Here is a 72,089-nt window from a genome sequence, read left to right as displayed (position 1 = left end):
TTGAGAGTTGTTGTCCCACTGCTCTAAGATTTTGCAATTTTGCTTTGGTGCACACATTATATTGCAGCTTCCCGTTGAAAGTTGCCTCCCTATATTCCAGGATAAAAAGTCTGAAAATTGTCCAAATCTTCCCATCGTGGTGTCATCTTAAAGAATATATGTTCTTCTAACTATTGATGTAAGTTTAGTATTCATATTTGCTTCAGTGAGGGAAATTCCCGCCCAAGTAGTTGAGAGTTGTTGTCCCACTGCTGTAAGATTTTGCGATTCGGCGTTCGTGCACACGTTATATTGTAAATTCCCGATGAAAATTGCCTCCCTATATTCCAGCATAAAAATGTCTGCAAAATGTCCAAATCTTCCCGTCGTGGTGTCATCTTAAAGAGAATATGTTCCTCTAACTATTGATGTAAGTTTAGTATTCATATTGCTTCCGTTAGGGAAATTCCCGCCCAAGTAGTTGAGAGTTGTTGTCCCACTGCTGTAAGATTTTGCGATTCGGCTTTCGTGCACACATTATATTTTAGCTTTCTGTTGAAAGTTGCCTCCCTACATTCCAGCATAACAAGTCTGAAAATTGTCCAAATCTTTAAATCGTGGTGTCATTTGAAAGGGAATATGTTACTCTAACTATTGATGTAAGTTTCATATTCATATTTGCTTGAGTGAGCGCATTATTCGTTTAAGAAGTTGAGAGTTGTTGTCTATTTGCCTTGTTATTTTGCGACTTTGCCTTTCTCCACTCATTACATTTTTGCTTTATGCGCGACGTTGCCTCCCTACGTTGAAGCGTAAAAAGTCTGAAAATTGTCCAAGTCTTTTAATTGTGGTGTCATTTTCAAGAGAATATGTTCCTCTAACTATTGATGTAAGTTTAGTATTCAAGTTTGCTTCGGTGAGGGAAATTCCCGCCCAAGTAGGTGAGAGTTGTTGTCCCACTGCTTTAAGATTTTGCGATTCGGCCTTCGTGCAGCTTCCCGTTGAAAGTTGCCTCCCTATATTAGAGCATAAAAAGTCTGAAAATTGTCCAAATGTTGCCACCGTGGTGTCATCTTAAAGATTATATGTTCCTCTAACTTTCGATGTAGGTTTAGTATTCATTTTTTGCTTTAGTGAGGGAAATACCCGCAGAAATAGTTGAGAGTTGTTGTCCCACTGCTAAAAGATTTTGCGATTCGGCTTTCGTGCACACATCATCTTAAAGAGAATATGTGCCTCTAACTATTGATGTAAGTTTAGTATTCATATTTGCTTCGGTGAGGGAAATACCCGCCCAAGTAGTTGAGAGTTGTTGTCCCACTGCTGTAAGATTTTGCGATTCGGCCTTCGTGCACACATTATATTTTAGCTTTCTGTTGAAAGTTGCCTCCCTACATTCCAGCATAACAAGTCTGAAAATTGTCCAAATCTTTGAATCGTGGTGTCATTTGAAAGGGAATATGTTACTCTAACTATTGATGTAAGTTTCATATTCATATTTGCTTGAGTGAGCTCAATATTCGTCGAAGAAGTTAACATTTGTTGTCCAACTGCTTTGTTATTTTGCAACTCTGCCTTTCTCCACTGATTACATTTTTGCTTCATGACCGAAGTTGCCTCCTTACATTGAAGCCTAAAAAGTCTGGAAATTGTCCAAATCTTCCCATCGTGGTGTCATCTTAAAGAAAATATATTCCTCTAACTATTGATGTAAGTTTCATATTCATATCTGCTTGAGTGAGAGCATATTCGTGGTAGTAGTTAACAGTTGTTGTCCCTCTGCTTTATTGTTTTGCGATTCGGCCTTCGTGAAAACATTATACTGTAGCTTCCCGCTGAAAGTTGCCTCCCTATATTCCAGCATAAAAAGTCTGAAAAGTGTCCAAATCTTCCCATCGTGGTGTCATCTTCAAGGGAATATGTTCCTCTAACTATTGATGTAAGTTTAGTATCCATAGTTACTTTAGTAAGTGAAATACCCGCCCATGTAGTTGAGAATTGTTGTCCCACTGCTGTAAGATTTTGCAATTCGGCCTTTGTGCACACATTATATTGTTGCTTCCCGCTGAAAGTTGCCTCCCTATATTCCAGCATAAAAAGTCTGAAAATTGTCCAAATCTTTCCATCGTGGTGTCATCTTCAAGAGAATATGTTCCTCTAACTTTCGATGTAGGTTTAGTATTCATTTTTTGCTTTAGTGAGGGAAATACCCGCGGAAATAGTTGAGAGTTGTTGTCCCACTGCTAAAAGATTTTGCGATTCGGCTTTCGTGCACACATTATATTGTAGCTTCCCGCTGAAAGTTGCCTCCCTATATTCCAGCATAAAAAGTCTGAAAATTGTCCAAATCTTCCCATCGTGGTGTCATCTTAAAGAAAATATGTTCTTCTAACTATTGATGTAAGTTTAGTATTCATATTTGCTTCGGGGAGGGAAATTCCCGCCCAAGTAGTTGAGAGTTGTTGTCCCACTGCTCTAAGATTTTCCGATTCGGCCTTCGTGCACACATTATATTGTAGCTTCCCACTGAAAGTTGCCTCCCTACAATCCAGCATAAAAAGTCTGACAATTGTCCAAATCTTCCCATCGTGGTGTAATCTTAAAAATAACATGTTCCCCTGACTATTGATGTAGGTTTAGTATTCATATTTGCTTTGGGGAGGGAAATTCCCGCCCAAGTAGTTGAGAGTTGTTGTCCCAGTGCTGTAAGATTTTGCGACTCGGCATTTGTGCATACATTATATTTTAGCTTCCCACTGAAAGTTGCCTCCCTACAATCCAGCATAAAAAGTCTGAAAATCGTCAAAATTTTTGAATTGTGGTGTCATCTTCAAGAGAATATGTTCCTCTAACTATTGATGTAGGTTTAGTATTCATTTTTTGCTTTAGTGAGGGAAATACCCGTGGAAAAAGTTGAGAGTTGTTGTCCCACTGCTAAAAGATTTTGCGATTCGGCTTTCGTGCACACATCATCTTAAAGAGAATATGTGCCTCTAACTATTGATGTAAGTTTAGTATTCATATTTGTGTCGGTGAGGGAAATTTCTGCCCAAGTAGTTGAGAGTTGTTGTCCCACTGCTGTAAGATTTTGCAATTCGGGTTTGTGCACACATTATAATGTAGCTTCCCGCTGAAAGTTGCCTCCCTATATTCCAGCATAAAAAGTCTGAAAATTGTCCAGATCTTCCCATCGTGGTGTCATCTTAAAGAATATATGTTCCCTCAACTAGTGATGTAAGTTTAGTATTCATATTTGTTTTGGTGAGGGAAATTCCCGCCCAAGTAGTTGAGAGTTTTTGTCCCACTGCTGTAAGATTTTGCGATTCGGCCTTCCTGCACACATTATATTGCAGCTTCCCGCTGCAAGTTGCCTCCCTATATTCCAGCATAAAAAGTCTGAAAATTGTCCAAATCTTCCCATCGTGGTGTCATCTTAAAGAAAATATGTTCCTCTAACTATTGATGTAAGTTTAGTATTCATATTTGTTTCAGTGACGGAAATTCCCGCCCAAGTAGTTGAGAGTTGTTTTCCCACTGCTGTAAGATTTTGCGATTCGGCAGTCGTGCACACATTATATTGTAGCTTCCCGCTGCAAGTTGCCTCCCTAAATTCCAGCATAAAAAGTCTGAAAATTGTCCGAATCTTCCCATCGTGCTGTCATCTTCAAGGAAATATATGCCTGTAACTTTTGATGTAAGTTTAGTATTCATATTTGTGTCGGTGAGGGAAATTCCTGCTCAAGTAGTTGAGAGTTGTTGTCCCACTGCTGTAAGATTTTGCGATTCGGCTTTCGTGCACACATTATATCGTAGCTTCCCGTGGAATGTTGCCTCCCTGTATTCCAGCATAAAAAGTCTGCCAATTGTCCAAATCTTCCCGTCGTGGTGTCCTCTTAAAGAAAATATGTTCCTCTAACTATTGATGTAAGTTTCATATTCATATTTGCTTCAGTGAGGGAAATACCCACCGAAGTAGTTGAGAGTTGTTTTCCCACTGCTGTAAGATTTTGCGATTCGGCCTTCTTGCACACATTATATTTCAGCTTCCCGCTGAAAATTGCCTCCCTATATTCCAGCATAAAAAGTCTGAAAATTGTCCAAATCTTTTAAATGTGGTGTCATCTTAAAGAATATATGTTCTTCTAATTATTGATATAAGTTTGGTATTCATATTTGCTTCGGTGAGGGAAATTCCCGCCCAAGTAGTTGAGAGTTGTTGTCCCACTGCTGTAAGATTTTGCGATTCGGCCTTCCTGCACACATTATATTGCAGCTTCCCGCTGCAAGTTGCCTCCCTATATTCCAGCATAAAAAGTCTGAAAATTGTCCAAATCTTCCCATCGTGGTGTCATCTTAAAGAACATATGTTCCTCTAACTATTGATGTAAGTTTAGTATTCATATTTGTTTCGGTGAGGGAAATTCCCGCCCAAGTAGTTGAGAGTTGTTTTCCCACTGCTGTAAGATTTTGCGATTCGGCCTTCCTGCACACATTATATTGTAGCTTCCCGCTGAAAGTTGCCTCCCTATATTCCAGCATAAAAAGTCTGAAAATTGTCCAAATCTTTTAAATGTGGTGTCATCTTAAAGAATATATGTTCTTCTAATTATTGATATAAGTTTGGTATTCATATTTGCTTCGGTGAGGGAAATTCCCGCCCAAGTAGTTGAGAGTTGTTGTCCCACTGCTGTAAGATTTTGCGATTCGGCCTTCCTGCAGACATTATATTGTAGCTTCCCGCTGAAAATTGCCTCCCTATATTTCGGCATAAAAAGTCTGAAAATTGTCCAAATCTTCCCATCGTGGTGTCATCTTAAAGAACATATGTTCCCCTAACTATTGATGTAAGTTTAGTATTCATATTTGTTTCGGTGAGGGAAATTCCCGCCCAAGTAGTTGAGAGTTGTTGTCCCACTGCTAAAAGATTTTGCGACTCGGCTTTCGTGCACACATTATATTGCAGCTTCCCGCTGCAAGTTGCCTCCCTATATTCCAGCATAAAAAGTCTGAAAATTGTCCAAATCTTCCCATCTTGGTGTCATCTTAAAGAGAATATGTTCCTTTAACTATTGATGTAAGTTTAGTATTCATATTTGTTTCGGTGAGGGAAATTCCCGCCCAAGTAGTTGAGAGTTGTTTTCCCACTGCTGTAAGATTTTGCGATTCAGCAGTCGTGCACACAATATATTGTAGCTTCCCGCTCCAAGTTGCCTCCCTAAATTCCAGCATAAAAAGTCTGAAAATTGTCCGAATCTTCCCATTGTGCTGTCATCTTCAAGGAAATATATGCCTGTAACTTTTGATGTAAGTTTAGTATTCATATTTGTGTCGGTGAGGGAAATTCCTGCCCAAGTAGTTGAGAGTTGTTGTCCCACTGCTGTAAGATTTTGCGATTCGGCCTTCCTGCACACATTATATTGTAGCTTCCCGCTGAAAGTTGCCTCCCTATATTCCAGCATAAAAAGTCTGAAAATTGTCCAAATCTTTTAAATGTGGTGTCATCTTAAAGAATATATGTTCTTCTAATTATTGATATAAGTTTGGTATTCATATTTGCTTCGGTGAGGGAAATTCCCGCCCAAGTAGTTGAGAGTTGTTGTCCCACTGCTGTAAGATTTTGCGATTCGGCCTTCCTGCAGACATTATATTGTAGCTTCCCGCTGAAAATTGCCTCCCTATATTCCAGCATAAAAAGTCTGAAAATTGTCCAAATCTTCCCATCGTGGTGTCATCCTAAAGAGAATATGTTCCTGTAACTAGTGATGTAACTTTAGTGTTCATATTTACTTTACTGAAGGAAATACCCGCAGAAATTGTTGAGAGTATTTGTCCCACTGCTGTAAGATTTTGCGATTCGGGTTTGTTCACACATTATTTTGTAGCTTCCCGCTGAAAGTTGCTTTCCCACTGCTGTAAGATTTTGCGATTCAGCAGTCGTGCACACATTATATTGTAGCTTCCCACTGCAAGTTGCCTCCCTAAATTCCAGCATAAAAAGTCTGAAAATTGTCCAAATCTTCCCATCGTCATGTCATCTTCAAGGGAATATGTTCCTCTAACTTTTGATGTAAGTTTAGTATTCATATTTGTTTCAGTGACGGAAATTCCCGCCCAAGTAGTTGAGAGTTGTTTTCCCACTGCTGTAAGATTTTGCGATTCGGCAGTCGTGCACACATTATATTGTAGCTTCCCGCTGCAAGTTGCCTCCCTAAATTCCAGCATGAAAAGCCTGAAAATTGTCCGAATCTTCCCATCGTGCTGTCATCTTCAAGGAAATATATGCCTGTAACTTTTGATGTAAGTTTAGTATTCATATTTGTGTCGGTGAGGGAAATTCCTGCCCAAGTAGTTGAGAGTTGTTGTCCCACTGCTGTAAGATTTTGCGATTCGGCCTTCCTGCACACATTATATTGCAGCTTCCCGCTGCAAGTTGCCTCCCTATATTCCAGCATAAAAAGTCTGAAAATTGTCCAAATCTTCCCATCGTGGTGTCATCTTAAAGAGAATATGTTCCTCTAACTATTGATGTAAGTTTAGTATTCATATTTGTTTCGGTGAGGGAAATTCCCGCCCAAGTAGTTGAGAGTTGTTTTCCCACTGCTGTAAGATTTTGCGATTCGGCCTTCCTGCACACATTATATTGTAGCTTCCCGCTGAAAGTTGCCTCCCTATATTCCAGCATAAAAAGTCTGAAAATTGTCCAAATCTTTTAAATGTGGTGTCATCTTAAAGAATATATGTTCTTCTAATTATTGATATAAGTTTGGTATTCATATTTGCTTCGGTGAGGGAAATTCCCGCCCAAGTAGTTGAGAGTTGTTGTCCCACTGCTGTAAGATTTTGCGATTCGGCCTTCCTGCAGACATTATATTGTAGCTTCCCGCTGAAAATTGCCTCCCTATATTTCGGCATAAAAAGTCTGAAAATTGTCCAAATCTTCCCATCGTGGTGTCATCTTAAAGAACATATGTTCCCCTAACTATTGATGTAAGTTTAGTATTCATATTTGTTTCGGTGAGGGAAATTCCCGCCCAAGTAGTTGAGAGTTGTTGTCCCACTGCTGTAAGATTTTGCGATTCGGCCTTCCTGCACACATTATATTGCAGCTTCCCGCTGAAAGTTGCCCTCCCTATATTCCAGCATAAAAAGTCTAACAATTGTCCAAATCTTCCCATCGTGGTGTCATCTTAAGGAAAATATGTTCCTCTAACTATTGATGTAAGTTTAGTATTCATATTTGCTTCGGTGACGGAAATTCCCGCCCAAGTAGTTGAGAGTTGTTTTCCCACTGCTGTAAGATTTTGCGATTCAGCAGTCGTGCACACATTATATTGTAGCTTCCCACTGCAAGTTGCCTCCCTAAATTCCAGCATAAAAAGTCTGAAAATTGTCCAAATCTTCCCATCGTCATGTCATCTTAAAGGGAATATGTTCCTCTAACTTTTGATGTAAGTTTAATACTCATGCCTTGCTTTAGTGAGGGAAATAGCCGCGGAAATAGTTGAGAGTTGTTGTCCCACTGCTAAAAGATTTTGCGACTCGGCTTTCGTGCACACATTATATTGCAGCTTCCCGCTGCAAGTTGCCTCCCTATATTCCAGCATAAAAAGTCTGAAAATTGTCCAAATCTTCCCATCGTGGTGTCATCTTAAAGAGAATATGTTCCTTTAACTATTGATGTAAGTTTAGTATTCATATTTGTTTCGGTGAGGGAAATTCCCGCCCAAGTAGTTGAGAGTTGTTTTCCCACTGCTGTAAGATTTTGCGATTCAGCAGTCGTGCACACATTATATTGTAGCTTCCCACTGCAAGTTGCCTCCCTAAATTCCAGCATAAAAAGTCTGAAAATTGTCCAAATCTTCCCATCGTCATGTCATCTTCAAGGGAATATGTTCCTTTAACTTTTGATGTAAGTTTAGTATTCATATTTGTTTCAGTGACGGAAATTCCCGCCCAAGTAGTTGAGAGTTGTTTTCCCACTGCTGTAAGATTTTGCGATTCGGCAGTCGTGCACACATTATATTGTAGCTTCCCGCTGCAAGTTGCCTCCCTAAATTCCAGCATAAAAAGCCTGAAAATTGTCCGAATCTTCCCATCGTGCTGTCATCTTCAAGGAAATATATGCCTGTAACTTTTGATGTAAGTTTAGTATTCATATTTGTGTCGGTGAGGGAAATTCCTGCCCAAGTAGTTGAGAGTTGTTGTCCCACTGCTGTAAGATTTTGCGATTCGGCCTTCCTGCACACATTATATTGCAGCTTCCCGCTGCAAGTTGCCTCCCTATATTCCAGCATAAAAAGTCTGAAAATTGTCAAAATCTTCCCATCGTGGTGTAATCTTAAAGAGAATATGTTCCTCTAACTATTGATGTAAGTTTAGTAGTCATATTTGTTTCGGTGAGGGAAATTCCCGCCCAAGTAGTTGAGAGTTGTTTTCCCACTGCTGTAAGATTTTGCGATTCGGCCTTCCTGCACACATTATATTGTAGCTTCCCGCTGAAAGTTGCCTCCCTATATTCCAGCATAAAAAGTCTGAAAATTGTCCAAATCTTTTAAATGTGGTGTCATCTTAAAGAATATATGTTCTTCTAATTATTGATATAAGTTTGGTATTCATATTTGCTTCGGTGAGGGAAATTCCCGCCCAAGTAGTTGAGAGTTGTTGTCCCACTGCTGTAAGATTTTGCGATTCGGCCTTCCTGCAGACATTATATTGTAGCTTCCCGCTGAAAATTGCCTCCCTATATTTCGGCATAAAAAGTCTGAAAATTGTCCAAATCTTCCCATCGTGGTGTCATCTTAAAGAACATATGTTCCCCTAACTATTGATGTAAGTTTAGTATTCATATTTGTTTCGGTGAGGGAAATTCCCGCCCAAGTAGTTGAGAGTTGTTGTCCCACTGCTGTAAGATTTTGCGATTCGGCCTTCCTGCACACATTATATTGCAGCTTCCCGCTGAAAGTTGCCTCCCTATATTCCAGCATAAAAAGTCTAACAATTGTCCAAATCTTCCCATCGTGGTGTCATCTTAAGGAAAATATGTTCCTCTAACTATTGATGTAAGTTTAGTATTCATATTTGCTTCGGTGACGGAAATTCCCGCCCAAGTAGTTGAGAGTTGTTTTCCCACTGCTGTAAGATTTTGCGATTCAGCAGTCGTGCACACATTATATTGTAGCTTCCCACTGCAAGTTGCCTCCCTAAATTCCAGCATAAAAAGTCTGAAAATTGTCCAAATCTTCCCATCGTCATATCATCTTAAAGGGAATATGTTCCTCTAACTTTTGATGTAAGTTTAATACTCATGCCTTGCTTTAGTGAGGGAAATAGCCGCGGAAATAGTTGAGAGTTGTTGTCCCACTGCTAAAAGATTTTGCGACTCGGCTTTCGTGCACACATTATATTGCAACTTCCCGCTGCAAGTTGCCTCCCTATATTCCAGCATAAAAAGTCTGAAAATTGTCCAAATCTTCCCATCTTGGTGTCATCTTAAAGAGAATATGTTCCTTTAACTATTGATGTAAGTTTAGTATTCATATTTGTTTCGGTGAGGGAAATTCCCGCCCAAGTAGTTGAGAGTTGTTTTCCCACTGCTGTAAGATTTTGCGATTCAGCAGTCGTGCACACAATATATTGTAGCTTCCCGCTGCAAGTTGCCTCCCTAAATTCCAGCATAAAAAGTCTGAAAATTGTCCGAATCTTCCTATCGTGCTGTCATCTTCAAGGAAATATATGCCTGTAACTTTTGATGTAAGTTTAGTATTCATATTTGTTTCGGTGAGGGAAATTCCCGCCCAAGTAGTTGAGAGTTGTTGTCCCACTGCTGTAAGATTTTGCGATTCGGCCTTCCTGCACACATTATATTGCAGCTTCCCGCTGAAAGTTGCCTCCCTATATTCCAGCATAAAAAGTCTAACAATTGTCCAAATCTTCCCATCGTGGTGTCATCTTAAGGAAAATATGTTCCTCTAACTATTGATGTAAGTTTAGTATTCATATTTGCTTCGGTGACGGAAATTCCCGCCCAAGTAGTTGAGAGTTGTTTTCCCACTGCTGTAAGATTTTGCGATTCAGCAGTCGTGCACACATTATATTGCAGCTTCCCGCTGAAAGTTGCCTCCCTATATTCCAGCATAAAAAGTCTAACAATTGTCCAAATCTTCCCATCGTGGTGTCATCTTAAGAAAAATATGTTCCTCTAACTATTGATGTAAGTTTAGTATTTATATTTGCTTCGGTGACGGAAATTCCCGCCCAAGTAGTTGAGAGTTGTTTTCCCACTGCTGTAAGATTTTGCGATTCAGCAGTCGTGCACACATTATATTGTAGCTTCCCACTGCAAGTTGCCTCCCTAAATTCCAGCATAAAAAGTCTGAAAATTGTCCAAATCTTCCCATCGTCATATCATCTTAAAGGGAATATGTTCCTCTAACTTTTGATGTAAGTTTAATACTCATGCCTTGCTTTAGTGAGGGAAATAGCCGCGGAAATAGTTGAGAGTTGTTGTCCCACTGCTAAAAGATTTTGCGACTCGGCTTTCGTGCACACATTATATTGCAACTTCCCGCTGCAAGTTGCCTCCCTATATTCCAGCATAAAAAGTCTGAAAATTGTCCAAATCTTCCCATCTTGGTGTCATCTTAAAGAGAATATGTTCCTTTAACTATTGATGTAAGTTTAGTATTCATATTTGTTTCGGTGAGGGAAATTCCCGCCCAAGTAGTTGAGAGTTGTTTTCCCACTGCTGTAAGATTTTGCGATTCAGCAGTCGTGCACACAATATATTGTAGCTTCCCGCTGCAAGTTGCCTCCCTAAATTCCAGCATAAAAAGTCTGAAAATTGTCCGAATCTTCCTATCGTGCTGTCATCTTCAAGGAAATATATGCCTGTAACTTTTGATGTAAGTTTAGTATTCATATTTGTTTCGGTGAGGGAAATTCCCGCCCAAGTAGTTGAGAGTTGTTGTCCCACTGCTGTAAGATTTTGCGATTCGGCCTTCCTGCACACATTATATTGCAGCTTCCCGCTGAAAGTTGCCTCCCTATATTCCAGCATAAAAAGTCTAACAATTGTCCAAATCTTCCCATCGTGGTGTCATCTTAAGAAAAATATGTTCCTCTAACTATTGATGTAAGTTTAGTATTCATATTTGCTTCGGTGACGGAAATTCCCGCCCAAGTAGTTGAGAGTTGTTTTCCCACTGCTGTAAGATTTTGCGATTCAGCAGTCGTGCACACATTATATTGTAGCTTCCCACTGCAAGTTGCCTCCCTAAATTCCAGCATAAAAAGTCTGAAAATTGTCCAAATCTTCCCATCGTCATATCATCTTAAAGGGAATATGTTCCTCTAACTTTTGATGTAAGTTTAATACTCATGCCTTGCTTTAGTGAGGGAAATAGCCGCGGAAATAGTTGAGAGTTGTTGTCCCACTGCTTAAAGATTTTGCGACTCGGCTTTCGTGCACACATTATATTGCAGCTTCCCGCTGCAAGTTGCCTCCCTATATTCCAGCATAAAAAGTCTGAAAATTGTCCAAATCTTCCCATCTTGGTGTCATCTTAAAGAGAATATGTTCCTTTAACTATTGATGTAAGTTTAGTATTCATATTTGTTTCGGTGAGGGAAATTCCCGCCCAAGTAGTTGAGAGTTGTTTTCCCACTGCTGTAAGATTTTGCGATTCAGCAGTCGTGCACACATTATATTGTAGCTTCCCGCTGCAAGTTGCCTCCCTAAATTCCAGCATAAAAAGTCTGAAAATTGTCCGAATCTTCCCATCGTGCTGTCATCTTCAAGGAAATATATGCCTGTAACTTTTGATGTAAGTTTAGTATTCATATTTGTGTCGGTGAGGGAAATTCCTGCCCAAGTAGTTGAGAGTTGTTGTCCCACTGCTGTAAGATTTTGCGATTCGGCCTTCCTGCACACATTATATTGTAGCTTCCCGCTGAAAGTTGCCTCCCTATATTCCAGCATAAAAAGTCTGAAAATTGTCCAAATCTTTTAAATGTGGTGTCATCTTAAAGAATATATGTTCTTCTAATTATTGATATAAGTTTGGTATTCATATTTGCTTCGGTGAGGGAAATTCCCGCCCAAGTAGTTGAGAGTTGTTGTCCCACTGCTGTAAGATTTTGCGATTCGGCCTTCCTGCAGACATTATATTGTAGCTTCCCGCTGAAAATTGCCTCCCTATATTCCAGCATAAAAAGTCTGAAAATTGTCCAAATCTTCCCATCGTGGTGTCATCCTAAAGAGAATATGTTCCTGTAACTAGTGATGTAAGTTTAGTGTTCATATTTACTTTACTGAAGGAAATACCCGCAGAAATTGTTGAGAGTATTTGTCCCACTGCTGTAAGATTTTGCGATTCGGGTTTGTTCACACATTATTTTGTAGCTTCCCGCTGAAAGTTGCTTTCCCACTGCTGTAAGATTTTGCGATTCAGCAGTCGTGCACACATTATATTGTAGCTTCCCACTGCAAGTTGCCTCCCTATATTCCAGGATAAAAAGTCTGAAAATCGTCCAATTCTTCCCATCGTGGTGTCATCTTGAAGAAAATATATTCCTCTAACCATTGTTGTAAGTTTAGTAATCATATTTGTTTCGGTGAGGGAAATTCCCGCCCAAGTAGTTGATAGTTGTTGTCCCACTGCTGTAAGATTTTGCCATTCGGCCTTTGTGCACGCATTATATTGCAGCTTCCCGCTGAAAGTTGCCTCCCTATATTCCAGGATAAAAAGTCTGAAAATCGTCCAATTCTTCCCATCGTGGTGTCATCTTGAAGAAAATATATTCCTCTAACCATTGTTGTAAGTTTAGTAATCATATTTGCTTCGATGAGGGAAATTCCCGCCCAAGTAGTTGAGAGTTGTTGTGCCACTGCTGTAAGATTTTGCGATTCGGCCGTCGTGCGCACATTATATTGCAGCTTCCCACTGAAAGTTGCCTCTCTATATTCCAGCATAAAAAGTCTGAAAATTTTCCAAATCTTCCCATCGTGGTGTCATCTTAAAGACAATATGTTCTTCTGACTATTGATGTAAGTTTAGTAATCATATTTGCTTCGGTGAGGGAAATTCCCGCAAAAGTAGTTGAGAGTTGTTGTCCCACTGCTGAAAGATTTTGCGATTCGGCTTTCGTGCACACATTATATTGTAGCTTCCTGCTGAGAGTTGCCTCCCTATATTCCAGCATAAAAAGTCCAAAAATTGTCCAAATCTTCCCATCGTGGTGTCATCTTAAAGAAAATATTTTCCTCTAACTATTGATGTAAGTTTAGTATTCATATTTGCTTCGGTGAGGGAAATTCCTGCCCAAGTAGTTGAGAGTTGTTGTCCCACTGCTGTAAGATTTTGCGATTCGGCCTTCGTGCACACATTATATTGTAGCTTCCTGCTGAAAACTGCCTCCCTACATTCCAGCATAAAAAGTCTGAAAAGTGTCCAAATCTTTCAATTGTGGTGTCATTTGAAAGGGAGTATGTTCCTATAACTATTGATGTAAGTTTCATATTCATATTTGCTTGAGTGATTGCAATATTCGTTTAAGAAGTTGAGAGTTGTTGTCTATTTGCCTTGTTATTTTGCGACTCTGCCTTTCTCCACTCATTACATTTTTGCTTCATGCACGAAGTTGCCTCTATACATTGAAGCCTAAAAAGTCTGAAAACTGTCCAAATCTTTCAATCGTGGTGTCATCTTAAAGGGAATATGTTCCTCTAAATATTGATGTATTTTTAGTATTCATATTTGTTTCGGTGAGGGAAATTCCCGCCCAAGTAGTTGAGAGTTGTTGTCCCACTGCTGTAAGATTTTGCGATTCGGCCTTCGTGCGCACATTATAATGTAGCTTTTCGCTGAAAGTTGGCTCCCTATATTGCAACATAAAAAGTCTGAAAATTGTCCAAATCTTCCCATCGTGGTGTCATCTTAAAGATAATATGTTCCTCTAACTATTGATGTAAGTTTAGTATTCATATTTGTTTCGGTGAGGGAAATTCCCGCCCAAGTAGTTGATAGTTGTTGTCCCACTGCTGTAAGATTTTGCCATTCGGCCTTCGTGCACGCATTATATTGCAGCTTCCCGCTGAAAGTTGCCTCCCTATATTCCAGGATAAAAAGACTGAAAATCGTCCAGTTCTTCCCATCGTGGTGTCATCTTAAAGAAAATATGTTCCTCTAACTATAGATGTAAATTTAGTATTCATATTTGCTTTGGGGAGGGAAATTCCCGCCCAAGTAGTTGAGAGTTGTTGTCTATTTGCCTTGTTATTTTGTGTCTCTGCCTTTTTCCACTCATTATATTTTTGCTTCATGCACAAAGTTGCCTCCCTACGTTAAAGCCTAAAAGGTCTGAAAATTGTCCAAATCTTTGAAGCGTGGTGTCATCTTATAGAAAATATATTCCTCTAACCATTGTTGTAAGTTTAGTAATCATATTTGCTTCGATGAGGGAAATTCCCGCCCAAGTAGTTGAGAGTTGTTGTGCCACTGCTGTAAGATTTTGCGATTCGGCCTTCGTGCGCACATTATATTTCAGCTTCCCACTGAAAGTTGCCTCCCTATATTCCAGCATAAAAAGTCTGCAAATTGTCCAAATCTTCCCATCGTGGTGTCATCTTAAAGACAATATGTTCCTGTGACTATTGATGTAAGTTTAGTAATCATATTTGCTTCGGTGAGGGAAATTCCCGCCCAAGTAGTTGAGAGGTGTTGTCCCACTGCTGTAAGATGTTGCGATTCGGCCTTCGTGCACACATTATATTGCAGCTTCCCGCTGAAAGTTGCCTCCCTATATTGCAACGTAAAAAGTATCAAAATTGTCCAAATCTTCCCATCGTGGTGTCATCTTAAAGGGAATATGTTCCTCTAACTATTGATGTAAGTTTAGTATTCATATTTGCTTTGGGGAGGGAAATTCCCGCCCAAGTAGTTGAGAGTTGTTGTCCCACTGCTGTAAGATTTTGCGATTCGGCTTTCGTGCACACATTATATTGTAGCTTCCCACTGAAAGTTGGCTCCCTACATTCCAGCATAAAAAGTCTGAAAATTGTCCAAATGTTTTAAATGTGGTGTCAACGTAAAGAGAATGTGTTCCTCTAACTATTGATGTAAGTTTAGTATTCATATTTGTTTCGGTGAGGGAAATTCCCGCCCAAGTAGTTGAGAGTTGTTGTCCCACTGCTGTAAGATTTTGCGATTCGGCCTTCCTGCACACATTTCATTGCAGCTTCCCGCTAAAAGTTGCCTCCCTCTATTCAAGCATAAAAAGTCTGAAAATTGTCCAAATCTTCCCATCGTGGTGTCATCTTAAAGAGATTATGTTCCTCTAACTATTGATGTAAATTTAGTATTCATATTTGCTTCGGTGAGGGAAATTCCCGCCCAGGTAGTTGAGAGTTGTTGTCCCACTGCTGCAAGATTTTGCAATTCGGCCTTCGTGCACGCATTATATTGTAGCTTCCTGCTGAAAGTTGCCTCCCTATATTCCAGGATAAAAAGTCTGAAAATTGTCCAAATCTTCCTATCGTGGTGTCATCTTAAAACAATATGTTCTTCTAACTATAGATGTAAGTTTAGTAATCATATTTGCTTTGGTGAGAGAAATTCCTGCCCAAGTAGTTGAGAGTTGTTGTCCCACTGCTGTAAGATTTTGCGATTCGGCCTTCGTGCACACATTATATTGTAGCTTCCCACTGAAAGTTGGCTCCCTACATTCCAGCATAAAAAGTCTGAAAATTGTCCAAATATTTTAAATGTGTTGTCAACGTAAAGAGAATGTGTTTCTCTAACTATTGATGTAAGTTTAGTATTCATATTTGCTTCGGGGAGGGAAATTCCCGCCCAAGTAGTTGAGAGTTGTTGTCCTACTGCTGTAAGATATTGCAATTCGGCTTTCGTGCACACATTATATTGCAGCTTCCCGCTGAAAGTTGCCTCCCTATATTGCAACATAAAAAGTCTGAAAATTGTCCAAATCTTCCCATCGTGGTGTCATCTTAAAGATAATATGTTCCTCTAACTATTGATGTAAGTTTAGTATTCATATTTGTTTCGGTGAGGGAAATTCCCGCCCAAGTAGTTGATAGTTGTTGTCCCACTGCTGTAAGATTTTGCCATTCGGCCTTTGTGCACGCATTATATTGCAGCTTCCCGCTGAAAGTTGCCTCCCTATATTGCAACATAAAAAGTCTGAAAATTGTCCAAATCTTCCCATCGTGGTGTCATCTTAAAGATAATATGTTCCTCTAACTATTGATGTAAGTTTAGTATTCATATTTGTTTCGGTGAGGGAAATTCCCGCCCAAGTAGTTGAGAGTTGTTGTCCCACTGCTGTAAGATTTTGCGATTCGGCCTTCGTGCGCACATTATAATGTAGCTTTTCGCTGAAAGTTGGCTCCCTATATTGCAACATAAAAAGTCTGAAAATTGTCCAAATATTCCCATCGTGGTGTCATCTTAAAGATAATATGTTCCTCTAACTATTGTTGTAAGTTTAGTATTCATATTTGTTTCGGTGAGGGAAATTCCCGCCCAAGTAGTTGATAGTTGTTGTCCCACTGCTGTAAGATTTTGCCATTCGGCCTTTGTGCACGCATTATATTGCAGCTTCCCGCTGAAAGTTGCCTCCCTATATTCCAGGATAAAAAGTCTGAAAATTGTCCAAATCTTACCATCGTGGTGTCATCTTAAAGACAATATGTTTCTCTGACTATTGATGTAAGTTTAGTAATCATATTTGCTTCGGTGAGGGAAATTCCCGCCCAAGTAGTTGAGAGTTGTTGTCCCACTGCTGTAAGATTTTGCCATTCGGCCTTTGTGCACGCATTATATTGCAGCTTCCCGCTGAAAGTTGCCTCCCTATATTGCAACATAAAAAGTCTGAAAATTGTCCAAATATTTTAAATGTGTTGTCAACGTAAAGATAATATGTTCCTCTAACTATTGATGTAAGTTTAGTATTCATATTTGCTTCGGGGAGGGAAATTCCCGCCCAAGTAGTTGAGAGTTGTTGTCCTACTGCTGTAAGATATTGCAATTCGGTCTTCGTGCGCACATTATAATGTAGCTTTTCGCTGAAAGTTGGCTCCCTATATTGCAACATAAAAAGTCTGAAAATTGTCCAAATATTCCCATCGTGGTGTCATCTTAAAGATAATATGTTCCTCTAACTATTGTTGTAAGTTTAGTATTTATATTTGTTTCGGTGAGGGAAATTCCCGCCCAAGTAGTTGATAGTTGTTGTCCCACTGCTGTAAGATTTTGCCATTCGGCCTTTGTGCACGCATTATATTGCAGCTTCCGCTGAAAGTTGCCTCCCTATATTCCAAGATAAAAAGTCTGAAAATCGTCCAATTCTTCCCATCGTGGTGTCATCTTAAAGAAAATATGTTCCTCTAACTATAGATGTAAATTTAGTATTCATATTTGCTTTGGAGAGGGAAATTCCCGCCCAAGTAGTTGAGAGTTGTTGTCTATTTGCCTTGTTATTTTGTGTCTCTGCCTTTTTCCACTCATTATATCTTTGCTTCATGCACAAAGTTGCCTCCATACGTTAAAGCCTAAAAGGTCTGAAAATTGTCCAAATCTTTGAAGCGTGGTGTCATCTTATAGAAAATATATTCCTCTAACCATTGTTGTAAGTTTAGTAATCATATTTGCTTCGGTCAGGGAAATTCCCGCCCAAGTAGTTGAGAGTTGTTGTCCCACTGCTGTAAGATTTTGCGATCGGCCTTCGTGCGCACATTATATTGCAGCTTCCCACTGAAAGTTGCCTCCCTATATTCCAGCATAAAAAGTCTGAAAATTGTCCAAATCTTCAAATCGTGGTGTCATATTAAAGAGAATATCTTCCTCTAACTATTGATGTAAGTTTAGTAATCATATTTGCTTCGGTGAGGGAAATTCCCGCCCAAGTAGTTGAGAGGTGTTGTCCTACTGCTGTAAGATTTTGCGACTCGGCCTTCGTGCACACATAATATTGCAGCTTCCCGCTGAAAGTTGGCTCCCTATATTGCAACATAAAAAGTCTGAAAATTGTCCAAATCTTCCCATCGTGGTGTCATCTTAAAGAATATATGTTCCTCTAACTATTGATGCAACTTTAGTATTCATATTTGTTTCGGTGAGGGAAATTCCCGCCCAAGTAGTTGAGAGTTGTTGTCCCACTGCTGTAAGATTTTGCGATTCGGCCTTCGTGCACACATTATATTGTAGCTTCCCACTGAAAGTTGGCTCCCTACATTCCAGCATAAAAAGTCTGAAAATTGTCCAAATGTTTTAAATGTGGTGTCAACGTTAAGAGAATATGTTCCTCTAACTATTGATGTAAGTTTAGTATTCATATTTGCTTCGGGGAGGGAAATTCCCGCCCAAGTAGTTGAGAGTTGTTGTCCCACTGCTGTAAGATTTTGCGATTCGGCCTTCGTGCACACATTATATTGTAGCTTCCTACTGAAAACTGCCCCCCTACATTCCAGCATAAAAGGTCTGAAAAGTGTCCAAATCTTTGAACTGTGGTGTCATTTGAAAGGGAGTATGTTCCTATAACTATTGATGTAAGTTTAGTGTTCATATTTGATTTAGTGAGCGCAATATTCGTTTAAGAAGTTGAGAGTTGTTGTCTATTTGCCTTGTTATTTTGCGTCTCTGCCTTTTTCCACTCATTATATTTTGCTTCATGAGCGAAGTTGCCTCCCTACGTAGGAGCCTAAAAGGTCTGAAAATTGTCCTCATCTTTCCATCGTGGTGTCATCTTAAAGAGAATATGTTCCTCTAACTATTGATGTAAGTTTAGTATTCATATTTGCTTCGGTGATTGAAATACCCGCCCAAGTAGTTGAGAGTTGTTGTCCCACTGCTGTAAGATTTTTCGATCCGGCCTTCGTTCACACTTTATATTGTAGCTTCCTACTGAAAACTGCCTCCCTACATTCCAGCATAAAAAGTCTGAAAATTGTCCAAATTTTTGAATCGTGGTGTCATCTTAAAGAGAATATGTTCCTCTAACTTTTGATGTAAGTTTAGTATTGATATTTGTTTGAGTGAGCGCAATATTCGTTTAAGAAGTTGAGAGTTGTTGTCTATTTGCCTTGTTATTTTGCGACTGTGCCTTTCTCCACTCATCATATTTTTGCTTCATGCGCGAAGTTGCCTCCCTACGTTGAAGCCGAAAAAGTCTGAAAATTGTCCAAATCTTTCAATGGTGATGTCAACTTATAGAAAATACATTCCTGTAACCATTGTTGTAAGTTTCATATGCATATTTGCATCAGTTAGAAAAAAAACCCGCGGAAGTAGTTGAGAGTGGTCGCCCACTGCTGTAAGATTTTGAGATTCGGCCGTCGTGCACACATTATATTGTAACTTCCCGCTGAAAGTTGCCTCCCTATATTCCAGCATAAAAAGTCTGAAAATTGTTCAAATCTTTTAATTGTGGCGTCATCGTCAAGGGAATATGTTCTTCTAACTATTGATGTAAGTTTAGTATTCACGTTTGCTTTAGTGAGGGAAATACCCGCGGAAATAGTTGAGAGTTGTTGTCCCATTGCTGAAAGATTTTGCAATTCGGCTTTCGTGCACACATTATATTGTAGCTTCCCGCTAAAAGTTGCTTCCCTATATTCCAGCATAAAAAGTCTGAAAATTGTCCAAATCTTTCAATTGTGGTCTCATCTTAAATAAAATATATTCCTCTAACCATTGTTGTAAGTTTCATATCCATATTTGCATCAGTTAGAGAAATACCCGCGGAAGTAGTTGAGAGTTGTTGTCCCACTGCTGTAAGATTTTGCGATTCTGCTGTAGTGCACACATTATATTGTAGCTTCCTGCTGAAAGTTGGCTCCATATATTCCAGCATATAAAGTCTGAAAATTGTCCAAATCTTCCCATCGTGGTGTCATCTTAAAGAGAATATGTTCTTCTAACTATTGATGTAAGCTTCATATTCATATTTGCTCTAGTAAGTGAAATACCCGTCCAAGTAGTTGAGAGTTGTTGTCTATTTGCCTTGTTATTTTGCGACTTTGCCTTTCTCCACTCATTACATTTTTGCTTTATGCGCGACGTTGCCTCCCTACGTTGAAAACTAAAAAGTCTGAAAATTGTCCAAATCTTTTAATTGTGGTGTCATCTTCAAGGAAATATGTTCCTTCAACTATTGATGTAAGTTTAGTTTTCTTTTTTGCTTTAGTGAAGGAATTTCCCGCCCAAGTAGTTGAGAGTTGTTGTCCTACTGCTGTAAGATTTTGAGATTTTGCCTTCGAGCACACATTATATATTAGCTTCCTGTTGAAAGTTGCCTCCCTATATTCCAGCATAAAAAGTCTGAAAATTGTCCAAATCTTTTAATTGTGGTGTCATCGTCAAGGGAATATGTTCTTCTAACTATTGATGTAAGTTTAGTATTCACGTTTGCTTTAGTGAGGGAAATACCCGCGGAAATAGTTGAGAGTTGTTGTCCCACTGCTGAAAGATTTTGCAATTCGGCTTTCGTGCACACATTATATTGTAACTTCCCGCTGAAAGTTGCTTCCCTATATTCCAGCATAAAAAGTCTGAAAATTGTCCAAATCTTTTAATTGTGCTGTCATCTTAAAGAGAATATGTTCCTCTAACTATTGATGTAAGTTTCATATTCATATTTGCTTGAGTCAGCGCAATATTCGTTTAAGAAGTTGAGAGTTTTTGTCTATTTGCCTTGTTATTTGCGACTTTGCCTTTCTCCACTCATTACATTTTTGCTAAATGCGTGACGTTGCCTCCCTACGTTGAAGCCTAAAAAGTCTGAAAATCGTCCAAATCCTTTCATTGTGGTGTCATCGTCAAGAGAATATGTTCCTCTAACTATTGATGTAAGTTTAGTATTCACGTTTGCTTTAGTGAGGGAAATACCCGCGGAAATAGTTTAGAGTTGTTGTTGCACTGCTGAAAGATTTTGCGATTCGGCTTTCGTGCACACATTATATTGTAGCTTCCCGCTGAAAGTTGCCTCCCTACATTCCAGCATAACAAGTCTGAAAATTGTCCAAATCTTCCCATCGTGGTGTCATCTTAAAGAGAATATGTTCTTCTAACTATTGATGTAATTTTAGTGTTCATACTTCTTTAGTAAGTGAAATACCCGCCCAAGTAGTTGAGAGTTGTTGTCCCACTGCTATACGATTTTGCGATTCGGCCTTCGTGCACACATTATATTTTAGATTCCCGTTGAATAATTCCTCCCTATATTCGAGCATAAAAAGTCTGAAAATTGTCCAAGTCTTTTAATCGTGGTGTCATTTGAAAGGGAGTATGTTCCTATAACTATTGATTTAAGTTTTATATTCATATTTGCTTGAGTGAGCGCAATATTCGTTTAAGAAGTTGAGAGTTGTTGTCTATTTGCCTTGTTATTTTGCGACTCTGCCTTTCTCCACTCTTTACATTTTTGCTTCATCTGCGAAGTTGCCTCCATACATTGAAGCCTAAAAAGTCTGAAAATTGTCCAAATCTTTCAATCGTGGTGTCATCTTATAGCGAATAGATTCTTCTAACCATTTTTGTAAGTTTCATATCCATATTTGCATAAGTTAGAGAAATACCCGCGGAAGTAGTTGAGAGTTGTCGTCCCACTGCTGTAAGATTTTTCGATTCGGCCTTCGTTCACACTTTATATTGTAGCTTCCCGCTGAGAACTGCCTCCCTACATTCCAGCATAAAAAGTCTGAAATGTTTCCAAGTCTTTCAATCGTGGTGTCATTTGAAAGGGAGTATGTTCCTCTAACTATTGATGTAAGTTTCATATTCATATTTGTTTGAGTGAGCGCAATATTCGTTTAAGAAGTTGAGAGTTGTTGTCTATTTGCCTTGTTATTTTGCGACTCTGCCTTTCTCCACTCTTTACATTTTTGCTTCATGCGCGAAGTTGCCTCCATACATTGTAAGTTTCATATCCATATTTGCATAAGTTAGAGAAATACCCGCGGAAGTAGGTGAGAGTTGTCGTCCCACTGCTGTAAGATTTTGCGATTCGGCCTTCGTGCCCACATTATATTGTAGCTTCCCGCTAAAACTTGCCTCCCTATATTCTTGCATAAAATGTCTGAAAATTGTCAATTTTTTTTTAATTGTGGTGTCATCTTCAAGGAAATATGTTCCTCTAACTATTTATGTAAGTTTAGTATTCATATTTGCTTCGGTGAGGGACATTCCCCCCCAAGTAGTGGAGAGTTGTTGTCCCACTGCTGTAAGATTTTGCGATTCGGCCTTCGTGCACGTATTATATTGTAGCTTTCCGCTAAAGGCTGCCTCCCTATATTCCAGCATAAAAAGTCTGAAAATTGTCCAAATCTTTTAATTGTGGTGTCATCTTCAAGGAAATATGTTCCTTCAACTATTGATGTAAGTTTAGTTTTCTTTTTTGCTTTAGTGAAGGAATTTCCCGCCCAAGTAGTTGAGAGTTGTTGTCCCACTGCTGTAAGATTTTGCGATTTGGCCTTCGAGCACACATTATATTGTAGCTTCCCGCTGAAAGTTGCCTCAATATATTCCAGCATAAAAACTCTGAAAATTGTCCAAATCTTTCAATCGTTGTGTCATCTTGTAGAAACTATATTCCTCTCACCCTTTTTGTAAGTTTCATATCCATATTTGCATCAGGTAAAGAAATACCCGGGAATTAGTTGAGAGTTGTCGTCCCACTGCTGTAAGATTTTGCGATTCGGCCTTCGTGCCCACATTATATTGTAGCTTCCCGCTAAAAGTTGCCTCCCTATATTCCTGCATAAAAAGTCTGAAAATTGTCCAAATCTTTTAATTGTGGTGTCATCTTAAAGAGAATATGTTCCTCTAACTATTGATGTAAGTTTAGTATTGATATTTGCTTCGGTGAGGGAAATTCCCGCCCAAGTAGTTGAGAGTTGTTGTCCCACTGCTCTAAGATTTTGCAATTCGGCCTTCGTGCACACATTATATTGTAGCTTCCCGTTGAAAGTTGGCTCCCTATATTTCAGCATAAAAAGTCTGAAAATTGTCCAAATCTTTTAATCGTTGTGTCATCTTCAAGAGAATATATTCCTCTCACTATTGGTGTAAGCTTCATATTCATATTTGCCTCAGTGAGGGAAATACTCACCCAAGTAGTTGAGAGTTGACGTCCCACTGCTGTATTATTTTTCGATTCGGCCTTCGTACACATATTATCTTTTAGCTTCCAGCTGAAAGTTGCCTCCCTATATTCCCGGATAAAAAGTCTGAAAATTGTCCAAATCTCTTAATTCTGGTGTCATCTTAAAGAGAATATGTTCCTCTAACTATTGATGTAAGTTTAGTATTCATATTTGCTTCGGGGAGGGAAATTCCCGCCCAAGTAGTATAGAGTTGTTGTCCAACTGCTGTAAGATTTTGCGATTTGGCCTTCGAGCACACATTATATTGTAGCTTCCCGCTGAAAGTTGCCTTAATATATTCCAGCATAAAAACTCTGAAAATTGTCCAAATCTTTCAATCGTTGTGTCATCTTGTAGAAACTATATTCCTCTCACCCTTTTTGTAAGTTTCATATTCATATTTGTTTGAGTGAACGCAATATTCGTTTAAGAAGTTGGGAGTTGTTGTCTATTTGCCTTGTTATTTTGCGACTCTGCCTTTCTCCACTCATTACATTTTTGCTTCATGCGCGAAGTTGCCTCTATACATTGAAGCCTAAAAAGTCTGAAAATTGTCCAAATCTTTCAATCGTGGTGTCATCTTAAAGGGAATATGTTCCTCTAACTATTGATGTATTTTTAGTATTCATATTTGCTTTAGTGAGGGAAATACCTGCGGAAATAGTTGAGAGTTGTTGTCCCAGTGCTCTAAGATTTTGCAATTCGGCCTTCGTGCACAAAAAGTCTGAAAATTATGAAAATCTTTCCAGCGTGAAGTCATCTTAAAGCAAATATCTTCCTCTAACTATTGATGTAAATTTAGTATTCATATTTGCTTTAATGAGGGAAATAGCCCCGGAAATAGTTGAGAATTGTTGTCCCACTGCTGAAAGATTTTGCGATTCGATATTCGTGCACACATTATATTGTAGCCTTCTGCTGAAAATTGCCTCCCTATATTCGAGGATAAAAAGTTTGAAAATTGTCGAAATCGCTTAAATGTGGTGTCATTTTACAGAGAATATGTTGCTCTAACTATTGATGTAAGTTTCATATTCATATTTGCATCAGTTAGCGATTCGGCCTTCGTGCACACATTATATTGTAGCTTCCTGCTGAGAATTGCCTCCCTATATAAAATTCCAAAAATTGTCCAAATCTTCCCATCGTGGTGTCATCTTAAAGAAAATATGTTCCTCTAACTATTGATGTATTTTTAGTATTCATATTTGCTTCGGTGAGGGAAATACCCGCGGAAATAGTTGAGAGTTGTTGTCCCAGTGCTGAAAGATTTTGCAATTCGGCCGTTGTGCACACATTATATTGTAGGTTCCCGCTGAAAGTTGCCTCCCTATATTCCAGGATAAAAACTCTGAAAATTGTCCAAATCTTTTAATTGTGGTGTCATCTTCAAGAGAATATGGTCCTCTAACTATTGATGTAAGTTTAGTAATCATATTTGCTTCGGTGAGGGAAATTCCCGCCCAAGTAGTTGAGAGTTGTTGTCCCACTGCTATACGATTTTGCAATTGGCCTTCGTGAACACATTATAGGTTAGCTTTCCGCTGAATAATGCCTCCCTACATTCCAGCATAAAAAGTCTGAAAAGTGTCCAACTCTTTCAATCGTGGTGTCATTTGAAAGGGAGTATGTTCCTATAACTATTGATGTAAGCTTTATATTCATATTTGTTTGAGTGAGCGCTTTATTTGTCCTTGTAGTTGAAAGTTGTTGTCCCACTGCTTTATTATTTTGCGACTCTACCTTTCTTCACTCATTGTACTTTTGCTTCATGCGGAAAGTTACTTCCCTACATTGAAGCCTAAAAATTCTGGATATTGCCCAAATCGTCTTTAACAATAAGTTATTAATTTTGTCTGGATTCTACTTTTACGTTGATTAAAAGGGCCATGGCACCCGATGATCTGCGTGGGGACGTATTAAGTCCTGAACCCCAAACAGGACGGGTGACGAAGTCAATGACAACATCAGACCCTTAACTTGCAGATTCAGCGTGGCGTCATTTGCCAAAGAATAGCAGAGTAGTTTCGAAGTGTATATCGTACAGTACAACGTCTAGTCACAGTTATCAAAAGTGAAATCCACTTTTGCGCCCAAATGTTCAGGATACTGCAACAGATGTCATCTCTAGTGGTCTTGTAATCTTTGTTCTTATATTTTGTACACAGAAAATGTGAAATGTGCAATCAATTACTCTTATGTTAGATATTATCAAAGATTGTTTGGTTTTTTGTGTGCAATGAATGTTTATTATTATGCAAATGAGGCAGGGTTCGCAGACCGATGTCAACGGAGAATAAACTCTTTAAGGCCCTATATCTCCTGATGTACTAGACCAATCGTGTTCAAATCTTGCATATATCTTAAGAAAGGGGTGCTTTAGAGGAATGTTGACCTCATGTGATGATGACATCATCAGGAGACAAGTCACGTGACATTAAAGGGGGAAACTCTTCAAGCCACTATACCTCGAAGGGTGCATGTCCGATGCGGTTGAAACTTTGTGTGTGGCTGGAAAGGGAAGTGTTGTGGACCCAAATTGATCGGATTTGATTCTGACCTCATCTGGTGACAAGTCACGTGACTTCCACCCGTGATGACGTCAACAGTCAAAGAAGCCGTATATGTGGTCTTTAAGGAAGTATGATAATTTTTAAGCTATTGTGAGAAGCTCCACAAAGTACAAAGCAAACCCTCAACTGTGAGAATAATATCACGTGACAAGTCATATAAGATTATCTTCTGAAGTGTACGTCCAATTGCATTGGTTGAAATTGATTATAAATTAAACTTTTTCAGGATATATGCCACGTCCAAAACACTAAATCGTTCATTTTTACTCTCTCATAGTTTCTTAATGCCAGGTTTTTTCATCACATTTGCCAATACTTATTTTGTTGGTAAAACAGTCCCGAAACAGCCCTGTGTTTGTACTTGTTTACAATCACTTCCATCTAGTTATACTTTTGCTTTATTTGAAAGTTACTTCCCTACATTGGAGCCTAAAAATTCTGAAAGTTGTCTAAATATTCCCATCATGGTTTCCTCTTGAAGCAAATATGTTCCTCTATCTATTGGTGTAATTTTCATATCCATATTTGCTTCATTGAGGGAAATACCTGCCCAAGTAGTTGAAAGTTGTCGTCCCACTGCTGTAGGATTTTGGGATTCGGCCTTCCTGAACACATTATATTGTAGCTTTCCGCTGAATCTTGCCTCCCTATCTTCGAGCGAAAAAAGTCTGAAAATTGTCCAAATCTTTTAATAATAGTGTCATCTAAAAGACAATATGTTCTTCTAACTATTGATGTAAGTTTCATATTCATATTTGCTTGAGTGAGCGCAATATTCGTCGAAGAAGTTAAGATTTGTTGTCCAACTGCTTTGTTATTTTGCAACTCTGCCTTTCTCCACTGATTACATTTTTGCTTCATGACCGAAGTTGCCTCCTTACATTGAAGCCTAAAAAGTCTGAAAATTGTCCAAATCTTCCCATCGTGGTGTCATCGTAAAGAGAACATATTCTTCTAACTATTGATGTAAGTTTCATATTCATATCTGCTTGAGTGAGAGCAATATTCGTGGTAGTAGTTAACAGTTGTTGTCCCTCTGCTTAATTGTTTTGCGATTCGGCCTTCGTGCAAACATTATACTGTAGCTTCCCGCTGAAAGTTAGCTCCCTATATTCGAGCCTAAAGAGTCTGAAAATTGTCCAAGTCTTTTAATCGTGGTGTCATCTTAAAGAGAATATCTTTACCCAACTATTTATGTAACTTTCATATCCATATTTGCTTCAGTGAGGGAAATACCTGCCGAAGTACTTGAGAGTTGTCGTCCCAGTGCTGTAAGATTTTGCGATTTGGCCTTCGCGCACACATATTGTAGCTTCCTGCTGAAAGTTGCTTCCCTATATTCCAGCATAAAAAAGTCTGAAAATTGTCCAAATACTTCAATCGCCGTGGCATTTTAAAGAGAATATCTTTACCTAACTATTGATGTATGAACTTTCATATCCATATTTGCTTCGGTGAGAGAAATATTCGTCGAAGAAGTTGAGAGTTGTTGTCCCACTGCCTTGTTATTTTGCAACTCTGTCTTTCTCAAGTCATTACATTTTTGCTTCATGACCGTACCGAAGTCGCCTCCCTACATTGAAGCCTAAAAAGTCAGAAAATTACCCAAATTTTTTTAATTGTTGTAATTTTCGTATCCATTTTTGCTTCAGTTAGAGAAATAACCGCGGAAGTAGTTTAGAGTTGTCGTCCCTCTGCTGTATTATTTTGCGTTTAGGCTTTCGTGCAAATATTATATTGTAGCTTCCCGCTGAAAGTTGCCGCTCTATATGACAGCATAAAAAGTCTGAAAATTGTCCACATCTTTAAATTGTGGTGTCATCTGAAATATGTTTCTCTAACTGTTGATTTAAGTTTCATATTCATATTTGCTTGAGTGAACGCAATATTCGTCGAAGAAGTTAAGAGTTGTTGTCCCACTGCTTTGTTATTTTGCAACGCTGCCTTTCTCCACTCATTACATTTTTGCTTCATGACCGAAGTTGCCTCCCTACATTGAAGCCTAAAAAGTCTGAAAATTGTCCAAATTTTTTAATCGTGGTGACATCTTAAAGAGAAAATATTCTTCTAACCACTGACGTATATTCATATCCATATTTGCTTCAGTGAGGGAAATACCTGCCCAAGTAGTTGTCGTCCCACTGCTGTAAGATTTTGCGATTCCGCCTTTGTGCACACAATATACTTTAGCTTCCCGCTGAAAGTTGCCTCCCTATATTCCAGCATAAAGAGTCTGAAAATTATCCAAATCTTTTAATCGTGGTGTCATTTTCAAGAGAACATGTTCCTCTCACTATTGATGTAAGCTTCATATTCATATTTCCCTCAGTGAGGGAAATACTCACCCAAGTAGTTGTCGTCCCACTGCTGTAAGATTTTTCGATTCGGCCTTCGTACACATATTATATTTTAGCTTCCAGCTGAAAACTGCCTCCCTACATTCCAGCATAAAAAGTCTGAAAATTGTCTGAATCTTTTAATTGTGGTGTCATCTTAACGAGAATATGTTCCTCTAGCTTTTGATGTAAGTTTCATATTCATATATGCTTAAGTGAGAGCAATATTTGTCGTAGTAGTTGACAGTTGTTGTCCCTCTGCTTTATTATTTTCCGATTCTGCCTTTCTCCACTCATTACATTTTTCCTTCATGTGCGAAGTTCCCTCCCTACATTAAAGCCTAAAGAGTCTGAAAATTGTCCAAATCTTCCAATCGTGGTGTCATCTTAAAGAGAACATATTCCTCTAACCATTGATGTAATTTTCGTATCCATTTTTGCTTCAGTTAGAGAGATACCCGCGGAAGTAGTTTAGAGTTGTCGTCCCTCTGCTGTATTTTTTTGCGTTTAGGCTTTCGTGCAAATATTATATTGTAGCTTCCCGAATTCATCGAATCTGCCACTGTCCACACGACACTTCTTTTTCTGATAAAACCCGTCAATAAATCAGAGCTTAAAAAGACTGGACATTGTTCAAATCTGGCAGTCGTGGTTTAATCTGAAAGGACGCCTGTTCGCATATCCATTCCGAGAGGTTTCAAATCCATTATGATTTAGTTCGGGAAATATCGGGGAAAAGTCCAGAGTTGTCCCTTTGCTGTGTATTTCTCGCGAGAGTCTGTTTGCCCACACGTAACCAGGCCTCTTTCCGCCCACAGAAGTCTCCATACGCTCAAGCCTAAAAAGTCTGATAATCGTGGTGTCATTTGAGATGGCACATTTTCTTCTAGCCCTTGATTAAAGTTTCAGTTCGAAATTTGCTTCAGTGAGGAAAACATATGCGAGAGTTGTTGTCACGCTGCTGCTTAAGTTAGGGAAAAATCCGCTGAAGGAATATGGAGTTGTTGTCCTTCTGCTTTGTATTTTTCTGCGATTTTGAATATGGGCACACATTACTGCGCTCCTTCAAGCCAAAAGATACCTCTCTTTGTTTGAGCCTAAAATGTCTGGACATTGTCCTGATTTAGATATCGTGTTGGTATCTGAAAGGGTTCACATTCTTCTATCGGTTGATTCAAGTTTTATCTTCATAAACGATTTTAGTTATTTGTAGGTCCGAGGAATATTGATTTTAGGTGACGGGTTGTGAGGTATTTTTTTCCTTTATAAGTAATCAGTAAGTGTTCCTTTGGCGTTGTGTTTATCAAGACATTCTATGTATTACGTGCCTTCCTTTAAACAATGCATGTTAACATTACCTGTTTTTAAGAACATTTTTAACTTTGTTTTAATACACAATTGCCCAGGCCACTTTAACTATCTATTGAAAATCGACCCCCCTCCAAAAAATTGTATTTGGGATCAATATCTTTTCAAACATAAATGATATGTGTACCTGTGTTGTGTTGATTAAAAGCTCAGTTGAAAGTCGACGTGGTATTCGTGATTACTGTGTACTAATAACATGCTTTCAGGTTGGATAGCCGATTAGTTGTTAGTATTCCCTGAGTTATTGTAAAATGAGAATTCATTTTCTGAGGTTTAACCTTAAAATTAATTCATTTGAATAAAATGCCGTGTTATTTATGTTTTTTACAGCTCCATAAATTCATTTAAACTCTGTAAAATCAAACCTATCCAGTTTAGACGCACAAAAGCTCAGAAAAATGCTAATAAATTGTTAAGAGTACCCCTTGCTTCATGTGTCTGCAGAGGTGATGCTCGTAAGTGCACATTACACCCATGCGGCAGTTCCTCGATTGCTTCGAAGATGTACACAGACAAACTCACACATACCCGTGTGCTAGTTAGTTCCTCTGCAAATGCGTATTTTCTCTGTGTGTACGTTCGAACAACATGAATGGTGGGCACATGATGGTGCGTACAGTCCCATGAGAGGTTTGCCTCTGGTTGATCATGAATATGCATGAAGGATATAGTTGTATTAAAGTATTAAAGAAAACTCTGACTTAAGTGCGAATAAGATTGGTGATGTCCCATTACCTTTCAACAACAATTTTGAAAGGATCTGTTTTTAAAAACTTGTAAGATGGAACATAACAAGCAGAGACAGTGTGATACAGCTACTTAATAAAATTATTCAAGGAATAATAATGTTTGAGTCAAAAACTATTGCCACCCTACCCCACCCCCCATATGTTTTATTTTACCCGAAAGGTATCAGGAGGGGCGTTCATGCAGAAAAAAATCACATTCTGAATTTTATGGAAATGCCTTGAAATCGACAAATTTTTCAAAGTTTTCTGCATAGAATGCAGAAGACGAGCCAAGGCAAAGATCAGTAGAGGAAGCTGTAGAATCTATAAAAATGGGGCCATTATTTGAGGGCGCCATCCTACAAAAATGAGATTTACTCTAAGTTTCGGAGGGCGGCATAGTAATTTTTTAGTGGCTTCGCTGTTTGATTTGTCCTAAATTAATAGAGGGCGCTATTTCATTTTCTTACTATTCAGTAGAGGGCGCTTTCAAACTAGCATCAAGTAGCATTGCCAGAGAGGGCGCCCTCACTTCTACCAATAGGGGGCGCTATTTATGAGCTGCTTTTTCAATGTCAGAAGAGGGCGCTGTTCATTTCTTCAACAGAGGGCGCTATATATCAGACAGGATACGCAACGGCGGGATGCACAACGTGGACATCCAGAAATGTGAGATTTTTTCCATCCAAAGTAATGATTTCACAATATTTTCCTTTATTATCGATAGCATTGATGGCAAGTAGCCATTATCCGCAAAAATGACGAAAAAACAGCGCAACAGCATGAAATAAAGCTAGCAATATAGCATACACAATCATTATCAGATGTACATGTAGCCCCACTACACGGACTCTCGCTGCATGCGCTACCGCTCTTAGTCTTTGCGTGTCGGCGTAGTGAAAAAGTTCGGTGCATACTCTTGTAAGCGTAGGCGTAGTTTATTTGGCACACCGAGATGATCCTTAGCCTCTCCACATTCTTGGGCCGTTTATTGAAGTCATGTTCTGGTATTTTCCAGTCTTTTTGCTTTCACCCATTCAATCTCACGGGTTCGCTCTCACAGTCGCCATCTTTAAAATAAGGTCGTTGAACATTACGTCACTTAACCCCTCATCATCTCGACAGCTGTCATGTCAAGATAAATCTAAGCTGCTGCCCAAGTTTTGGAAGGTACATGTAGTATCTTATCGCTCAGTCCGTGTGTTAGATATGTCTTGACATGGAACAGCCGTCGAGACGATGAGGGGCCAACTGACGTAGTGTTCAACGACCTTATTTTAAAGATGGCGTCTGTGAGAGAAAGCCCGAGATTGAGTGGGTGAAGGCAAAAAGACTGGAAAATACCAGAATAACGTGAGTGAAATCATTCAATAAATGGCGCTATGAAAGCGGAGAGGCTAAGGATCATCTCAATGTGCAAAAAAAATTATGCCTACGATTTTAAGAGGGTGCGCCAAACTTTTCACTACGCCGACACGCAAATTGCGTATATGGATGTGTTGCTAAGGATGGAGCAGTAGCAAGAGTCTGTGCCACACTAGCAGACTAATGGGGCTAGATCAGATGATGATGTGGTTTTATTAGTAGGCCTATAGGCCTACTAGTACTAAGCTACATGTAAGCCCAGGTTGGACGTTGTCTTCGTAACGTAGTACGGTCAGGGAGTCCAGCTTGGCTAATACTAAGCCTATGTTAGTCTACATACGTCGGTACTACATATACATACATACATGTACATGTACATGTACATGTACATGTATGTAGCTCTACTAAGGGGAGCGTTAGTGTTCCTTATTTTGGATGAGATTGGTCATACTAATGCTCCATGACATAAAGTGACAACGAAATCTGACCGTTTTTGCTCGACACAAGCTAGCCCTACTAGTGTGGCATGGAGAGTGCGACCGTGATATTGAATGGGTAAAGGCAAAAAGACTGGAAAATACCAGAATAACGTGAGTGAAATCATTCAGTAAATGGTAATTAGAAGGCGGAGAGACTAAGGATCATTTGTGTGTGAAAAAAACATTGTGCCTACAATTATAAGAGGGTGCGCTGAAAATTTCACCACGCCGACACAAAATTGCATTACATAGGGATGTGTGGCTAAAGATGGACCGATAGCGAGGGTCCGTGCCACACTAGTGGGGCTAGACACATGCATTGACACTTAAACTTTTCACCGCCTGCTCCATTCAAATATGCGGGCTGGGACTTTGCAACCACAATACTGGTAACTCTATTGGCAAACATGATCCTCTAACAAAACTGCAGGAGCAGCCCATATATAGTTGGGGCACAAGATGTACATGTACATGAACCACATATTGACCTGGAAGCAGTCCCAACTGTCACAATCAACAATGCTCCACTTACATGTACATGTACAGTTGTAGTGGAGCTACGTTGGTACTTCTCCGTATGGTACACCGTACTGGCACTGCTCTCCATATTTTTGATGGTTCCCCACGCTTTTGTATTTTGAAAGCTGCCCAGCTGGAGTACCAGATGAAACATCCGTTTGCGCTTTCTGAAGCAAATCTTCTCTTAAAGACCGTATGATAATACATGTACCTGTAACTAACATATTGTGAACTACTACACATGTAGGTTTTTTCTGCCATCCTTAATTACCTCTTTTCCCCTTGATGATCACATCATCAGCAGCATATTTGGGTCACGAACGTTTATGTTGCTTGGGATGCCAGTCCCCAGAATTCTGACTACCTGTATACTCCCGCTGAGATTACATGTATGAACAGAGATGTCTGGGAAATCTGTGGTCAGGGAACCACACTAGTCACATATCGGCTCGACCATTTTGCATTGCAAATTTCTTTTACACCTAGAAAGAGATCAAATTTTGGCATAAAATCCAGCTACTGGATTTTATGAAAGGGTTTTATGAAAGGGTTTTATGAAAGAAAATGAGGCTCCGCCTATTGCAATGCATGTGACTCGTCCATTTTTCTGGAGGGGTATCAAAACGTTTGCACATTCAGTTGTCAACTGTGCTGTTGATTTTCCAGAATAAGAGGCTTATTTGATGTAATGGCAAACTGACACACATGTGGCCCTAAAGTCACCACCTGAGCATGGCTGACTTAAATGTATCATCAGAAAGCTACATGTATTTTCACATCAAGGAAGAATAAACCACGTCGAAATGGAAGCAGGCTTTTTACTGGTGGTCCTCTCCATAAATACTGAAATACCGGCAAATGGAATTTGGATACCATGGTATTTTTGCTACTACAGCAAACCAGAATAAAGCAAAACCCCCATATCGTTGTTATTCACTCCATCTTTTGTGGTACCAGCCATCCAGTGTCAACCGGTACTGCATTGTCACTTGGAGTTGGTTTACAGCATGAAACTTAAACAACTGCCAACTCAACAGCCAAAAGCCCTTGAAGTTTTATCCTATCACTGTGGTTCAGGTCTACTCTTAGAGCCTGACTGAAAGTCAGTCTGCAGTAGCTGTTTGGTATTTCCAGTCAATGTCACCACTTTATAGCTTGGTTGCTTTTTGATGGCACACACTTACATGTACATGTTCATTGTAATACCCCACTTCAAAGAATGTCATGGTATAAGTGAATATCGCAATATTTTTATCACAAACATTGCAATATTCAAAAATGCGATACCGTCCAAGCTTAGATGGGATCTGTTTGGATTAGCAACTAGACAGCAATAAACACTTTGATACCAACTGCTATTTTATCAATAACTTTGAATGCATAATAAAACAAGAGCTGTTGGGTAGTTTTATGAGGTGTGTGTTATTTTGTGCCATGCAGCAAGGATTACTGTTTATCGTAAAGGGAACTTCAGTACACTGTACAAAGATTGGTACATGCATATATGTCCATGTACATTTTGAATTCAGGTTAATGCATACAAATACACGTACACATGTACATGTACATGCACAGTATATTGATATTTCTACAGTGTGCTCTTTGTGTCTGCTGCCTTGTACCACTTTTCAATTATTTGATTTACAAATTTACATGTTCATGGATGTGTGTTCATGATGTCAAATGTTGGGCATCAAGTTCACTTGTGCGTGGAATTGTCTCAAATTACCGGTACCAAAGAATTAGTGGTCTTTTAATGTGAAAGCACCGGTACCGCTACATGAATGATACAACTGTAGTTCCTGTCACATAAACCATGCCCTGTCTTTTTTGTTCGTTCTCTTCACAGATACTGGAGCTTACTACCAGCTTTGAGTATTGGCTTGTGATCTGACCTCCAAGCTCACCATCATAGTACACCACACACCTCTCCATGTCACCATGCTGTCTGCTTGGATGTCAAGGAATTCCTGCTACATCATCACAAGTTTTTAGGTCAGCTTGACCTTGAATGATGGCATCATACCGCTGGCATTGGGGTGGCATTGCTTGGTGCCTGCATTCACTGTCTTCATTGGCTAGCACCTGCTTGTGGAACAAGGTTAAGGGACAAACCAATTCAATTGGAGGGCACCTTTAGCAGGTAGGATGCGTGGCAAATTGTATTCAGATATGATAATGTAATGCACATGCTAACAGCACTGTCAGCGTCAAGGATTTGATATCCCCTAGTGTGGATCCACATTGAGTTGCACCGTCAGCCTCAAGGACTTGGCATTCCGTAGTGTGGATCCACGTTGAGTTGCACTGTCAGCCTCAAGGATTTGGTATTCCCTAGTGTGGATCCACATTGAGTTGCACTGTCAGCCTCAAGGATTTGGTATTCCCTAGTGTGGATCCACATTGAGTTGCACTGTCAGCCTCAAGGATTTGGTATTCCCTAGTGTGGATCCACACTGAGTAGCACTGTCAGCCTCAAGGATTTGGCATTCCTTAGTGTGGATCCACATTGAGTTGCACTGTCAGCCTCAAGGATTTGGTATTCCCTAGTGTGGATCCACATTGAGTTGCACTGTCAGCCTCAAGGATTTGGCATTCCCTAGTGTGGATCCACATTGAGTTGCACTGTCAGCCTCAAGGATTTGGTATTCCCTAGTGTGGATCCACACTGAGTTGCACTGTCAGTCTCAAGGATTTGGTATTCCCTAGTGTGGATCCACACTGAGTTGCACTGTCAGTCTCAAGGATTTGGTATTCCCTAGTGTGGATCCACACTGAGTTGCACTGTCAGTCTCAAGGATTTGGTATCCCCTAGTGTGGATCCACATTGAGTTGCACTGTCAGCCTCAAGGATTTGGTATTCCCTAGTGTGGATCCACATTGAGTTGCACTGTCAGCCTCAAGGATTTGGTATCCCCTAGTGTGGATCCACATTGAGTTGCACTGTCAGCCTCAAGGATTTGGCATTCCCTAGTGTGGATCCACATTGAGTTGCACTGTCAGCCTCAAGGATTTGGTATTCCCTAGTGTGGATCCACATTGAGTTGCACTGTCAGCCTCAAGGATTTGGTATCCCCTAGTGTGGATCCACATTGAGTTGCACTGTCAGCCTCAAGGATTTGGTATTCCCTAGTGTGGATCCACATTGAGTTGCACTGTCAGCCTCAAGGATTTGGTATTCCCTAGTGTGGATGCACATTGAATTGCTTGTAATTGTCCCTATTTATTGAGGTTAATTCCTCACTGTTGTCTCTGAACTGCCTCAACATTTGCATATAAGTACATGGTTGGTTAAAGTGCAAAGGTTAAAATGAATATTTGTTGTAACAGAAGAACAAGACTTACCTCAGAAAGTCGATGTTTAACTGTGCTTCTATACTGCTCTCTGGATGGATCAAAGGAATTTCATGGAATACGAATGCGCATGCTCAAGACCAGACTTTAAAGATAACTACATATTTTCAGTGTTTATTTTCCAACTGGTGAAAGTGACCTCAAATACCGGTACCTAGGGAAAACAGAGGAATCCCACGTACATGTGTATCATTATAACAAGGTACAGGGGGTCTGAGGTTTAATGTACACCCCTCTGAGAAACTTAACTACCCACAGGTAACATCAAATGATAATCCCCCTTGTCCAGATAATGAACTGTGAAAGTGCACTTGGGGCCGAGTTTATGGCACTGTAACCAAGGCTTTCATCAAACAACTGAGTCAAGAAATCAATCACTTCATTAATAGATGGCAAAATAGAATCAGGTTTCCTCTGCAAACAAAATGAGTTCCATATTTTTGGATGTACACTGAGTATTGCTTGTGGGTTCCAGGTTTCCATGCACTGAGGATGATTGACGTTGCCGGCTTTGATAGTTCTGACTCTAGTGAGGCTTTCCTGATAAATGCTCTGCTATCAGAGATAACTTCTTCCTCAGTGGGTGTTGGGTGCAGCTGAATTTGAGAGTTACATGTACATGTAGTACATGTACATGTAGCTTGTCCATCTAGGGTAACAGTTGCCCTCTCCAGAAAACAGGAAACTACAGTTGTGTTGGCCAACACGGTACAATCATCATTGGCATCCCTTGGTCTGACTGCAATTGTGATGCTATGCCCAGCCAACCGCTCACAGCTCTCGTCCCCTGCGAGATAAAAGAAAAGATTAAATACTGATGTGGCATTCTTTGATGTATTTCAGGATATGGCAACTGTATTGTTTTTGTGTGAGAAGATATGTACATGTACATTTACATGTAAGGTTCATTTGTGTGTCAGTGATGAGGCCTAGTGATTGTTGAAGGGTTTGTCTTTGTGGGATGAATTTGCTACATTTTAGGAGAAAGTGTTCGGCGTCGTCCTTGCATGCACATACCCGGTACATGTACTTTGCAAAGTCCACCTGGGTGTTTATCAGTGTGATCTATAGGAATTTCTTGAAGCCTTTACATACTCCTAGGCATGTAAAAGAAAAAGAAGGCTCAAACCTGATGTTCTTGACAGGATCTACATGTAATTTCAGGATCGTTTTGGCCCATTTTTCCTTGAGGTTTTGTTTGAGGATGTGTTTGATTTTGCTGTTCAGATGGGAGATACAGTGATCTGCATGTACACTGTACAATGTATTTATTTCTTGGTACATGTACATGTAGGTATCGGTAGTTTAGCGATCCGATCTGCTCTCTCGTTACCAGGGATACCACAGTGACCAGGGATCTATTCAAAGTTGACGATATTGCGTTGATTCCGGATACTCTGATGAGATTAGGACATATGTATATTGGAGACAATCTTATGTTGGGGAAAGGGTTTGGATATGGCTGGAATTGCACTGAGACAATCGCTAAAAATACATGTACATGTATGGAGGGGTTTGACATCCTCAATCCATTCAACAGCAAGAAGTATTTGCAAAGAGTTCTGCTGCAAATACAGAAATACTGTCATTCAGCCAACAACCTTTGGAGTAGTTCATTTGGGGAATGTACATGTACCGGTACATGTCAATACCGCACCCAATAGTATTGGTCCATGTACATGTACGTGTAGTTGCGTTGTGAGATCCGTCAGTATGTACATGTATGTAGTGAATCGTCCAATGTGGTATGGATGATTTCCATGGAAATATTCCTTTTTACATCAGGAGGTGTACAGTATCTGGGTTACATTGTACATGTACATGAATATGGGAAATGATTTCCATAGAAACAGAAGGTGTATGATAATGCCAAAAAGGGAAGTTATCAGTAAGTGGACAAATAGTGAGGGTGTTGTGATCTATTCTGGCTTCAAAAGGGATTTTGTGAGGAGACAGAGACCATTTTTCAGCACAGTAGTACATTTGCCAGTTGTCTTGATGGAAAAAATCATTAGGATGATTGTTGTGAGCATGAATTTTAGTTCCATACAAGTTACATGAAAACTGTCATTAATGAGCCAAGAGGGGTGCCCACATTCAGTGTGAAGTCTGTAGAGAGGGGAACCATGGATAGCACCAGTGCATAGTTTAAGGGCTTGGTACTGAATACTATCAAGGGCTTGGTACTGAATACTATCAAGGGCTTGGTACTGAATACTATCAAGGGCTTGGTACTGAATACTATCAAGGGCTTGGTACTGAATACTATCAAGGGCTTGGTACTGAATACTATCAAGGGCTTGGTACTGAATACTATCAAGGGCTTGGTACTGAATACTATCAAGGGTTTGTTTGAGTGACGATGATGCTGAATTAAACACTTCACACCCATATTCCAGAATAGGCTTTATAAGAGCAGTATACAAGTGACCCCTGGTGTTGCCACAAATACATCTACGTGTATTAAATGTTAAGTCTTTTACTGCATTTAGTTATGACATTGTCAATGTGTGTTTTCCATGTTAGTCTATTGTTGAAGGTGACTCCTAGGAATTTAGCCGAAGGTTGTAGTTGAATGTTGTTATTGATATTCAAAGAGATGTTGGCTCGTATTTTAGTGGTGAAAAGAACAGCAATAGTTTAGGCAATCGATAGCTTAAAACCCCATTTATCGCACCAACTGCTGATGCTGTTGAGGATTTGTTTGATTTTTTTTCTAGATATATTCTGTTTGAATTCCAAAGGGCAATGTCATCTGCATATTGTGAGAAAGTAATGTCTTTGACATTGTGAGAATTGAGATCATTTACAGCAATATGAAAGAAGAGAGAACTGATAACACTTCCTTGAGGGACACCATTATCCAAGATTCCTTTTTTTTTTTAAAGAAAGTTGTTGAAATTTACTTGGATTTTCTTGTCTGTGAGGAAATTGTTGATCCATTTGGTGACTCTCTCAGTATTACCTAGGGACTGCAGTTTAATCACAATTCCTTTACGCCACAACATATCGTAAGCCTTTTCTATACTTGTATCCAGAAAAACGGCAAGAATGCTCTCTCTGTTAGATCTTGCTTTCTTAATAGAAGACTCCTGGTTCAGTATGTGATCTTTGGTGCTCCGGCCTTTGCAAAAACCACTCTGATACTGTGAAAGCAGGTTGTAGCTTTCTAAAAACCAGGAAAGATAAGAGTTAACCATGCACTCCATGATTTTACATAGACATGAAGTCAGAGCTATAGGCCTGTAAGAAGATCGATTGCAAGGGTCTTTGTTAGGTTTAAGAATGGGGATGAGAATTGGGTCTTTCCATTGCTTGGGACATACATGTCTGGAAGAATGCCAGATTACATGTACAATGTAAGTTAAAGATAATTAGGAGATGCATGTACATGTAATCACAGATTTTAATGGGGAGGTGTTTGATAACATTGTTACTGATGCCATCTTTGCCAGGGGAAGTGCATTTTGAAGAATCAGTTGCATACATGTAGTTTAGCTCTTCTATGGTGAAAGACTCGTTAATGATGTTATCATTGTTTTTGTTAATTATGAATGAATTCTCAGTTTCTTCCTTAGTGGTGATAAAAGAATTTGGCTGATTGTAGGATTTAGGTATCGGTTTTGGATGGGAAGAGAGATTTTGACCTTCTTTTTGCTGGTGAAAAAGACTGCAATCGTTTTTGGATGTGATAGCTTACAGTAAATCCCCATTTTTCACACCAAATCAAAATATTTTGGAGACCTTTTTGAATTTTCTTTTCAAGGAAAGTGATGTTTCTGTTTGATTTCCAAATAGCTACATGTACATACAACATGTACATGTATGTCGTCTGCATACTGAGAGATTTTGGCATCAGGCAGGATTTTGGAATGATCATTAACTGCAGTGTTAAAAAGAAGCGGACTGATTACGCTGCCTTGGGGAACACCGTTTTTTTATCCTTTGTGTGGAAAGATTATTGTTGGTTTTTCTTGAATTTTCCTATCATTCAGGAAATTATAATGATAATAAAAATAATAACATTTATAAAGCGCATTTTTCCGAATGTTACAATACGCTGGGAAAAAAGCAACTGCAGGAAAGTAAACCAGGTGCTAAGATAAAATTAGTGAGAGCAGATGACCCAAACCTAGAGTGGAAACAGATGAGATTTAAGTTGACATTTGGACTGTTGTAGGGAGTTGCAGTTACGAATGCTAAGAGGTAATGAATTCCAGCATCTGGGTCGAGCAACAGAAAAAGCCCTGTCTCCTACTTTTTTGAATGTACGTGGTATTTTTAGGTTGTGTTTTGAGCGGAGGTTACTTCGTCAGCATAAATGTGATAATGGACGTCATGTTGACGTAAAATATCACAGACTGGGCTGATGTACAATGTACATGGTAAACGTCAAAGGGCCAATGACTGAGCCCTGGGGGACTCCTGACAAGAGTAGCCTTTCCTCAGAATCAACCCCAGCAACATGTACATACTGTAAGCCAGTCTTTCTTGGAAATAAGAAGCAAACAATTTAAGTGCTGTACCATTAATGCCAAACCTATGCTGAAAACGACTCAGCATGATGTCTTGGTCAAGTGTGTCAAATGCAGCTGACAAATCTAATAGAATTAAGAACTCTAATCGAATTAAGATTGGAGTTTAATGATAACCCCTTTGCGCCATAACATGTCGTACGCTTTTTCCATGTCAAGGAATACGTTGGATACAGCAGTTTGAATGATCTTCATTCTTTCATCAAACTTTTTGGTTTCAATAATTGACATGTATGCACAAGTTTGTCAGTTTCAACCTGACTACAAAGCTGAACACAATTCTGGGGGTGCTTGATCTCCGCTGATTTCTGGCAAAACAGTGCGTAATCCATATCCCTTTAGAAACAATTTATTCACACCGTTGGTTAGTGCGGCAGATTCAGCTTCACATGTTTCTTTTGGTGTCATAAACTCCTCAAGATATTCATCAAATTTATTTACAACGGAATCCACATCGGTGGCACTGGCACTAGCTCCTGCAGCGTGATCGTTGTTGCCCATATTGTTTACAATGGTCATGACTACGCTCTCGCACTTTGACCTTTCGTCGTCATCTTGCAGTCACAGTGCTTGCACTGCATATTCATCCATCAGATATGAGTAGAAATCATCACCATAGTCCCATTCAGTATCGTGGGGCAGATAAAAGTAGTGCACTTGAGAGAAGTTACGTGTACCGGTAGGATGAGAGAGGTCATGCCTGTCCTCCAATTCTTGCTGGGTTTGTTTGATTGCGTTTACTTCTTCTTTCACAGCTTTCATGCACTTGGCCAGTTAGCTTAACATTTTTGTAATTTCTGTGTTAATGGGCCCAAGTTCGTTGACGGGTTTGCCGCCAATTTTTTTCCATGTAGACAGTGTATTCTTTCTGGCCACCACATTCTCCATGATGGACCTTGGAGTGACATTGTCTTTCCCAGCATTCGTCGTATCCTGTTTTTTATGCAACAATGGCTGCACTTTGTTACTGTCTCCCCTGACCATTGATGCATAGGGAATAAATCAATTCCAAAATGCCAACAATGTGCATTTGTTACTAGTTTTACGCATGTGCGATTGTATCCCATGGAAATCCTGATCTACCAGAGGGTAGTATAGAATCATAGGTCACTCAGAAGAACTCACAACAATCTGCATCTGTACCCCATTGAGAAACAAATATTACAGTATAATGTATTTATGAAGATTTGAATCACGTCATGTGAAACACATGTACCTTGGAATGTCAGTAAATGTTCTACAAATCTCCAGAGTGGCCAGTTTCCAAACAGATCCACATTTGATTGTAAACTGGAAATTTGACCATTTGGAACTTGAAGCTGTTGCAAAGAAGGAAATGCTAGTACATGTATGTACACTGGACATGTATTCTCTGACAGTTGCTGTACAGTATCAGAGTGTGGCTTGATCAATAAAACAAAGTATTTAATCTCTTTCCTTACAACTTTCCTGCAGATTCCCTGTCAAGGAAGACAGCTGCCCTCAGATCATCAAACCAACCCAGAAAGCTGCATGGAAGTACACCCTGGAAAACCCACTGGATGTTGCTGTACTAAGCCCCAGGCACTGCGGTCAGTAGCATGGATCAGTCATCATGAGAGAGGACTTGGTGAATATGGACTGCATCCAGGTTCCCCAATTCACTCAGTTAGTGGAACATATCCTCCAAAGGAAGACAGCCCCGGTGAAATGACTCCTCGAATGGAACTCACAGGAGACAGTCTAATGGAACTCATAGGAGACAGTCTAATGGAACTCATAGGAGACAGTCTAATGGAACTCACAGGAGACAGTCTAATGGAACTCATAGGAGACAGTCTAATGGAACTCACAGGAGACAGTCTAATGGAACTCACAGGAGACAGCCAGTCACACAGCATGGAACTCATTACTCCAGAAGGACAGATGAACCCCTCTATATGTTTTAAGTTTGCTGTTAATTTCCTGCTGTTGGACTGGTCAGCCACTTCTGAAGCCCTTTGCTCTGTCCAAGACACAAGGGCTGTCATAGTGTTGACTTCAATATTGAAGCCAATTTGAATTTAATACATTGTAACTTTCATCCCTCCTGGTACAAGGCTGTATGAAGGAAGCCTGTGACTTGAGATAATTGAAGACTGCTGACAAATGGCCTTTGATGTTGAGCAATGTACATGTACACGTACACCGCTTTCCTAGCAGGAAAGATCAGTGTGCCACTGTTGACTGCCATGACAAGATAGGAACCAATTGCGTCAGACATCTAGAATTCTACTTGGATTGGAATCTCAGAGCAGGTCACTGGAACTGAGTTTCAGAAAGTGACTTTTCTGGATCCATTTGACTTCCAACTCTGTCCCCTCAGTGCCACATCTTGGGATCCAAACTTGAAGTTGCCATTTGGGGGACTTGTGGACAACCTTAGTACATGAACAATGCTGCTTTATGGACACTTCTAAAATGAAGGACTCTAGAAATGGTTTAATTATCCAACGCACAGAATGTGCCATAACATTGTGCAATTGGACTGCATTTAACCAGCCCCCCTACAGAATATCTGATCTCAGAAAATTGCAACTTCGTATTCACTTGTCAGTTAAAGTTAACGTTCTTTTGATAATCTCAATTTTCTATTGCTATAGAGAGAATTTGATCATTTATAGAATCACTGAAATGCACTTGGAAATAACCACAAGAAAACAAGTCTGATGAACTCAGGAAGAAGTACCAGGGACCAGGGTACAGGCAGCTGACTACTTACTGCTGCAAGGAAATAAGCTGAACAAAATTCCAAATGTTTATGTTGACACTAATCCTTAACATTTGTGCAGTATTCTTAGGGGGCTGGTTGTCTTACATGTAAGTGTATTCATTGTTTGAGAACATTTGCCTGGTACTGGCAGTATGCCTGTTGGGGGACTGGGTACTAGATTGGTAAACAACACTTTGTTATCAATGGTCAACAGTCACCACAGTGTACAAACTGTCTCTGGAGAAAAACCATTTTTCATTCTTGGTGTCAGACTGTGGAGTTGCACATTGCTTCTTCATGGGCATTCTCTTCAAGTATAAAAACCTGATATTTCTACATGGTTGTTACTCTGTTGATGATTTTCAAACGTTTCTCTGGTTTAGAGTTGGACGTACGTGTATTTGATGCACCCATGAGATGTTTCTGAGTTTCCTCAAAAATTTACCACAACCACATCATTTGAAAATTGACAGATTCCTCAAACATTCATTGTTTACCAATCTCGTACCCAGCATCTTGAGTATAATCAGCACTGGCACACATCCAAATCACATCATTTAATAGTTTGTTCTGATTACGTATGCGTAGTATTCATTAATAGTGTGAGCAACATCAGACCTTGAGAAGATGTACAGTAGTTTATTCCTTCCAAACATACTGTACAGTACTGTACATGAACCACTGAGGTGCAAGTAAATTGAGCTTAAAGGAAGCTAATTAAAGTTATTGCTCTTGAGTCAGTTCAGAGCTACACGTTTGTTGTACTGATCTCCATTCACATCCAACTCCATCAAATTTAGGTGTGTGGTAAAAACCAGTCCTCTTCAGTTGAATACTCTTTAAAAAAGCAAAGAAAAAAACATATCTAATTTTGAAAGCATTAACATTTGCATAAAAAGTCCAACTCCATTAACAAGATTATTGCATGTCACTTGATCAGGTTTTTATTTCTTTCAAAATCTACCAATAATATTCAAAGCATACATGTTCATTTACAGTGTATAACTGAATTTTATGGTTGTGTTAATTGCTATTTTTATCTCAATTGGATCCAGTTTATGTTTGTACAGAATTATTTGTGTGTGTGCTGGGTGCTGATTATACATCTTGAAGCCACTGTTAACATTGCACCATACCTTTCCTTCACCAACAGGCAAACTCAAATCTCTCGAAGCACCCTAGCGCATACAAGTCCCCCCTGGTGTGGGCTGCGTGTTCCCCGTCCGCAGGCACCGACAGGTTCCGGTGAGTTGGCCTGCTGCATAACTTGTGATCGGCTTGTTCAAGATGTGTTACAACTCACAGATCATTAAATGCTGGGGTTGGCAGCAACATGGTAAGGATCCTGTCAACTTTGACAATTGGTTTATCTTTTCTGCCAAGCAGATGCATGTATCCATGACTCTAAACATTGCAAATCAAAGGAACTGTTTTTCACACCTACTCAAAATTGCTCCATCGATAATTCAGAAATTCCAGTTGATCATGGTTTGGATCCAGCAAAGTGAAATGTTTACAAATGGTCACTTTTGTTCTCTTTTTCTTCGAAATTTTGAATGTTGGATGATTCTAAGGCAGTTTTCTCAGTCTCCTGTTGTGGGTATCTTCCATGGTATAACTCAACAATCTTCTGTCTTTTGTTGTGCCTACTCAGTCCACAGTCAGTTCTTTCGAAAAAAGAATTATAAGATAAATGAACGCTTAGCAGCAAATGAAATAAAATTCAGTAAGTGATCAACTGCACCGGAGCTACCGGTATAATGAAAAAAAGGAAAGAAAAACAAGAAAAGGAAATCATCTCTTTTGGGGGAAAGCTTTTTAGCATTTCTGTGACAAAAAGTTCTTGACCAAAACTATACTAAATAAAAAAGTACAAATAACATTTTTTGATGAGCAACATAATTAGCATTTTGGGGGAGATGAGAGAGCACACTTTTCATAAACCCAAACCGCCATTTTACTGTTGATGTAATAAGCCAAATTCAGAAATTTTGATGTCACTCTGATAAAAGAAGTATTTCAGTCTGGTTTTTGTGTTTGACTCAGATTTGATTTTGAAGCAACTACAAGAAGTACATGTAACCTTCATTTTAACCCTTTTTGTCAAAGATTTTGGAAACAAAATAGCTTTAAAATCTCTCAAAGTTGAAATTGGAGAAAGATAAATTCAATTGCAGTCAGTTGACTAATTTTGCATTGTTGAAGTGCTTGTAGCATGGCAAGAAGAAACAAGAAATGAAAGCCAAACTCCTTGACAAGTTCTGTGGAGAAGTCCCTGGTGTGTCAAGGGGGAGAACCATGCTGTTAGATTGCTGGGTGGACGATGTATCCAGACCATTCACTCCAGGCAAAAAAGGAAACACACACTGGCTCAGAGGTTGTCCAAAAAAGAAGGAATTTCAATATTTTGGAAAACTACTGTACAGATACACATGTTATGAGCTACAGCATGCAGTGTGTTGACTAGAGAACCAGAGAAATGCAAGTCTGTCATCTGATGTTATTCTCTCTCAAATGAATAGACAATGTTCAAAGCTCAAGCTCTGTACAACAGAATGCCATCCTTGCTGAATGACATCCTAGCTAGCAAGGGCAGAAATGAACTGGATTGATTCCAGAATGAAAAAGCTCTCTCAGAATCAACTCATTTCATTCAGGAAATTGTAACTTGTATCTCAACCATTTCCTCATCCCTTAAAAACAGGGAGGGGAACTACCGGTACTGTATAGCAACAAGCAAAGAAATGGAATCAGGACAGATTGAAAATGGTGTGTGTTTCCCTCAATCAGAGGAGTGAATGGCCTGGGAGATTGGATAGCCAATCTGCCTCTCAGTATCCTATACAGAAACTGTGGCATCGACACGGGGAGCCAGTCCCGGCTACAAGGTCCATGGTAAGTTTAATTGAAGTTTGTGGTATTAATTCATGCACTCTGTAAACATCCTCATGTGTTGCTTGATAAATCCAAGGTACATCTCATGGCTAGGAGTGGTACACTGGCTGCATAGACAAACACAGTATTGCACAGATAGTCTTCAGTCTAAGGCAATATCAGTACACTTGATCAAGGCATTGACCTGTTAAAAAATTGATACTAATCAGAGAACATGATAGAAACAAATTGCAGATACTGCAACAAAAGTTCTCTTTTATGAGGTAAAAAGGTTATGTGATGGAGAGAGGCTTGTATGGATAGGTTGAAAAAATTCCGCTGCTGGTATTAAAGACAGCCAAAATGGCTTGGTTGATGAAGCATCTTGACACATGAGCTTTGTGTCAGGGACTAGGGTTTGCTAGCTCCATTCTTGCCAGAATCTACAGGCATCTAGCAGGCACAATCTTCACAGACACCCACTGAAGGTCGGGTAGAGAGAGACAAAAGTTCATTTTGTTTGATTGCTGTTACAACAAACAGCACTTGTTTGCTGTATAGTCGTATGATGCCTGCTTTTACCAAGTATGTACAATCAACTTGTGCTGGTTTACACAGCATGTACATCACATGTATGGATGCTCTTACGAAAGGTGACATCGTTTATCCTGTCAGCGAGTGACAGGTACTGGGTGTTTCATCAATCCATGTTATCAATAAAACTCCAGAGCCTTGTCCATGGAGATCATGTCCCTAGAAATGATACCGTGAGGAAGTCTGTCTTCTGCAGTTGACTTCCCCTTGGATCTATTTTACAGTTACACCTTCACCTTGAGAAACTCCTCACATCAACTTCCAGTCTTTGCAGATTATCAGCTAAATGTTGTCAACTTCATCCCAGGCATGAATAAGAATTCATTCATCTGACTTGCCTGGCTTTGTATGCTGATATTTTCCTCTAATTGAGTTGAAGGAATTGTCAATGCCTTGATCAAGTGTACCATTATAATCCTAATATCAACAAGTTACCTGGACAAAAATCCATTCCCCCTTTGCATGTACATGTACATTGAAATTCATAGTTTAGCAACTGGACTGTCTAAATGACCAGATTGTAATTCAAATAAATTCTTGTTTTAAAAGTGTATTTCTAGTATTCTGATCCAGCTTTAAACCTCTGAAGACAGTTGGTCTTGCTTTGCTGTTGATGGTGAATGCCTACCTCTGTAGTATATCCAAATGGAACAAACTTTGCCCTCGCCACCACCAACACCAAAAAAAAGTTGCTCAAACCTGAAAAATATGTCAGTAGATTGGTGACAGTAGAACCACTTCTTAAAGAATGAATTCTCATGTATGGTACTTTCAGCAAAGGCTAATGTTCATAAAACATTCTAGGGCTGAGTCCACATTGTGTGGCTAAGTCCACATCGGTGACCAATGTAAATGTGGCTTATGGAAAGTAGATTTTAAGAAGTCCTTGATCCTAACTCATGTCCTGAAATGGAAGTATTTTCAAATAGCCAGAGTCAAATCTCTTGGTCAACTGTTCTCAATCCTCTGCCAGGAATTCCATTCCAAACTTGAAAAAGTATTGGAATTTTAGAGGTCAAAGATTTCACTCAGTTTGAAGTATGTACATGTATTTGTACTGTGTTTACAACTGCATGCATTTTGGAGAAACAAGGTACGAGTGAAATTACTGAAACTTGGTTGGACCTTCTCTACATCTACATGCAGCAAGTTTGTACATGTATTGACTTCTATATTTGCCCCACTGAAAAACCAACTGAAACATAATAAAGCAAGAGGTATTGCCTTGGACTGAAGACTATCATGCTCCATGCAGGTCACATTTGTCAATCTCATATATATATCTTTCGAAATAGTTTGAAGAAATGAACTAGGTTTGTCTGCAATCTTCCTTGGAGATATTCCTTCAAGTGTTCATGGTCAATGGTCTGGAAACCCCACTGTCAGTAAGCCAGTAATTTAAGGTTGTCAGTTTGTAATATGGTCAGCTCAAACAATATCTCACAATGGATAGGAATAAATAGAGGTCCTTCAGACTTGGTCAATTACCTTGTTATAACAGGGACCTTGTATTATCAGGCATGAAAACAATGAAAAACAAAGGGTTGGGACCTGAAATTGTCCTTGTAAAAAGCAGAATCTTGTATAAACAGTGCTCTAAACAAGGTTCGACTGTACATGTAAATCTAACTTCAGAGATAGTGGACCTTATGTAGGGCTGCTAATCTTTTTTCTTCTTTGTACATTGGCATATTTTGTTTACAATGAAACATGATACAGGACAAAAATTAAAGTTAGCATTTCTTTTGTCAATGTATTTTTTCTGCAGATGATATTTCTAATCAGACAGGTTTTTCTGCTTATAAAAAAAAACCAAGCAATGTATTAAGTAAAATTGCAGCGGGGGATACTTTTTAACAACTCTGTCACTTAAATGAAATTGCAGAAAAAGTGAAAGCAATAAATGCGTCTTGCTTCCTCTGCATACAATGCATTGCTTGCCAATTTTTGAGGCAGGACAAATCCAACTGAAGTGATAAATGCACAAAGTAAGGTGGGGCTGGAATGTTAACAAATTTAATAAGTTTTGATAAGTTGTTTTCGGTGACAAAGTAATAGTGTGTACTTGATGTGGAATAATCATTGGAAGATAAAGATATTTATTGAAACAAGTAAGCGAATCATAGGGACGACTTGAGTAGCGTAAATCTCCTTGGCTGAATTCAGTTTTTGGTCACCGTTTCCAACAAATAAACTTAGCAGTGGCTAACATGGCGGTCAGAACTGTCAGAACCTGGCTTTTGGTCTTCATGCAATATATGGATTAATTAAGCAAGTAGAAATAAAGTCAAAGGCATTCATTGATAGTGTTATTGTGTGAACTTGAAGCAGGGCCCAGGAAAATCCATTAGATACTTGGCCAAAGTTCTTTCTCTTGTTTTCTAGTGCCTGTCCAAGCTGTTTTGGTGAACTTGCTAACTGACGTCCTTTCTTCAACCCCCTCAAATGGAAGGAACACGAAAATCATGCATATGCCGCACTGACTCAAGTGTCATTAGTCTTAGAAATGGTGGTTCCTGTTTGACTGAAATGTCTGCCTCAGAGCAGACGTGTGCAGACAGATAGTGCGATTCAAAAAACACTCTAACATTTTGGTTAACAGTTGTCCAACCACTTTACTGCACATTTGAGGTGAAAAAGTTGCATTACGGTGCGCAAATGCCTTCTTGCATATGACTTGTGGATCATGTTTGTCCTCTTAGTAACGGTGCAGGGTTCCTTAGTCTTTGGTAATGGCTAGAAGCCATGCACAATGCAGTGTACCACCAAGTCCTTGCATCAGGGAGGAATTCAATCCTCAATTTCATGTGATATTCCACAGTTAATCTTACTTTACTGTTTACTAGGGTTACACATACTACATGTTACTGTCAGCTTTGTACATGAAAACACATCCAACATTTCTCAGACATTAAATTACAACTTTTTTTGCTGGCGTCCCCAGTCAAACTGTTGCATCCTTATATTGTGGGAGTATCACTTAGTGCGGGGATGTTGACTGTTTCTGACATGTTACGTTGCAACATGTCTTTTCTTCACGGTAACCCGTTTTGAGGTGCACAGTAGTCTGAATCATTCTTGACATCATGAAATCTACAGTTAGCAAGTTTGCCACAACATGCAATCAACAATCCATTTTTTGGTAAACTTTTATGATGTATCAAGCTCTTGGTCAAATCATATGCTTTTGAAAAGCTAAATTCGTTCAGGCACGGAGTCAGTGAAGTGATATGCATTTGTTTAAAGTACGGTTTTTCCTGGGCCCTGTTCAAGTTAGCATGTGAGCATGTGCAATATCTGTGATTATGTAGACCAGTGTACACCAAACTGCCATGAGATTGTAAGGGTGTATGAGAGCAACACATGAGGATGTAATCGTAAAGTGCATGAATTAATGAAAACTTCAATTAAATTTAGCATGGAGTACGGGACAGGCTAACCCGGTGTCATTGGACGCCATAGTTTCTATGGGTACCGACAGGCAGATTGCTACCACATTGTCCACCAAGTCACCGAGCAGCATCGTTGTTCAGAAGGTACGACACACCAGGGCATAGCAGGCAAAATGTACTGCTTAAAAACAGGAATACAATTTAAATGGAAATGTCTGCACTTTCATTACTGTCCTTAATTCAGCTCTTTTGGTCTTCAAGAACCTATGTGGATATCTGAAAAAGTTGGCTGCACTTAAAACAAGCAGCACACAGGAGTTGTTGAAAGTTGGACATTGACTATTTCCAGAAAAGCAACGGAAGTCAGGAACGTGTTAGTTGAAATAGAATCCATGAGCAGAAGCTTGCCAATAGTTCTTTTACTAGCACGTAACAAGCAAAATAAGGTCACAATGACTGTATTTCTTTTTTTTTCACTGAAACATGTTTTATTCATAGAGGTATCCACTTGCTTGGATATTTTCGAGTGGTTTGTTAATTTCGATGTATTTCCAAAGCCACTTGAATGAAATAGTTGGTAGAACACATTGCTGAGAACTTAACACGATGAATGCTTCGTCGTAGTTGAGTTTTAGTCAACTAAAACGCTAAATGAGCTCAGGTGGTTACATTTCAAAACATTTCTGAAAAGTTGCTTCAAAAGTGTTTATCCTTGGAACACAGAGCGAGCAAAGGTAATAAGTTGAAAAACACTTAAGTCCTTCTCAAACTCTTTCTTGGAAGTTGCTTCAAAACTGAACTTTCTCAAATGCAGGGCTGAAATTTTATTGATAAAGAAATGGATAGAAATTTAATAGTGCTGAGGAAAGTATTGTGGTGACCTTTTTTAGTTGAAATGGTGCCAATTAAAACAACAAATTGATGCAAATTTATCAACTTACGATATAAAGTTACGATACATTTGGTCCTTGAAAACCCAAACGAAAGGTGCAGTTTTTTACTTTGCCAAGAGCTTTATTCCTTTTTCCAACAAATCTGATATCGGAAAACTTTTTTGAACTCACAAATCAAATTGCACTCTATTACATTGGAACAGGAATTGGAAGCCCTCAGGGGATAGTTTGACCTCAAACAGAGGGTGAGAAAGTGTACAGGAAAAAAACCAGTCAAACTGACTGTGGATCTGTAACGTAAACAATCGGCAGTTTTTAGAGTTAACTAGTGATGGTTACACACAATAAGGGACTAAGAAAACTGACTTGGAATCAGAAGACGTAAAATTTGTCTCAGAAAAACAAACAAAATTTGACAAATTGGTGAACATTTCATTTAAAGGATCGTGACCATGATTTCACTGTGAACAACTGAAATATCAAATGGAAGCAATTACGAGTTAGGTCTTGAGAACTTTCCTTTCTTTGCTATCGTTGGAGTTGTGGAAATACATTGCCATCTGCTGCGTGGAAAAGTGAACCAATTGTTGGAGTTTATGGGATTCTTATTTATGTTGCAGTCAACTTAGGCATTTAAGATCAGGAGAGTTTGTACACATCAAGAACAACTGATTGCGAGTTTATGCAGTGGGCAACTCACTGGACCTGTTGGTGTCTGTGGGCGGGGACACGTGGCCCACACCAGGGGGGACTTGTATGCGCTAGGGTGCTTTTTTTTTGGTCGCTCAAGTTCAAGTTCAATGTCAAGTTCAAAGTGAAGTTCAAGTTCAAATAAAAAAAACAATGCAATTGTTTCTTGAACTTTTTTATTTCACTGTCAGGCTGCTTGAAATTTACATAACTGAAATGAGTGTTTAGAACTTGCTTTCAGACTGGCTTATGAGGGCGCTACAGAAATTGTCTTTTTCCAACTCATCTATGGAAATTCCAGTTTTGCCCACAACACAAGTAATTTGTACGAATACGCCAATTTGTGTTCGGGAATGGCTCCAAAAAGTTTGTAAAAAAGTAAGTCTTTGTTCCCCTGTGTAGCACTTTACGATCTTCGTTAAATATGTAACTTTTTTCTAGGGATAGTGTGTCTAAAAACCAATATCTAACACAGGCCTGCTGTCCATTCCAACAAATAATGCACAAAAACTTGAATTCGATTAAATAAAGACTATTTTTTACGAGCAATGATAGAGACGGTTAACAAAAGGCATCAAAGTTCTGAAATATGGTACCATCAATTGCAAGGAACATTGTTCAAATGCTACGGGAAAAGAAATCCTACCCTTTCAAAAAACAAACTGTTTTTGCAGCAAAAATGTGAAATGGACAGCAGGCAACATCACCCACACAAAACACCAAACAACAAACGTCTTTTTATTGTCACACTTGATACAGATCTACACTAGCACATCACACAACTGCAGTAATACTTTGCTCAACTGGTCATCTATTCAACTTCATATTCCTTTTTGTTTAAATAACTTACAAATTACTTCAACCAGCGGTAAAATACCATTTTTGGCATGGTGTAAGTTTACTGATAATAGTCTTTTTTAGATGAAGGAAAGCTTTGAACTTCTAAACTTGCTATCACATTCTTAGACTGTTATCTTGCCAAAGTGAGAATGTAGTAGGTTAATACCTCTCTTTGTTTTGCCATAAACCATTTTTAGCAAACGCGATAAAGTCCAGTTGTAGAACCAAATATTGTCAAACTACATGTAAACACAATTTGTCAATGTCATCACTGATTTACGAAAGTTCGAAATCAAATGTACATGTATGTTTACATGTACGCGATGTGCTAGTGTAGATCAAAAAAACTGAATACTGTTTATACAAAGTATAAATTTAGTAACTTAAAAACTAATGAACCAGGCACATGTCCTTTCTTTCAATGTGTCTTTTCTAAACTCAGTCATTCAAATACAGTGTATTTCGTTTGGTCCAAAAGGTAAGAGAGACCACAATCTCTTGGGTAAAAATCAACCAAGAGTGAATTCTCCTGAGTTTATCCATGTGCACCCTTCAACTCAACAATTCAATCATTTTTACTTTATTTCAATCATGAAGTAACATGTGCCTGGTTTCATTTTGTTGCATCAAAAAGTAGGGCAAATCCATGGCATCATCATTTGCTTTAGTCTTTACTGAACTGTAATGTATTGATAGTTTCACAAATCTTTGGCCATTTCAATTCTCGATGTATCCTGAAACAGGAGAGCCTGTTGACTGGTGACAAGTAATAAATGGAGACTTTCTACCAGACAACCATTTTTCTACCATCAGTTATTCCCAAGAGATGCATTTGTCAAACATTAATGCATGCATGGTGTCATTTCAATGCCATGGATTTGCCATTTTCTTAGATGTTTGCAGCCAGTCTTAAAGAGGAGAGTTCCAAAGGGTTGACATCAACGTGAGGCATCAGTGATGGGGTTGTCATCAGAAGCCCACGCTGTCAGAAGATTGCCGAGGTGCTGTCAGTTGCCATTGTGACAAGTTAGCTTGAGGGGGGAAAAGAACGGAAACATATCAGGAAGAGTACATTACATTTGCTTCTTGGCAGGGTACAGGATTTTGTCAGGAGAGTTGAGTTGAGAAATGACTTGATTGGCCAGGCAGATCTAGCATTCTGGTATGGGAGAAGAGCCCAATGTGGATGTAACCTCCCTTCTAATAACTGACAGACAGTATCCTTTCAAGCAGTGAAGAGGAAACAACTGTTCAAGCATTGCATGACAATTATCTCTAAGCATTCATTACGGACACGTACATGTACACCCTTGAAAGTTTAGCCATTTCTGCAGGCACGGCCAAATTCATCAATATCGGAGATACATTTTTCCTCGCTGGTTTTTACATGACTTCTGCCATATGTTTTTTATCATTATTTAATATGAAGGTTTCACCGTGTTTTTGCAGCCGTATACTAGTTATCCTGTACCCTGCCTTCCTGATTTATCGCTTTGATACAATGTATAATGTACGATATCCTTCCTTAAAGATGCTGATATTCCCGATTTATCGCTTTGATACAATGTATAATGTACGACATCCTTCCTTAAAGATGCTGATATTCCTGATTTATCACTTTGATACAATGTATAATGTACGATATCCTTCCTTAAAGATGCTGATATTCCCGATTTATCGCTTTGATACAATGTATAATGTACGATATCCTTCCTTAAAGATGCTGATATTCCCGATTTATCGCTTTGATACAATGTATAATGTACGACATCCTTCCTTAAAGATGCTGATATTCCTGATTTATCGCTTTGATACAATGTATAATGTACGACATCCTTCCTTAAAGATGCTGATAAAAGGAAACTTTAAGAATGAGCATAAAACTGTTGAAGTCCACACAGGAGAAGTTTGATCCAGTTGGGGCAATGGATTTCCACTCAAACTTTTACAGCAGTGCAATATTTACCAGTAAGAGAAAATGTTCTGCAGTGTTTGACAGAGTAAAGATTAGGAAATGAGCAGATATGAGGATACGCTGTATGCCTGAGGCAGATATACTGCATGTGGATAGATCCACAGATGAGAAAAGTGAAGATTGCAGTAGGAGCTCTGAGGATAAAGGAGAAATTCAGCCCCATCACCAGCTTTGGGCAATCAAGAAGGCCCAAGTACCAGCTAGGGGGCACGTCATTAAGAACAATAAATGTTTTAACCAATTGGGGGTCTAGTTAAAGGGGGGGACTCTAGGGCCCCTTTAGCCAATGGTGTAGAGAAATGGCTGATTCGTTTTACAAGGAAATGTTATCCTTTTGAGGCCATATGTCGCATGTCGATTCAGATGTTCATAGAGTGGAGTACACAAGAAAAATTTCTAGTGAAATGCATTTTCTCTGTGTGGGCACCATGTGACTTGTAAAATCCAATCAGACTCTTCCTTTTCCACCAATGAGGTGGTCATTATTCAATGGCCAATAAGTGTGCATGTACAGTTAATGTGTTCACAAAGGGTTGGTTCACTGTCAGCAAACTACAACTTGCAATGTGTGAAATTATTATTCACCACTGGCCATTTGCAATTTGTCTGCTCCTAAGATTCCTTCCAGCAAATCATACATGTAAGACGGCGAGTGATGTAAATGAGTAACTCAAACTTGAAGCACTGATCTGGAAATGAGTTGCTGTAGTTGCCATACTTAACTTGTTTCTCTGGTATGCATTAAAGTCCAAGCTGGCAAGAACAATTCAATAAGAACTTGCATGAAGAAGTTCCATTATTTCAGCAAGTTTAGAGTATGAGAGACTTTCTCCTACTGCCATGTGTACATAGATTTCTTTGTCAAATGATACCGTATGTTGAACAAATATGTCGTGTTACTTTGTTCAGTCAAACCTACAATTAGAAATTACATGTCACAAACAAATGTTAACGTTTGTGCTTAAGTTGATAAAAACCTGATTTTCCCCTTTTTCTAGTGTTTTTAATGCTGTCTGCACCGACAGACAGGCTAAAAGTTCTTTGTTTATTTGTTCTCTACGAGGGCAATCCCCCTCCAAAAATAAAAACAAAAAAGTGCAGCATCTTCTTGGAAAAATATGCAAGATGGAACTGATGAGACAACAAGCTGCAATTGAATTGTCTTCCCAATGATGTTCCTTTCACTTTATGAAGATATTCCACAGCATTTTTAGGAATTATCAAAGATGAATTTATGTCAGAATCAGAGAAAAAGTGCTATGAATTTTGCAGTTTTTATATGCCAAGTTCCATCTGATGTTGCAAGAATATGCCACAAAGTACCAGTCACAAGGAAACAACTGTAATACATCAATATAAGATTCAATCCCCTTCTATTTCACACTGATTGTTCATTAACAATTTTCTGTTTTGCTCGAATTTAAAGTACCAAATCATACATTATATAAAAACAAATGAAATTCAGCCACCAAATATACTAAATGTAGTGAGACACACATACATGTACACTGTATCTGCCAGTCAGGTCTGGTTCCCAACTGACACCCTGATGTGAGGCCATTCCAGAGATCCAGTACATTCTATGTAAGTGTGTAGAGCTTTCAATATTTGTCACTTCTTACACGGCTGAGTTTCTTTGGGGCAACAAACCTTTTCCTGCAAGCCTTTGAAAAGGAAACCATGTTATGTTGTTTAGTTACCACAGCCATCTCCTTTGTGACGAGGTTTTGCAATTCTCCATTTCCCCATCAGGCAATGTGTCATCATACTGATGAACTGTTACAAGTTTCCACTAGCCACTGGATGGAGAGGCTCATAGTCTCGTTTTTCTGCTACTGGGAGGAGAGATATTGTGATGAATTGTCCATTTCCACTGTGACAAGGCAAACCTTGCTTACAACCGTTGCATGTTGCTGTTTGGTGCTGAATGAAGAAACATGTGATCAACTGTTACAAGTCTCCATCTGCCACTTGGTAGAGAGGCATTGAGGAATTGTCCTAGGTCTCCATCTGCTACTTGGAGAGACACTGAGGAATTATCCTAGGTCTGCATCTGCTAATTGGTGGAGAGACATCATGGTGATGAACTGTCAAACGTTAGCTGCCGATGAAGGTGGCATAATGAGGAAATGTGACAGTTACATTGCTACTCGCTGGAGATACATGTATGTGAAATGTGCAGCTCTTTATAGATGGAGAGGCATCACTGGCTTGAACTATCATAATTTTCCATGTGCTGCTGGGTGGCGACAAGTCACTGATGAACCATCAAGGTCTCTACTGCTGACTGAAGAGAGACACAGATGGCCAAGTCCTCAATATGCAAAAAGTAACACTGAAGTTGGCGATGGTGAGAGTCAGCATTCAGGCTTCATTCTATGACCCTCGTCACAAGAACTTAAGTCCTCCAGACTAACTCCTCATCACTGATGTACTTGAACACCTCGGCAGTGGCATGGAATTGGGTACATCTGTGGTTAGCTCCTCTCCCGTAATCTCATAAGGACCTGGGCCTAGCCATTTGGTGCTGGAGAAGCAACCCAGGTACATATGAAACAATTCTCTGCCCAGTTTGTCCAAATCTGGCTATAATATTTTTGAACTTGTTATAGACAGTCACAATTGTGTAAGGGAGCTGCTCTCTCCATTACCGAAGTCTGTGTGGAAACTGCTCTCAGCTTCACAGTAGTGGGCCATCACCACTTGCCATAATCACACTACCTGACAGAATCAGACTTTGAAATATGGTTTCCTTTGCTAGGCTTACAGGTGTTACGTATAGAGAAATTGATAAAATGTCATTACTATGAGGGATTATAACCAATTTGCTGTAGAGGAAGGTGTGAGCATCTTGACTTCTCTTCCAACTACAGTAAGAAACGTAAAAAAAAGTGGAAAACTACAATCAACCATTTTGTAACCATGAAAATCTTACGCAAGTGTTTGAAAACACGTCAAATAAGCATGCATAATGAAACAATGAAAAATGTAGTAAATGAAATGTAAATGGCTATGTAACAATTTCTTACTTCAACCCCTGAAAATGCACCCGAGTTTCATTTAATTTTCATTTTTTTTGTTTTGCTATTTTTAATCCATACTTTAGAGCCTCTTTGGTTGCATGCTGATGTAAATTTCCATGTTCATTACCAAAACTGTAATATCATTCCATGTACTGAACCTTAAACTGCTGGAATTTGGCATCCTAAATTGGTTTCTTTGGTAATTGTTGTGTCAGTGAATGGCAACAAACCAGTGAACAACCTTTTCTCAGATATGTTTTGGTAAGAGAAAATTAAGGGTGCCAAATTTGAACATGAAGGTCTGCAAAAGTGTCTTCTTTGATTTACATTAAGGCAACAGCACCCTCACTTGCACCCAAAAGCTTGGACAATTTTTGTGTGTTGAATAACATGCACCTTTCAGCAACACTTGACTCTAAAAGGTTTCAATTTTTTTCATAAGATAAAGAAGAGTATTCATGAGTGAGCCAAGTCATTCTAACAAAATTCACTGCATGCAGGGTCATGATTTTAAAAATCACATCATGTGTACCATTGCAGATATGCTTTTTCCAGCAAACTAAAAACACAGTTTTGATTAAGCTCTTTGTCAGAAAACTAAATAGTTTTCTGACAAAGTAAAATGCTGAAATAGGTCGCCACAAAATTGGAGGGTTAATTTTGCTCATTCAAATAAAATAATAAATATTACGTGTATAGCATCTTGCTGAAAACATTAACCATAACAGTCCTGAATCATCCAATTCAGCATTGGAGGCTTAAGGACTATTGGGGTTAAATGTTTAAAACAAGTACTATCGGTAAAGCATGAAGAAAACTAAGCCAGAGATTGTTGGCAAAATGTTATATTCTGAATCAGTTTTTGGTCATGAGTTTGTTCTTGTTCAAAAGATTCCAGAACACTGAGGACAATAGGTGTGTACAAAAGGAGTATTTTCACTGCCATTTTTGGACACTGCAATTCCAAAATGTGTACCTGAATGTGGTACACCTTGAAATACACCAGTTAACTCCTATTCCATCACAGAGCATGTGTGGAGTCAAAATAATTATTGATTATAGCCATCAATCTCATCACGCTCAAGAATTCACTTCAAATAGCAGGAGTCCGATTTGGCAATAACTTCCTCAATCCCTCCCCCCCAAAAAAGAAATGACAATGGAATCTTCCCAGTCAGCATTTGTGTTTAAATATTTATCCAAATGTTAATGTCCTCCAGTCTCCAGCTATTTGAAATGAATTCTCCACATGATCTATCCATTCCAATGATGATACATGTACACAGCACGTGACATTTTTCAATGAAACCTGGACAGTAAAATTCATGCATATTCATAATGACATTGAAAAGTTGTTGAAAATAGGCAGTATACATGTATGTTGTTTGAAGTGACATACATGTACATGTACATGTATATGTCCATGTCTAATAAACTCAGTAGTTTTATGACCCCAATCCATAACATTATCATTATAACATTATTATTATTCATTTTCAATGAATTGAACATTTAAAATAGCGATTTTTCATTCTCCAAAGCCTTCTAGGATTTTGTGAAATATACATTCTAATCTGTCCAAATTTTGTGGAAAAATGTTACATATTTTCAAAAGAATGACTGAACAAAGAAACATTTACTTAGTGAGATACTCTACACGCAAGAAAAAGACCTCCAGAAAAAAAGGGGGAAAAGATACCTTGAAATGTTTGCTATGTTTTTTCGCTTGAAAACACTTTCCTTATAATGATATGAATAGAAACCTGCAATAGTCACATGGCAATAAGTGAAATCTCAGGATTAATTACATGTAAGTATGGTCAGTGTTCATCACGAGAAACCATGCACGGTTTGAATAGAAAATTAACAAGGAAATATGACAATGTAAACACAATGAACCACAGCTTGGAAAACTAACATACACGTAATTCAAGATGTTGATTCTTCAGCCAATTTTTGTGCTTCACTTTTCAGACTATAACAAAGAAACAGGCTTTATATCACGCATTGGCATGGCCACTACATGTATTATACATGTATGATTTCATCACTCACGTTCTAACAACTCATTTTTTGACCAACATTTTCAGAATATGCAAAGTATTTTTCATGCAATGACAACTAAGGACTGTTCAGCAAATTAGCTGTCAACATGACTATGGACTCATTCCCAAATTTGACACCTTTTGATTCAACTTTTTGGTTTGAAATAAAAATTGCTTGACAACTCTGATGTGAACACATAAATGTACAAAAAGTTTCACTTTCTAGAAAGTCAGCGATTCAAAAGCAGCCACTTTTTATAGTTCTCTACCATGAATTATAAAACAAGGGGCCATAATGAAATTACAATACAAAGATTTGAAAGAGAAAAGCAGAAGATTTGATTCAGGTATTTTAGGAAGAGAAGGAAGTGAAGAAAGTGACTATCCCTAGCTGCCAAACACCAGGAAAGCACTGCAATTTTCTCATTGCTACAAGGATTCCAAATATAACTTCACACAATCTTAACTCTTTTCATTGTGAGAAGTATTATGCCTCTGGCATTATTGACAGGCACTTTTTACGGTTTGTTTTATTCAGTCTTGCTAAAGCATTAAGCATAGTGCTTGATAGTTTGAAAACGGTGTGTGGTGGTACCGGTAGAGCCAAAGTTATCAAAAGATTTTTGTCATTTGGAGAGTAACAGCCCCAACTGGATCTCATTCTACCTGATTGTACTGTACATGTACAACATATTGTACACAATTTGTACCTCCAAGTGCTGTAAGGAAACCAATTTCCAGTTTAGACAAGATTTTACCTGCTGCAATTTCTATTGATTCTTCAATCCTCAAAAGGCAACTGTTCTACATGATTTTGCCTATCAGTGGTTTTATTACTATACTGTCATTTGGGATCATTTGATGTGACAGTTAAAAATGACAATTTCATGCCATTTCAGAGTCAAGAGCCAAAACAAATCCGTTCTGTAACATTACAAATTCCTATTCAGTTTCTATTTAATTCTCAGTCAAAATGGCCAAAGAAATTAAAAGCCTGCTCTATTTTTTCTATCCCTTAGTTACCTTTGGTATCCTGTTTATTGCCAATATCCACGCTCCTCCTACAGTGTACAGAGGTCTTATAAACAATTTGAAATCTGTAAAGATGAGTGTACCCAGCTCCATCAAAACTGAGCATGCTGAACTGACGACTGTGAAGGACTACTCTATTAGTTTTGGCCTCCAACTAAATGTAACAAGCATTGCATAAATGCTGCAGAAGTCAGGGGGCCCATCGTTTTGATGCCTTGATCCAAGTAAAACCCTTCTTTATCGGTAAGAACAATCTTTTGACAATTTCAGTCAAAATGCAATTATTGAAGTATCTGCTATGGTTCAGGTTTTTAGATTTGATTTCCATGCTGTATTCATCTGAAATGAGTTATCCACTTGCTGCCAATTATTTTTCCACTTGACAGTACATGGAATTTTTGGACAAAATGTCCATAGATGTCAGCATGCTCTGTTCAGTTTGGATGGAATGAGGTTACACTAGTGGAACGAACTCACCCAATGATGCCCTATTCAGACTAGATGGGAATGCAGCAGGTCTCAGGTTATCTGATATTGCTTTGTATGGCAGCAGTGTTCAAGCATGTATCACCACCTGTGAAGAGAATACAATCAGTATCTAAAGATGAACAAACCTTTGAAAACGTCTTTCTATTTTTTGTTGCTTCCTTGCTGGTCCATTGCCAAATCTGTGGGAAATCATGATTTTTTTTACAAGTCTTCTCTAACAAAAACTTTAAAAATTTAAGGCTCCCATTTTTTCATCTTTGTAAACCATGCCTTTGTCATGACTGACAGCCACTCTTACAAGCTGAAATTATAAAATGAGGTGTTGAGGCACCTTATATCAAAAGCCCTCTAGATTCTACCTCAGAATTAATGGTGATGTTGAGCCTCATTGAGAGTTCTCACAAAATCTGAAGAGCTCCCCACTCTCCCCATTCTGTAGATTCTAGCATAGAGTTTGAAGGAAGAACACTAACCTTAAGGGGACTTTGATAGAAGCTCTGTGTCAACCTTCACTAAAGCACCCTGTCTGTCAGCCAGATTGTCAAAATCTGAATGTTGAAGAAAGTGACAATAACATCTCTCTGGAAAGATATCAAAATCAAGGGAGACTGAGGAAGAGCTTCACTTCTAAAATGCACTGCAAAAACAGGGCTGCCATGTTAGCATTACAGTGTACATGTACCAAAAAGACAAGTCATTCATGCTGTACATGGCCTGTGTACTGCATGCTTTACACTGCACAGCACAGTGCCACTGACTATGCATTCCAGCCTATTGTTCTGATTTCCACACCCAGCAATGCCCTCACAAAAGAAAAAGCCCTTTGCCTGAGAACCAAGACCAATCACAAAGCAGGATCCTTTCATGGACCAATCAGGGTTTTCCCTGCCCTGAATTTACAGCAAGAATTTGAAAAAAATTGAAGTTAATGAAGCATGATTATTCTCCATGTTTTAACGTAAAAAGCTGCTTTCAGGATGTTAAAATCTTGATTGTTTTTTTTTTCTAAATAAAGTTCCCCCCTCAGCTGCTAAGATTTTGTTTGGGGAGTACATTTATGTACAAATTCTGAGGAAAATCTTGAGTTTCAACAAAATTGAGTTATGAGGCAAGTCTGGAAAAACATTATTTGAAAGTATTCAAGCATGAAGCCTCTGAGAAGATGGGGTCTTGGCCACAGGAATATAAGAGTCTTACAATTTATCACATTTGATTGTTATTTAACTGCATAAAACAAAAGGCTGAAATATGCCCCCTTACTGAGAGAGCAGACCAAAGTATGCACTAAACTTCCCCGTTAGAATTCTGTTCCCTTATTGATGAGAGGGTAGATCAAAGTATGTACTAAAGTTTGCTGTCAGAATTCTGCCCCCTTATTGATGAGAGGGTAGATCAAAGTATGCGTTAAACTTTGCTGTCAGAATTCTGCCCCCTTATTGATGAGAGGGTAGATCAAAGTATGCGTTAAACTTTGCTGTCAGAATTCTGCCCCCTTTTTGATGAGAGGGTAGATCAAAGTATGCCCTAAACTTCCGTCAGAATTCTGCCCCCCTTATTAAGATTGGACCAAAGTGTGCACTTAACTTCCCTGTCAGACTTGTGCCCACCTTACTGACAGAGTAAATCAAAGTACTGTAATCACTACACTTTGTTATCACGATTCTGCCCCTTCTTGAGGGAGTGGATCAGAGTATGCCCTAAACTTCCCTGTCAGAAATGTCGCACCCCTTATTGATGAGAGGGTAGATCAAAGTATGTACTAAACTTCCCCATCAGAATTCTGTCCCCTTATTGATGAGAGGGTAGATCAAAGTATGTACTAAACTTTGCTGTCAGAATTCTGCCAGTGTTGCAGTCGAGTACTTTCCGAGTACCAACGTTCTCTGCAAAATACTGAACTGGGTAAGAGGGAATAAAGCCAGAGTGCACAGGTATTTGATGGTAAATGTGCAAAGGTAAGATTACAAAATAAATGTTAGACTTGAGACACTCCCAGTTGTGTAAAATTTAAGTTTTAAGGAGAAAAGTACTCGGAAAGTACTCGGCCGAGTACTTTCCAAGTACTTTTGTCCTAAAAAGTTAATTTTAATCAAACAGTGATGGTCTGAAGTCATTATGTTGCTTTGTAATCTTACCTTTATGCACGTACCATCAAATGCCGATGTACTTCAGCTTTGTTCCCTCCTAACTAGTTAAATATTTGGTAGAGAGCTTGGTTCTCAAAAAGTACTCGACTACATCACTGAATTCTGCCCCCCCCATTGAGATTGAATCAAAGGATGCACTAAACTTCCTTATCCGAATTGTGCCTACCTCATTGAGATCGGATCAAAGTATGCCCTAGACTTCCCTGTCAGAATTCTGCCCCCCCCCTTATTTAGATCTGACCAAAGTATGCACTAAACTTCCCTGTCAGACTTGTGCCCACCTTACTGACAGAATAGATCAAAGTACTGTAATCACTACACTTTGTTATCACAATTCTGCCCCTTCTTGAGAGAGTGGATCAAAGTATGCCCTAAACTTCGCTTTCAGAGTTTTGCCTCCTTACTGAGAGGTGCCTAACAACATGGCTTTGACAAAAGTGGTAATTGTTGGTTCTACTGGAGTTCCACTCTAGACCAAAGTGCAAAACCATTCGAAAAGAAACAAACTGCATTCTAAACAGTGGAGAGCCACTTGGAAAAGATTTGTTGCCTGTCACTTTTGGGAGTGCTTTTACATTTTTCCTGAGGTTTAAATTTTGATGTACTTGTAGTTTAATTTTTGAGATGAATTTCTAATTTTAAACGAAATTGCCCTTCAAAGCTACAGTGTATGCCTGAAACCTCCAAAATAATACTTTGCCCTCTGTACAGTTCAAATTTGAAGTACAGACAAGAATTTCTCATTGGCCATTTTTACAGTTAATTGTGATAATTTGGGAGGTCCCCTCTGCATGCTGTAGCTTTCATAATGCCACCTTCCTATGCATCTCTGAATGTTTATAATGCTGACTAAAAAAGTGCCTTGTTGTCTGATTGATTTGTAAAACAAGGTAATGATGGTCTTACCATACAAGTGCACAAAAGGTCATCTTTTAAGCCAGTATAGACATTCCCAGTCAAACAGAGAATGCTGTCTATGGCCTGTACACTTCTTTTCAGTCTCTGTTTATAGGAGGATCTCAATCAAGGGTTATCCTCCATTCATTTTGCAAACACATCTAAAGTATGCTAAGCTGTTTTTTCCTGGTGCCAGGTGAGTTAAAGGGCCCTACATGGCAATTGCTTGGCCAGTCAAAGTGTTCAAACAAGCACATGACATACACAGTTCATTGAATGGACTTTGCTAATCGTTCATCACTATCCTTTTGATGTCCTCTTTCCAGTGACAGCACAAGTGTAAATGGGTCATTCCATATACATGTAGTTGGGGCACAGTGGGTAATAAACACATTCCCACATTCCAAATGTGCAGAGTATTCTTTCTGATGAATATTAAACTTGATACATGTTTTAGTTTAGAGATCTGTTGAAGCTCTATCAATGTTTACCATACATGCCTAAGAAGGTTTGTTCTTTTGGAAAAAAAAATTAAAATGTAGAGAGTATAAGTGTGACAGAGAAAGTGTTGTTTTTGTTGTTTAAATAAAAAGAAAACACACCCTTTGTCAAAGAGAGACGGGTTGTTTACTTTTAGCTCATGATTATTTATATCATAACGACGTAACGACAGTGTCCCCAATGTCTATTCCACCATTACATAGTTATAGGGGTACAATTCAAGAACAAATATACGTAGGTTACAAAATTGTAGATTCAACAAATTATTAGGACCTCACATTTGCAACTATTAAACAGTGGATTTCGAAAATACCTCTTTCGAGTGCAACCAATGTACATGTAACTAATGTCGCAGACGACGTCCCTTCTGCAAAAAATTATGTCATGAGCATTTCCATCAATTTTTTGCATCTATCCACCCCTTTATTGTGTAATGCAATGGCTTATGTAGGCCTACGTACATTTATTCATAATGATTGGATCCTAATATACGGGTAGGCCTAATCCCCCTCGTGAATTTTGTTATTGAATTAAATTCCGTGTATGTGCAATGACTGAAACAGTTGAAAGTTACTTTTGTACTTCCTGTTGTGTAAGGCCACGCAAAAAACTACTTTCTTGCCTTTTTTTTTAATGGAGGATGCAATTTCCTTTCCCTAAAAAGGTTTCTGTGAAACTGTCTGCTTGTGTGAAATTGTGGATACTGAGGCCATTAGACATGTTAGAAATCAAATACACTGTATCACAGGCTTGGTGCTTTTTATAGCTCCATGGTTCAGGTAATAAATGCAGACTACTCGTGAAAAAGTTTTTTGGAAAAAATGCATCGTGTACCGTACATACAACCATGGAGGACAAACCATGCAAACTGCTTTACCAAAACCATGTCATTCCGATAACTGTTTGCCAACAAATAATTTCTCAGTTCCAAACTGAGCGCATCAGTTTTTGATTTTTGCTTGCATGTAACTTTATCAGTATTATTAAATTTTACTTTGAACCAAGAAAACTGAGAGGAGTGTGACTTGTACCTGCATCTCTGGAATACCATTTGTACATGTATGTGCCCCTTTGCAGTGCACAGAAGAAATGACACTCAAACAATTTGAAAGAGAAGTGAGTGAAATACAGAAGTTGAATTGGTTTTCAAATTTACTCTCATTAAATACCCCAGTGAACAGACGTATTTGTCCAGATAGATTATGTAACGTATTGTACTTTTTTTTTGCAAAAGACATTTCTACAGCTGATGATGCATCATTGTTATTGTTTTCATTACAGGTGATACCAATGCTCCACATGTTGATGATTTTGTAGCAGTGAGGGTACCAAGTGCCGGAAGAAAAAAGTCTCATGAGTTTGCATGTGGCACGGGTAATTATCTCTTTATATTAGTTAACTTTTTATACACCACGCTGAATAAAATTAATGGGTACTTTCTGGTATACTCAACCTTGCTTTATTAGCCAAAGCAAGGTGACAACAGTAATGGCAGATTCTAACATGTTTGTTTTATTTATCCTTGCATTAAAGGTGACATCAGTGCTAGAAGATGGCTCCTACAGCCTTACATACATGCAGAAAGCAAAGAAGGATGACCCACTATACACATGGCCAGACGGTGATGACAGTGTATGTACAGCCAAGATGCGATATTGTAACAAAGTTGGATTCCCCACTACCAGTTCCTGTTGGGACAAGACTATTGTCTAAATTGAACATGACTGAAGCAAATGAAGCTTTGAATTCTATGTAGAAATCACACCACTGAAGTAGTGAGGAGAAAAACTGAGGAAACCCCAGGACAGCTTTAGCATTTGAATATTGGAATTTTTAGTGTCGAAATGTATTTTCCAGTGGGAGGATATGATGTAACTTCTGTCATAAAGTCTTTTTGGATTGAAACAAGAACACTGGTAATTTAAATGCCAAAGCTGTTTCGATCCTTGGTTAATGTGTTAGGAGGCAACTTCTGGTGGATCTCCTGCATGAAGAATAACTAAGTATGCAGGAATGTACAAGACATTCTTCAGCTGGGGGCCAGAAGTCTTTACCTCAACTGGAAAATAATGCATGTACAGTGTACATTGTCAATTGAAATATCATGTATTGTTTAGTAGGAACAGTGTTACTTTTGAAACAATGTTAGAGAAATGATAAATGTCAAAAGTCAACAAGAACTGCCATACAACAATACAACCATTCAAATATTTAATGTTTTCATCCTAACATTGACAACACAAGACCTGTAACCCATCAAGTCAAAACCCAAAGTGAATCCACCCCAGGTCTCATCTAGAATAGTTGTACTTCATAATGAGTTTATGAGTGATGTAATAAAATGATAAAAATATGTCCATCTAGTACAATAAGACAGTGAAATTATACGTACAGAGCATGATTTGGAATGGCTGCATGAGCACACAAAATGCAGGGTGATAACATTTAATGGATTCTCTCAACTTGTAAATTGGAATTAGAACGAAAAAGAACCTTCAATCTGTCATGGGATGAGAAGAAAATGAACTTGAAAACAACATTTTCAGAATGAACTTACCTTTGCTGCTTGTGACAATTTAAATGTGGCATCCCCTGATATATCTTGTAACATGAGTGACATGTATGAGCCTGAATCAGTTTCTTGATTCTCTTTCAATAAACATACTCCTAAACAACAAAACAAAAGAACATGACGTAGAAATAAATAGGAAATTAAATAGATTTAGAATTTGGCATGATCACATCATTACCTTCACTGTTTAGGGCAAGTTAAAAACGTGACGTCCCCTATGAATATTGTTACATCAGTGATTTTTTTGGCCTAAAATAGTAATTTTACTAAAATTTAATGTGTATACTGTTTAAAACGGGTTATAAGTTAGGTTTAATTAGGTTGTACAATATGGAGCTACATTCCCACTCATAGGCAGACAAAGTTTTATTGCACTCATCTGATTTATCAAGACGCGACGTCTTCACATACAAATGTTACATCAGTGATGTTATTTTGAGAATAGAAATGTGCTATCATTGCCGTTTCTTACTAATCTCATTACCTGTTTTGTTGAAACTGCTTTGTACTCAGTTCATTTTGAATGCTACCATTACTTGATTATTTGGGTTTACTAATTGTGGTAAAAACTTGTTCAACTGAATTGAATGTGAGTTGGATTTACCTGAACTTTTGCAAACTTTGTGTTTCATTTACTCCAGAGTGCGAGTCAGCAGTGGAATACATTTTGGGGGTCTTTAATGTGAAGATAATTAGGACTTGAACAACAAATAAAGAGCCTTAAAAAGATAAACACACCAATTTTACAGTATTTTACAATTTTAAAATGACGTCCCCCATTACATCAGTTACTTCTATCACCGTCCTGCAGTGATGTGCTTGGATCAGTTTGTGAAGGTAAAATGTTGCAAAATGTATGTTTGTTTGATTAACTGCATGAGATGGCCAAACAGAAATTGCCATTAAACGGCTTCTTAACCCAACTTGAAATATTGGCTTCTATGTCACATTTTGAGCCCAAACTTCATGGAATAACCCAAATGAAGCATGTCATGTTAATGTCATTGGTAATGCATGCATGTGTTATTGCACCATGTCTGTTGGCCTTAAGTGGGGGAGGGGCTGTTCATCATGTGCATACGCTGTATCTGTGCCAGTTCTACTCGTTAAAGCAAAGGAAATATCTCATTCAAAGTTACAATCTGATATCTGCTAGATTATTTATATTAAGCTTCGTATCTATTTCATGCGTGTATACAAATCTGTGGTCGGTCAATCAAGCAAAAAGTGGGTAGAACATTCCTCGCTTTTGCCAATTTTCTTTCTTGGTGCAAAATTCTAGACAGCTCTTGTCAGCAGAATAAAAGCTTTGTGTTAATTAGCAAGGGCCAAAAATAGGCCTTATTTCACAATCCATCTACCTCATCCCAGCCTCATGCTGTCAAAAAGACTAGGACCTTGCTAGACACAAACTTAAAGTTGGCCATTCACTTCAGCCTGCTTCATTACTGGTTTGTTGACATTCTCCTAGAAGTTGGCAAAGGTGACTCCAGTCAAAAAGTTAAGCTAGATTTCTCAGAACAAGCAAGTCCCACACAGAATGTCTTTCAAGTAAAGGACACTTGTTGTGCTGACAAGAAAAAGACAATGGGAAACATTGCTGGGATCAAAACTACTTTTTGAGAAAAACGGCATTAAAAAAAGAGCATGTGCCACCGCTGCAAGCGTTAGCTACTTGAGCATTTTGTGTTCTCCATCTACATGACCACAGCAACGTTATTCATGTATTTATTGGGCAGCTATTGCCAGGACATACATGTAACAAAGTAAACTAAAAGAATGTCTTCAAACGTTTTTTCCTTAAAGTTATCTTTTTTTGGGGGGGGGGAATAGAAATGGCAGTGGGTTTTTATTATCATGAATTTCTGTTGACATTGGATAGGCTGATGTTGAAACTGCCTCCCATTTTTTTTTTTAGATTTCGGAACATTCCTTTTTCATATTAAGATTTGTAGTACCTCTTAACAGAGAGGAATAAGAAGTTAATGTAAGCTTATTCAGTTGATTATCAACCTTTCTACATTGACAAGTAAGAGTCACATTCTTTGCTAACCTAAAATTCTCGCACTTCAGAAAGCTGTTGTGTAGCCAATGCATTGGATCTTGCCTTCAGTACTTTCAATCTTTTCAATGTACATGAGCATGCTGACACTGATGTCTCACAAGCCGACAAGCATTGTCTTGAGCGGATGACAAGGGTGCAATACAGTGATTAGATAAGATACATAATTCCAGCTGAAACTGGCATTAAAGTCAGGCAGGGTTGTCCCTTTTGGGCAGTCAAAAATCGCAAGTATTCAGCTTGGTGATCGTAATACATGTACATCTATGTACAACACGCCAATGATTGTGTAGCGCACCGTGTACATGCACACGCAGCATCGTTTTCAAGTGCGTACGTCTTGTCAGGCTACAGCAAAAGTATCTTTTTCATGCGCGCGTAATGCATGCTGATTGGTCAAACAAAGCACTTGACACGTATCCAAGTAAGCAATGCTGACCCCGCCAAACATTTGAATAACAGGTGACCAATCAAACTGCTCGATTTTGCCTATACAGTTTTAAGTTCATCGCGTTTCCAAGAACCGGGAACTGTAGTTGTGTGGAGATCCAATCATGTAGCTTTTTTGGCTTACGTAGGCATAGCTCGTGAATGAGACACAACAGAGGAGAGTCGCTTATCTCCTTTTGAGGCCTGGAACAGGCTAGAGGTCATCCAGTCCATGATATCACCGCTATAAATAGGCTCCTCCTTTTTATCACCTTTGCTTGATTTTCTTGTACAAAAGGCATAGCTAGAGGAAATTTGTGACACCTAACCTGTCTAAAAATCTTTTTAAAAACTTGAAAAGTGATTTTTGCATGATTTTTCACGTATATCCAACTTCAGGCGCCGATTAGTCAAAACAAAGTTTTGGGGAACGTTCCTCTTTATGATATGGGAGGTCACATATATTCTTCAGTGAATTACTGTGAGTAATTATTCCAGTATTACAGTATACTGTGAGTTAGTCTTGTCATGTTTTCCTTGCTTGGTAGGTGATTTGTAGAAAGTTACATGTGTAAAGTATCAACATGCCACTCCCATTTTCGCTGAGAATAAGATGCTGGCAAAGGAAAGATCATAAAAAGGGGGGGGCTCATCGTCAAGAAGATAACAGATCAAGATCTGCTCAGAAACAAAGCTATCTGAGAATGAAGAAAGTAATGCCAAAGAAACCAGAAAATTAGGCCAACACAGCTGTAGATCTCATATCTAAAGCTAGTCCTCACAAACAAATGGCATTGAAGGAAGCCGGGTTACAGTTGGATGACAAATTTCACCAAGCAGTATTCTAAGTGGTGTGTTCCGGACAAGCTGAGAATCGTACATCAATAAAGAGGAAGGCCTTAGCTTCTACTATGTCGGCTTTAAAAAAGTACAGATGAAGCAGCGCAAAGCAGCCAGCAAGTTCCAAGTCAGTAGAAAGCTGCTACAGAATGCTCAGAAATGTATTGCAGGACGTCCTAAACTACCTCAGCCCACCATCAGAATAATTCCAAATTTCTATGACAGCAATGCAACAAAAACACCACATAAGAAGCTGGTTAGTAAGAAGACAGGGTTGGCAGCAAGCATCTTAGACAGGCCAATTGCCACACTGTACCCTGAATTTAGAAAGAAACATCCTGGTATAAGTGTCAGTGCAGCCAACTTCTATAAGCATCGTCCACGTCATGTCAAAAAAATGAAAGAGGCAAAATACAGAGGCTGTCTCTGGGAGTATTGCGAGAATGTGAAATTGAAATTGAAAGTGGTAAATGTCCACCTGAGAGCAGCTAATTCAGACAGTGTGATCAAGGACCACTATGACCTCGCTCACAAGACCATGTGCACAAGATGGGTACCACAACAAGCCAAAGGGTATTAACAGAAGTTGTAATGAATGTGGTGTCAACCAACTTGATAAGTATCAAGCTGCAGCAGTGCACAGTGAAGAAGTGACAAATACAGCTGTTAGTTGGAAACGGTGGAAAGTTGTAAAAACACAATGCATGAAAAAAAAACATCAATAGTCAAGAAGTGTGTACTCCAAAATGTGCACGGGACAATCAAGATGCTGGCCTTAGAGCTAAAAGAAGAGGCAAGATCCTTTCCAAGACATCTCTTCCATAAAGAATGGCAGGACAAGCAGCGGTCGAACCTGAAAAACCTTCCAGAGAACACAGCACTGTGTATTTTGGATTTTGCTGAGAACTACAAATGTGGCTATCAGGATGAGGTACAGTCAGCATACCGGACACAGAACTCAGCCACAGTCCATCCAACAGTTGCCTACTACAGATGTGAAGTATCTACTTGTACAGAACTTGTAACAGAGTCACTTGAGTTTGTCAGCAATGACTTAACACATGACTATCATGCTGTGAATGCATTCAACAAAGAGGCTATTAATCACCTGAAATTGAGAATTCCAAAGAAAGGAGTGGTTGCCACAAGAAACCTGTCTTGCTTCTGTGCCTCAAGTCTGCATGGTCGTGGACTATGTGCAAATAAAACTAATACGTCAACAACTGGAATAAGGTTCAACTTGGAAAAAAAGAAGTAAACTCTTTCTTTGTAATGTCTTTTTTTAATTTCAAATTTAGCAATATAAAAGTGTTGAACGCACGAAGGATTTGAAGTGGGACAATATGAAGTCATAAGGATAAAGAAAAAAGGTAAGGTCACAAATAATGGGCGTTTTCAGTTGTGTAAACAACGCCACATATTTAATTGAAAACATTTATTTACATGTAGACAGGAAACATTAACACATCCAACACAGCTTTGGGAAAGAATGAAAATGGGCAAAACAAGCACCTTTTCCTGATGTTGGCATATTGAACGGTTTGTCATTTCAGAGCAATACCCAAGGAAGGAGACTATGTGGTTGTTGTGTTGTCTCACAAAAAGCAGAAAGGAATACCTCAAGCCATCTACATTGCTTCAGTAAGTACAATTACAATGTGTTCAGTGCTTA

At 38.9% G+C, this 72,089-nt stretch overlaps 2 long non-coding RNA genes across 3 annotated transcripts; one reads left to right on the top strand and one right to left on the bottom strand.

Moving 5' to 3' along the window:
* Window positions 1-30,747: 30,747 nt before the first annotated feature.
* LOC147800054 (uncharacterized) lies at window positions 30,748-47,257 on the top strand. 2 transcript variants are annotated; one of them, XR_015424361.1, is made up of 3 exons: window positions 30,748-30,808; window positions 34,352-34,645; window positions 41,847-47,257. It is a non-coding gene; the product is annotated as an uncharacterized LOC147800054 (long non-coding RNA). The 2 variants fall into 2 exon arrangements; XR_015424362.1 differs by having other exon boundaries at window positions 30,753-30,829.
* Window positions 47,258-51,983: 4,726 nt separating this feature from the next.
* Window positions 51,984-62,778, bottom strand: LOC147800053 (uncharacterized). Its single transcript, XR_015424363.1, has 3 exons — window positions 61,443-62,778; window positions 60,958-61,054; window positions 51,984-53,436 (listed from the first exon to the last, which is right to left on the bottom strand). It is a non-coding gene; the product is annotated as an uncharacterized LOC147800053 (long non-coding RNA).
* Window positions 62,779-72,089: the final 9,311 nt, after the last annotated feature.

This window comes from Acanthaster planci, linkage group LG02 (genome assembly GCF_054643075.1).
Source record: "Acanthaster planci isolate LZ-2023a linkage group LG02, COTS_SCS, whole genome shotgun sequence".
NCBI classification, from domain to species: Eukaryota; Metazoa; Echinodermata; class Asteroidea; order Valvatida; family Acanthasteridae; genus Acanthaster; species Acanthaster planci.
The sequence above is the reverse complement of the archived record's forward strand: the minus strand, read 5'-3'. Positions and strand labels throughout refer to the sequence as shown.